The sequence below is a fragment of the Chelon labrosus genome (assembly GCF_963514085.1).
Source record: "Chelon labrosus genome assembly, contig: SCAFFOLD_63, whole genome shotgun sequence".
NCBI lineage: Eukaryota > Metazoa > Chordata > Actinopteri > Mugiliformes > Mugilidae > Chelon > Chelon labrosus.
The window spans coordinates 68,649-140,737 of NW_028181595.1; the positions used below are offsets into that span (position 1 = coordinate 68,649).

Sequence of the window (72,089 nt, forward strand, 5' to 3'; positions counted from 1 at the left end):
GGAATCCACCAAACAGAATATCAAAAATAAGGAAAAGTAACCAATCCAATAAACAGGTGGAAGAAAACTGAGTAAACTATAGAAAGAAAACAAAATAATCGAACATAAAGGGGAGTTCACCCCACTACTCAATCAACCATTAAATGTGAATCTCCTTGATGCACGAAACGATCTACGCCCGAGCCGCCGAACGGGCAGCCTTGTCAGCTGATGCTGACGTCACCCGTTCCCCAGATCCCCCCCAAGATCCCCGTGGACCCAATAAATCGGTTAATGATAGCTAGGTGTACCAAAGTGGGAAAGGTCAAGGGGCTACATACCAGTTAGCAGGGTTGGCTAGTCATAACACACCGCAGGGAGAGGACAAGAGCGTGCTGCACAGCTACCGGCATCTACCTGATCATATCTGCCGCTAACTAGCAGCAAACAACTGTGCAGAGAGAGGGACAGGTTATTATCTTACTGGTCCGGCCCGCTTGAGATCAAATTGGGACTGTATGTTGCTCTCAAACTAAAATGAGTTTGACGCCCCTGATCTAGCAGAACAAGTATAGAGACAAGTCCACTGTCTGAAGTCCTGAGGAGAACGTTGCTAACTTTAATGAGAGAAAAAAGAAGCTCAGGCCGAGAGGTAGCTTTTTTTTGCATTTTGAATGAAAACGCCCGTTCGTCACTTAATATTGAACTGCAATATATGATTTGGATCATGTTTTATTATAATAAGCTCGAATGGGATGTGTAATGAGGCAAAACCATTATTTTTATCCTCCACGAGAGTGCGCGTTCAGCCGGATCAATTGGACGGCCGCAGGCCCCCTCTCGTGGAGGATAAAAATAAAGTTTTTTTCCCTCATTACACATCCCTTGGATACAAATTCATGCATTTGAAATACATCCAATCTGGTTTAGTAGTGACTCAGAGAACTGTACGGCACCTGTTAAAAATCCTAGACCAGGGGTCGGCAAGTAAGTTTGGCCTGGGTCCAATTTTTTTCCGAGCATCTGAATGGCGGGCCAAGACATCACATCAATCAGAAACATTGTGAAATGGATGACCCTTGAGCAGCTGGATGATGCCGAGAAAAGTAGCAGACTCCGGTTTCTCAGTTCCCGTTGCATTTATTTAAACCCAAACGCAACATAGCCGCAACAAACAAGCATGGTATATCCAGCGAGATCAGACCTGCAACCGAGACAGCTTGTAAATGGCGCCTTATGTACTGTGTCTCCGGCTCTAATCATTGGACTCATCCATTCAGAGGTAAGTTAAAATATTATCAATTGGCTGTCTTACCAATGACAAAATATTCCCTCTGTCAATAATCCATAATATTTGCAATAAGTAATATTTGCTGCCATTCTGACACAAATACACATTTATAAATATAAATACAAAATATAGAAATAAACACCAAAATTAGAAATCGCCCCCTTCCTGTCCTGCCGCTTGGTCTCTCCCGGAACGTATATAACCGTGCCTGTGCGCCCGGGGAGTCTTTTGGCCGTGCACCCTGGAGAAGACACGGACTGGACAGGTAAGTGAACACAAACAACTCGCTTATTTCGCTATTGCGCCTGATTGCACCTTTACCACTTAACAATATGCACCACAAGTCTTTCAAATTACATCTGCACGCTTATCGTTTACTATTTCCAGTAAATATATATGCACATATATATGCACAATTTTGTCAGAGCTTAACTTCCCTCCTTTACAGGCGGAGGCGAGTGTGCACCCCGCACCCGCCCGACGACACGCAACCACCCGTGGCTGCGAGGTTACTTAAAAGCTCTTTAAACATTCAATAAAGTAATTTACATATCTGTACCAAAATGTGCAAATAAGCAATGTGCAAAATATACTGTGCAAATCTAGCAAATAAAGTGCTATCGTAAAAATGATTCTTTTTTCGCTTTCTCCTTTTTCTTTTTTGCTCTGTAATTTCAGGAGCGCATATGTCCCACGTTCCCACCACAAGCCGGTGTGCGTCCGGAATCAAGAAAATTCTGTTTTTATTTTATTTTTATGTTTTCTAAAAGGTCTGAATTCTCTATGGGATTATCGTTTTTGTGATAGTAAATAATTTTAAAACTTTCTTCTTTTAACCCTCATACCTGATTTTAAAATAGTTACGTTGTTACCACTAAGGGACAAAAGTGTCCTCTTTTAGAATGCCATAAAATGGCATATGTTAATATTTTTTTCTGCTTTTTTTGCATAAATCTTTTCATCTACTTCAGTCCTAATCATAAATACCAAATGTTTGATTATTTTCAATATTTTAACCCTTTATATCCCAGTGTTTGTGATGGCATCCAAAATTTATTGTAAAAAAACACAAAAAATGAAATATTTTCAATAATCTGAATGCAAAGTGGATTTTTCTTGGGGGGATTATTAGAGCCTTGGATATGTCAATGAACAGTAGCAAGATTGATTTGGATGGATTTTTAGTTTTTTTGTAGTGTCAGATTTACAAAAATAGTTACGTTGTCACCACTAAGGGACAAAAGTGTCCTCTTTTAAAATGCCATAAAAATGGCATATGTTAATATTTTTTTCTGCTTTTTTTTACATAAATCTTTTCATCTACTTCAGTCCTAATCATAAATACCAAATGTTTGATTATTTTCAACATTTTAACCCTTTATATGCCAATGTTTGTGATGGCATCGAAAATTTATCGTAAAAAAACACACAAAAAATGAAATATTTTCAATAATCTAAATGCAAAGTGGATTTTTCTTGGGGGGATTATTAGAGCCTTGGATATGTCAATAAATGGAAGCAAGATTGATTTTGATGGATTATTATTAGTAGTATTAGTATTGTTTTTTTGTGCTGTGTACAAACAACTCCCATTGAAATCCAATGAACCTACTGTTTTGTACTTTGCACCTGCACCTGTGTCTTTGAAGTAAAAGGATACATGTTATAGATCAAACGCCTCAATTAGACACACACTGCATCATCGTGTGGTATGGCAGCACTATGGCCGGGACCCCAAACGCCTGCAGAAAGGATCACCAGGACTCTACTGCCCTCTCTGCAGAATATCTACAAGCATAGAGTCCGCAGGAGAGCTGCCTCCATAACTAAGGACCCCACCTGCCCCCAACACAGACTGTTCACACTCCTACCTTCAGGAAGGAGGTACAGGAGTGTGAAATACAGGACCTTGAGACTGTTCTACTTCCCCACTGCCATCAGAGTCCTCAAGAGCTGACAGGAGTCTACAATCACAGACTAAAATCATGCCATGTTCACTTTCCAGCTTCTGTTTACATTTTTTCAGTACATTGTTTTCATTTCATTTGCATATCGATATTTGCACTTCGTCTTCATCTTCTCGCGCTTATCCGGGTCCGGGTCGCGGGGGCAGCAGCTTCAGCAGGGAAGCCCAGACAGCCCTCTCCCCAGCCTCTTCAGCCAGCTCCTCCGGAGGAACCCCCAGGCGTTCCCAGGCCAGACGAGAGATGTAATCCCTCCATCGTGTCCTGTGTCCGACCCGAGGTCTCCTTCCAGTGGGACATGCCCGAAACACCTCTCCCGGGAGGCGTCCAGGAGGCATCCTTACCAGATGACCTAGCCACCTCAACTGACTCCTCTCGACGTGGAGTAGCATCGGTTCTACTCTGAGCTCCTCCCGTATGTCCGAGCTCCTTACCCAATCTCTAAGGCTGAGCCCGACCACCCTTCGAAAGAAACTCATTTCGGCCGCTTGTATTTGCGATCTTGTTCTTTCGGTCATTACCCAAAGTTCATGACCATAGGTGAGGGTTGGAACGTAGATCAACGGGTAAATTGAGAGCCTCACCTTTCAGCTTAGCTCTCTCTTCACCACGACCGACCGGTTAAGTATCCACATCACTGCAGATACTGCTCCGATCCGCCTGGTGATCTCCTGCTCCCTCCTACCTTCACTCGATACGATATTTGCACTAGTTATCTTATATTTTTGTATTATATGTATCTTTTTATATTCTAATTGTAAGATTTTTTTTTTATATTCGTAGGCATTTGGGTGGACGGCAAAAGAAGAATTTCATTGTACAGGGAAACATGTTTCTACACTGTGCATATGAAAATAAACTCTTTGAATCTTGAACATACACACGCACACACGCGCGCGCGTGCACACACACACACACCCACACACACACACAATCAATGCAAGGATCCCTTTCTCCTCATGACCAATAACATCACTTTTTTTTTTTTTTTTTTTCTTATTTTTCTTTCTTTTCTTTTTCTTGTCCTGTCCAGCATCGAAGCAAGCAGAATAATGATCTGTTCTTTATATTGTGCTGAGCAGATTTTGATTTGCCAAGGGGAGCTTTATGAATGATAAGGCTCCTCTTGATAATCTCAGTTAAACTTTATTTTATTTTTTATACATGTTGGTGGATGGACCTTTACATAATATTGCTGAACCTGACACGGAGAGAGAAAGAGAAGGAAAGATAGAGTGGACAGGAGTTGAGAGAAAAAAGGGGGGGGGATGGAGAGAAAAAGAGGGATACACCAAGCAGCAACTGCTACACCTGTTGAGAAACACAACAAAGAACATCACCCGGTCTCGGCCGGAGAGCAAGCTGACAATCCTAAAAGGCACACAAAAGAGAAAGATTACGCTGGGGTAGACAACAACCATGGCACAAAAGTTTCATACACTCGTGTTTAAGTCTACACATGGCACAAAAGTTTCATACACTCGTGTTTAAGTCTACACATACATGTTTGTATAACACAGCAGATAACTAAACCACAGTAGTCCTTAATGTTCACGGTTTGTATACACGGTTTAAATGTTCACCAGAGGATGCAGTGACTGTGTCACCATGCAGAATGAGGATGAAGAGTGTTTAAAGATGGCTGTGATGGTGCAACCGTTCCCCCTAGGAGAGCAGACAATGGACAGGAAGTCCCAGGACCCCAACCACCAGCAGCAACCCCAGGGTGCGTGTCCCCACCACCACACCACAGAGGGACATGCCTCCATCCAGCCGGTGGCATAGGAGGCCCCCGGCCAGAACCCCCCCCCCAGCTGCGGCGAGCAGGCCCCGGCGGCCCAAGATAGGCAGCCACCAACCTCGCCGGGCAACCAGCCACCCGGGACAGGCACGGAGCAGGGTCCACGGCCCCACGAGCCCGAGGGCAGCACCCCCCACCCCCACCAGACACGCGGCCCAGCCGACGCCCACAAGGACCAGGCCGCCCCAGACGGCCGCCCGGGACGGGCCAGCACCCACCCCCACGCCCAAGCCACGCGCCCAGGGACCCCGGCAGCACCCACCCCCGCCCCCCCTCCCTTCCTCCCACCCACCCAACCCTCCCCTGCCACCTACTTGCACACCCACTCACTCATACACTTCCATCCATCCCACTCAGCCCTCCTCTCATTTCCTCACTCATTCACACCCTCCACCAGGTTCTCCCACTCATTCTGTGCACTCACCTTACTCACCTCCCCCCTCCCTCATTCTAACGCGCTCTCCCCCTGTGACTCACCCAGTCGAACACAAACAACACAAACCACAAACAAACCGTGACCGCCAGTCGGCAGCCACACCCATCCCCCAGATCTCCAGGGCCCTACACCCCCCCGCCGGCAACGGCCAGACAAGCACCCAGGGACCCCCCCATCCCGACAGGGCCCCACCCCACCGTACTCCCCCCCAAGCAGTCCCCCCAACCACGGCACGCTGCCACCACACCTGGACCACCACCCTGCCAGAACGAGGTCCCCACCGGATCAGGCAGATCCCCAGCGATACAGCCGGCAGGTACCGCAGGCCCATGGGAGAGCTGCCAGCCCCAATAACATCACTTTTATATCATAAGAAATTTGGGAGCTCCAAATCACAGCAACTGTGGAAAACACATTTGCAAAGTTCACACATCCTTTTGCTGCAGTTCCTGTGTATGAGGGTGAACTGAACTCACACACATGTACACACACGCACAAACACACACAACATTCCTGATGCCATTGATGTACTTTTCTGTTCAACATTTTTAAATATTTATGTATTTATGTTTTACTTCTAGAGCGATCGAAGTTGTTGGACACTGCACTTCTAATTGAAATGCATTGTATGTAATGCATTGTGATGCCATCACAAACACTGGCATATAAAGGGTTAAAATATTGAAAATAATCAAACATTTGGTATTTATGATTAGGACTGAAGTAGATGAAAAGATTAATGTAAAAAAAAGCAGAAAAAAATATTAACATATGCCATTTTTATGGCATTTTTGAAGAGGACACTTTTGTCCCTTCGTGGTAACAACGTAACTATTTTTGTAAATCTGACACTACAAAAAAACTAAAAATCCATCCAAATCAATCTTGCTACTGTTCATTGACATATCCAAGGCTCTAATAATCCCCCCAAGAAAAATCCACTTTGCATTCAGATTATTGAAAATATTTCATTTTTTGTGTGTTTTTTTACAATAAATTTTGGATGTCATCACAAACACTGGCATATAAAGGGTTAAAATATTGAAAATAATCAAACATTTGGTATTTATGATTAGGACTGAAGTAGATGAAAAGATTTATGTAAAAAAAAGCAGAAAAAAATATTAACATATGCCATTTTTATGGCTTTTTAAAAGAGGACACTTTTGTCCCTTAGTGGTAACAACGTAACTATTTAGGTTACACAGTGTAAAAATAGAGTATTATGGGATTTGTTTTTGAAATATCAAAATTTGTTCAAAAATACACACCTTTACCAAATATCATAGCAGCAAGCATAACCAACACTGAGTAATCAAAAAAATAAAATCTGAAAAGGACACTTTTGTCCATATCAGGCATAAGGGTTAAGTCAGATTTTCAATGCCATCTGGCGTGCCAGATATTGGAGGCGGGCCAATGTTGGCCTGCGGGCCGCCAGTTGCCGACCACTGATCTATACAGTATGTGACATCCTCTGTCCTTAGACCCTAAATTTCGCTAAGGAACAACTATGATTTGTGTAGGGAAACCAAATTCTGACATAAGTTTCTGCAGTACATTATATTTGTGATGTTAAAAGCATTATGAGTAATGTTATACTGCAAATTGAAAACATGAATTGTTTGTACCTTGTAGGTGCCTGACTACATAGTATTTACGTTGTGTACTACATGCATACTGTTACATAATGCACTTTTTTTTTATCTAACTTGGCTACACTAACTTATCGCCTCTTCCTATATCTTCAGATATAGGCTGTTGCATACAGAATGTGGATCATTTTACCAGGTATTACAAAATGCCTGTGTAGCAGTATAGAGATCTGTGGGTTTTAATTGACATTAATACAGCCAACCACTGGGAGCGCACAGACCCACAAAAGGGGCGATCCCCCCGCCGCCAGTTCTCTCTCTGCTCCCTGACTGGGGACGTCATTTCCGGTTCGGTAACGGGTGACGTCAGCATCAGCTGACAGGGCCGTGTGACGCTAATCACGCTACACATCGTTACGAGCTACGGGGGACCGCTGCTGTTTTGCTTTGCTGCTTTACTATTGGCTTTATGCTGTGCTTTATGCGTTGCATCGTTTTCGCTGCTTTTATATTGTCTCTCCTGGTGTTTAGCTGCCCGTTGGGCGGCTCGGGCGTAGATCGTTTCCTCCATCAAGGAGATTCACATTTAATTGAGTAGTGGGGTGAACTCCCCTTGTTCGGTTATTTTGTTTTCTTTCTATAGTTTACTCAGTTTATTCCGCCTGTGTATTGGATATGTTATTTTTTATTTTTGATATTCTGTTTGGTGGATTCCTTTGTAGTCATTATTCCTTTCTAGACCTGGCAATTGGCCGTTTGTATTTTTGTTTTGTTTATTGATATTGTTTGATTAGAGTTTGGATGTTTTTGTTATGTTTGTGTGTTAGTGCAACCCCACTGATTTCCCGGTTTTTCTTTTGTCGCTGAGGTCCGGTGGTGGCGCTGGTGGTCTGGTGGTGGGATCCCCCGCGTTTGGTGTGCTGTGCTCCCCTTGGTTCTGGGTCTCTTCACCGATTTTGTGTGTGCATGTGTGGGCGACTGGCACGAGTGTCTGGGTGCTGAATGTTTTAGTTGGGTGTCTCCGCCCCAGCCCTTAGCTCCAACACACCGGTAAGCCATTAGTTTCCCCTGAGTGAATGGTGTTTTTACTGTGTGTTTTAGACCGTTTTTGCAATAAAGTATATACATAATTCCATCACAAGTGAAATGTGTCTCTTGCCTTGAGTAAAATGAACCCGTGTGTCCTTAAGGTGGCTGGGACTCAAAACTACTTCCCGGGGTGGCGTTGTCAGTCTATAACTCCCCTGACCACGCCTCGCCACACCTGCAAAACTGAGGAATCAATGAGTCATTGGAAATTGAAAATTTTTCCAACCATTTTCAAACAATTCAACAATAATACTTAATACTGTCTATCTGCCTTGCAGTGGGACAAAGTGGAAAAACTCCTGGGAGCCAAAAGACAACATTCAAAGCTAACATCCTGAAATAGACTGTTACTGTGTCATATTGATTTTGTTGTTGTGTTGTATGGCAGTTATGGAGACTGACAGGGGATTATGCCATATTGTGGAAATCAAAAATGTCCAAGTATAGACGGGTTTCTTTTTTTTTTTTTTTTTTATTGTTTCATTCAGACTGGTATTTGATAAGTGAAAATCAGTTATTATATATTCTTTGATATAACTTCTTTATGATCTGTTTTGCTTGATCTTTGAGGAGGCAGGCTACATGAATGATAAATGTTAATGTCTGGTAATGTTTTGAAATAAAATGCCTGCCGCCTGTCTGTCTGTGTTCATTTCCATTCAGTTCAGTTTCATGATTGTTTACGGTTAAATTAACAGCCTCAATAGGTTTGTCTTCACTAAAAAAAAAAAGGTGACAACTTCATCCAATCACACCCATTACAGTAGCTTAGCCAGCATAAAAGACAAGCCCATGTCATCGGGAAGTACATTCTTACCTGTCAGCTGAATTTTTGTGCTTATATTGCTTGTAAATCACTCAGAATTGATTTAGTTTTGATCAACATTTATTGTTAAAGGCATAAGCCGTGAATCTGTAGTTACACTATAGGTGAGAATAGAAGTTACAATATTCTGAAATCAAGGAATGCCCCTGTCGCATATCCTCATTAGTGTTTTGTTGAGATGCTGTTTTTTCATTGAAACACACAGATGTCAGAAATTACCTATAGGACATCATAACAACGGTATGTGTAACTGATTTACTCAAAGTCCCTTGACAAATAGCTAATGTGATGTTAGTTTTCATACAGGTTCAAGATGTCTGGTGGAAATAATTAATTGGCAAAAACAAATGAGCAGATACAATATAAATTACTCGTAAGAGCCAAATATTCTTTATGAGGGTTGGTTTCCTCCGAGCCACCGGGGGGCAGTGAAGAGTCATGCGTGGATGAGTGTCATGCGGCCGAAGATGGCTGCAGGTGTTTTAAGTTTAAAGCCAAGTTTGGTTTAATTATGTGTTTTGTTTGCTGTAGTGGAGGAGACCAACAGTTTTTCGACTGTGCTTGAGTTTATTATTTCAACCATTTTTATTTTTTATTTCACCTCATCGGCAGCATCAAAGCGCAAGCGGAGCAAGCCGCACTCTTGGCACGTGCTGCCGCTTTAAAGGCGAAGCACGCTTTGGAGGATGAGGAATTTCTTCTCAGGAGAAAAAAGGAGCAACTGGAACTGGTGTTATGTCCAAGGCTAATTTCTTTAAGTTTTCTCCAATTCTCTCTAAGTTTTCAGGTGATCAGAGGCTCCTCCTCATCGTTTCCCTCCTGATCTCTGGCACCTGTTTGGAGGCCTTTAAGAGCTCTGGGTAGCTCCACCCACTCTCTCTCTCACACTGCAGCTTGGGCCTGCTGCAATGACACCAGTCTCCACCATTTTGTCTTCATTGTTATCCTTGGTTTGATTTTTTTGTTACAATAAAAGTTACTTTGGTTGCATTTGCTGGTCTTTGTCACCTGTGTTGCTTCCCAAGAGCCGGGGTCGTAACACTGGACACCGAAATAGCAGCCTCTACTGCTAAACTAGCAATACTCCAGGCCAGTGATGGCAGCAGTGTTACAGGTGGAAAGGATGGAATGGAGTCATATTTTAGGAAAATTATTCAGTGTAAAGACATGGCTGACCACTTCACTCCTGAGACAAGCCACGAGCAGACCTCAAAGCAACATGTCTCTCTTCGTGCAGAACAAAGCAAAACCTACCCAAAAATGGAAAAGGCAGCTGCAACTGATCAACAGAGCAAGGACGAACCCTCTCAAAGCACCAATCAAACATCAGGAGACATTTACAGTTTGCTGCAACAACAAAATCACATAACATCCCTTCTCGTTAAAACGCAAACCTCTCAGCTTCTACCGCACAGGGAAATCCCAGTTTTCAGTGGAGATCCCTTGCAGTTTAACACATTCATAAAGGCAATTGAGCATGGTGTGGAAGCAAAAACAACTCAGAAAAGTGACTGTTTATCTTGAGCAGTTTTCCTGTGGACAACCAAGGGATCTTGTGCGCAATTGCCTCCGTATGCCATCTGAGAGAGGTTACAGCCACGCCAAGCATCTGCTCAAAAAGCATTTCGGAAATGGCATAAAGATAACAGCTGCCTATACGGAAAAGTTTAATGGATGGTCAAGCATCAAATCTGAGGACGTTAAAGGACTTCAAGCATATGCGTTTTTCCTACGAGAATGTGCTAATGCTATGGAAGACTTGGAATACCTGGATGAGCTAAATATGCCGACAAACATGAAAATCTTAATTCAAAAACTTCCATACAAACTGAGAGAGAAATGGAGGGCCAAAGCCTGTGACATTTTGGACAAGGAAAATAGAAGAGCTCGCTTTACTGACATCGTAGAGTACATCGAACAACAAGTCAGAATCGCTTCAGATCCAGTATTTGATGATATACAGGACACTCTGCCGGGAAAAGCAGGGATCAAGGGCAAGCCTCACCTGAAATCGCAACTCAAGAGAAATAGTTTTGCAACACACGTGTCTGTGAATGATGACCTGAAAGCAGATACTAGCAAGAATACAATTATTACAATGGCAAAGACAAATACTACATCCTGTCTGTATTGCGCAGGTGGTCATGCACTGGAGCTGTGTCCACAACTGGGAAAAAGGGTGCACAGAGAGAAACTGGACTCTCTAAAGGAGAAAGGTCTCTGTTTTGGTTGCTTGTGTACAGGACATTTGAGCAGGAATTGCAATAGGCGCATTACTTGCAAACAATGCAACCAAACCATTGGAAATCTTGTACAAACAAGCAATTAAAGTTATGGATAAAAAAACCTAGGCATTGTCATGACTGTGCAATTTTAAAAAAAGTACAGTATTTTAAATTGGGACAGTCTTCACACATTTGCAGACTTGCAGACTGACCTATAGAGTACTGCATAAATTGGCTCCAGATCCTCTGGCAGAATTCATCAGCCAAAGAAACAGCCTTGAGCGTGTCACTCGAGGCTCCGTCAGAGGTGACTGTTATATTCCTTTGCGCAGGAGCACTTTCAGTAAGTCGGCCTGATCAGTAAGGAGTGCAAGTGTGTGGAACTCAGTACCTGAGGAGGTTAAACTGCTCACAAAATACAAGGCCTTCACAAAAAAATTGAAAATGTGGCTTATCAACACCTACAGCTGCCAACACTAAAAGATAAGCCTGTTGTGATGCTGTGATGTTTTGATGTTATGATAAAATGTTATGTTGTGGCCAGGGGACTACAGATGAAAACTAGCCTTCTGGCTAATTCTGTCTTTTTTAACCATGTGTAATCATGTGTTCTATGAAATTGCACTGTCCCTTTTTTTTAATAAACAGTATAAAAAAACCGCATCCCAGCATTTTGCATGTGGAGAGGAAGGAAAAGGGCACTGAAGGAACTATAGATCTGCCAAAGAAAAAATTGGAAAATTGTACAACTATTTCAGCTTGTGGTCACACAGGGGCTGGCTACAACAATGGCATGCTTCCCATCCTGCCTGTGCAAGTGAAGTGCATAAAGGGAAATAAGGTGACAAGGACATACGCTTTCCTGGATCGAGGAAACACTGGAACCTTTTGTTCTGAAAGGCTGGTGAACAAGCTACAAGCAGAAGGACGAAGAGTTAAAATTCATCTTCGCACCATGGGGCTTGACAAGAAAGTGCCAAGCAGCATTATTAATGGCTTAGAAATTTCCGATTTGTCTGGCAAGCACTTCTACAAGCTACCTGAGGTGTTTACGCAGAGAGAGATGCCTGTGTTCCCAGACAATATCATCAGTGAAGTGGAGATGTCCAAGTGGCCGTACCTCAGAGGAATTCAGATCCCTCGTATAAACTCTGATGTTGACCTGTTAATCGGCACCAATGCCTCCAAGTTGATGGAACCGTGGGAAGTGATAAATAGTCACATGGATGGACCATATGCAATCAAAACTCTACTGGGGTGGGTAATTAATGGTCCATTACAAGGAAACGATAGGCAAAATCGGAAAGGTTACCCTGCATTCACTGTCAGCAGGATTGACAGGATAGAGGAATTATTAACCAATCAGTACCATCATGACTTTACAGAGAGAACCTGTACCGACCAAGAGGGGATGTCTCGAGAAGAGAAAAGGTTCATGGGAATTGTGGAAAGCTCTGTGCAGCTTCAAGAGGGACACTACGTGCTTAAACTGCCATTTAAAAGGGAACATGTCACCATGCCAAACAATCTCTGTGTCAATAAGCAGCGTGTTCACGGCCTGAGAAAGAAGTTTAAGAGGAACGCAAAGTTTCAAGAGGAGTACACAAACTTTCTTTCGGACATAATTTGCAAAGACTTCGCTGAACAAGTGCCACAGCATCAGTTGGAACCTTGTGAGGGAAAGGTGTGGTACCTACCTCATCATGGAGTGTATCATCCAAGGAAGGGAACACTGCGAGTTGTGTTCGACTGTGGAGCAGAGTTTAAAGGAGTCTCACTCAATAGTCAACTTCTGCAAGGCCCAAACCTGACCAACACATTGATAGGAGTCCTCATGCGTTTCAGACAAGAGACAGTGGCATTAATGGCGGATATCCAAGCTATGTTTCACCAAGTCAAGGTGGCAGAGGAGCATGTCGACTTCTTAAGACTTTTGTGGTGGCCTGATGGCAACCTGGAGCAGGATCTTGTGGAGCATCGCATGACGGTTCACTTATTTGGAGCAACATCTTCACCTAGCTGTGCATGCTTCGCTCTTAGGAGGATTGCAGAGGATAATCGCGCCACTTTTCCGGTAGAAGTTATCGAGACGGTCAACAGAAACTTCTATATGACGACCTTCTGAAAAGTCTCTTTTCTGAAGAAGATGCTGTCACCATGGTGGATAACCTCAGAACCATTTGCAACAAGGGAGGTTTTAATCTCACAAAATGGGTCAGCAACAGCCGGAAAGTGCTTCAAAACATTCCAGAAGAGCACATATCAAAAAACCTGTGTGAGCTGGATCTGGACAGAGATAAGCTGCCACTGGAAAGGGCCTTAGGCTTGCAATGGTGTATCGAGACGGACACTTTCAAATTCAAACTGAAAGTCAAGGAACAGTCCTACAACAAATGTGGCTTGCTCTCCACAATTAGTTCTGTTTATGATCCATTGGGATTCTGGGCACCTGTCCTACTTCCCGCTAAACTACTGTTGCAAGAGTTGTGTCGCAGCAATGCGGTTGGGATGACCTGATACCGCAGTCTTTCCAGCTGAAGTGGAGCAAATGGCTAACAGACCTGGGAAAGGTGGCGATATTCAAGGTCAGCGGGTGTATCAAGCCCAAAGGTTTTGGAAGGATCTCTAGTGCTCAGCTGCATCATTTTTCAGATGCTAGCGAGACTGGATATGGCACAGTCACCTATCTCAGAATGCGAAACACTGAGAAATTGGTCCATGTTGCTTTCTTGTTTGGCAAAGCCAGAGTAGCCCCGCTGAAACCCATCGCCATCCCTCGCCTAGAACTCACTGCTGTCGTGGTTGCTGTTAGAATCGACAAAAAGCTTCAGTCGGAGCTGCTGCTTCCATTGACAGAATCCACCTTTTGGACCAACGGCACCGCAGTCCTTAAGTACACTAAAAATGAGGATAAAAGGTTTCAAACCTTTGTGGCAAATAGGGTGACCACAATGAGAGACTTCTCAAATGTTTTGCAGTGGAAGTACATTCCCTCTTCACTAAATCCTGCAGACGATGCTTCAAGAGGTTTGAAGGCAGACAATCTGGCCACCCAGAGATGGATTGAGGGTCCAGAGTTTCTATGGGAACCTGAGGAAAAGTGGCCAATATGCCCTACCAACATCACTATTCCTGCTGACGACCCAGAAATCAAACGGAAAGTCATGGTGAATGTGACTATTGTGGACAGTGTGAATGCCACTCATCAGCTGATGACCTATTTTTGTGACTGGCAAAGGTTAAGGGTCGCCGTAGTCTGGTTCCTCAAGCTGAAAGACATTCTGCTGAAGCTAAGTAAGAAAAGAAAACAGTTGCAGCGTGCAATCGCTACTGCTAGTGGAGCAGCATCATTGGACGTGCATAAAGAAATGCAAGCCTTCAGAGCTTCGCTTGGTAATCAAAGGATGACACTGGACGATATTTCATGCGCCGAAACGGCAATAATTTCCTTTTGCCAACGAGAGGTGTTCCATCAAGAAATTGTTGCATTAATGAACAACGCAGAAATAAAGAAAGGAAGCACGATTTACAAGCTGGATCCAATCTTGGAAGGAGGTCTTCTGAGAGTTGGAGGTCGACTAAATAAAGCATCCATGCCTGAGGACATAAAGCACCCCCTCATCTTGTCTAAAACCCAGCATGTCTCCAACTTAATACTCCGCCATGGGGGAAGAAATCAAGTTCTTTCCAAAGTAAGGAAGAAATACTGGATCACAAACGCCAATTCTGTCATAAGGAAAGTGATATCAAAGTGCAAATTTTGCATCCGTTACAGAGGAAAAACCGGAGAGCAAAAAATGGCAGATTTACCCACAGAAAGAGTTGTCCCTGATCGTCCTCCTTTTACAAATGTTGGCATGGATTATTTTGGGCCCATCGATGTGAAAAGAGGACGCAACATTGTGAAACGGTATGGAGTGGTCTTTACTTGCATGGCAAGTAGAGCCGTTCATTTGGAAGTAGCCTACTCTCTCGACACGGACTCTTGCATTAATGCTCTGAGAAGATTCATCTGTAGAAGAGGACAAGTTTCTCATATGAGATCCGACAATGGAACAAACTTCGTGGGAGCAGAAAGGGAGCTAAGGGAAGCCACAGCCTCTTTAATTCACAACCACATTGAAAGAGCCATGGCACAAAGATGAATTAAATGGAGCTTCAACCCACCTGCCGGTTCACACCACGGCGGTGCATGGGAACGTATCATTTGGATGGTCAGAAAATTTTTAATTTCTGTCCTCCGTCAACATATCTTGGATGACGAACTGTGCTCTGTGAAGCCAAGGCAATACTAAACGATCGCCCCATTACAAAACTGGCTGAAGATCCAAACGATCTCGAAGCACTGAACACAAACCACTTGCTTCTCATGAAAGGGAAACCTGTCCTACCTCCAGGACTGTTTGCAGAGACAGATCTTTATGCAAACAGAAGATGGAAGCAAGTTCAGTATATTGCTAATCTTTTCTGGAAAAGATGGGTTCACGAATATCTCCCATTACTGCAAGAACGACAAAGATGGTCAAAGGAAAGGAGAAGTTTTATGCCTGGAGACATTGTTATAGTCGTGGATTCCACAGCACCAAGAGGATCCTGGCAGCTTGGACGGATATTGGAAACCTTTCCAGAAAAAAAGGGCCTTGTGCGTTCTGTCAGGCTTCAAACTAAGACAAGTGTAATTGAAAGACCTGTAACTAAAATCTGTCTACTCTGTTAAGCTACAGAATAATATCGATATCAACAGCCAGTACTGACTAATCATTGTAGTGGAAAAATACTGAGTGCTGACTGTTATGCATGTCATGTAGGAGGAAAGTACCTGTAACTGTTACTGACTGCCACTAATGAGAAAGGTCTAGGGATGCGCTCAGAAGTCTCTGTGAACTGTTCTTTCTTTTGCTCACACACGAACATCTGCAGATAACAGTTGATACACGAGAACCTTCTCAAGGTCACATTGTTGTTGGGCAAAACTTACAGAAATTATAATATCATACGAGAGGACAAGAACCAATGAGTGGAAAGTAACTGTACCATATGCAAAGTGACAACGCCTAGTTTGAAGTATAAAATATCTTGTAAGACCTAAACTGCCCCGAGAGAGTCCTCGGAGCATTCACAGCTTGTGTTGTTCTGTGTATGATTCTCCCCCCTTCGCGAATGGTATACCTTTGTTTGATGCAATAAAACTCACAAAGACAAAACCTTTGACTTGAGATCTTTTTATTCAAAGTAAATAGAAAAATACATAGCCGGGGGTTTAAGGGTGTGGGAAACACATTTCTGTGACCAGAATTTAAGCAATTGTCAAGTGGGTGAAAAGATATGTTTACCATCTTGAACAGTGCCCCCACTTTCTGTCTATGTCCACTAGGTATAGTCACACAGCTGAGTTCATAAGCTTTCCAGAACACTTTGTCCTAAGTCTATAACCCCTTTTGATGCAGAATTACAGCCCTTCAGAACGGTCAATAGTCCAAAGAAGGAGGCATTTACAATCCCCTAACTGACAAGCTATTCCCCCTTCCAATGATTATTAGTGATGCAGTGCTACGCAATGCAAACTATTGACCCTCATAGCAAAGCTATGGGAGTCAATAGTTTGCAGTGCGAAGCACTGCAAACTATTGTTCTTCACTACGTTTTTCTTCTTATTATTAGTGATGCAGTGCTACGCAATGCAAACTATTGACCCTCATAGCAAAGCTATGGGAGTCAATAGTTTGCAGTGCTTCGCACTGCAAACTATTGTTCTTCACTACGTTTTTCTTCTTATTATTATTATCTGTGCCGATGCACTAGCTCCCATTGCAGGCAATGGGAGCTAGTGCATGCACAGGCAGGCACAGCCTGCCTGTGCATGGCACATATATTACTATTGCTCGCGTTTAATATTCTTATAGCTTCTTCCGGCCTTTTTTTCGCCGGATAACTCGTCCCAGAGTTTTGAAGAAAAATAGACAAATTGTATATCCAGACGTGCGCCTTGATCGGGAATCGTGTGCTATGACTTTTCTAAGCGATTCCTCCAACGGGGCGAGAATAATCGGGCAAAAAGCGGGCGTTTTTTCCCATTGAAATGAATGGAGAAGCCCGAAAAAATCGCCAACATTCCAAAATCTCCTCCTTCGCTTTGTCGAGCGATTACTCGGCCGTGCTTCGGAGTAGAAAATTGCTTGAAAGTTTGTACGAGGCACGGGAAGTGTAGCTTTTAGTCCTGAAAACGGCGTTTCGATAGCTTTTACGGTTTGGTCAGGGTCGCAGTTTACGTTTTGGTGAAATTTTGGAAAAAAAATAAAAAATCATCGTTTATAATGGATCTCTATGTACGCACTCTGGCGCTCACTCTAACTTTAGAGTTTCGTCGAAATTCTGAAAAAAAAAAGGTTCAATCTTACGGGGTGGCCACAGTTTTTGAGGTACAGAGATAAAAAATACATAAAAACGTAGGGATTTTTGTTGGCTTTCACATGGTGTGGCTTTTATTTGTGTGGGACGTACGGTTTGGGCTGCAGGCTCCTCTGAGCGAGGAGTGCGCCGATCAGTTTTCGAATTTTTCTCCATGTGTGTGTATGTGGAAAGCGAGAGCGATTTTTCGACAATTTTTCTCGTCGCATGCTTTTTTTCTAAAACGACTACGGCCACAATTTTCGCAGTACGCGCGTGGGAATAACACTAAATTGTAGAAAACCCTCGGCTGACGCTCACAATGTGTTCGTTTTCTCGATAGGACTTGTAGTTTTTGATTTATGAGCATTTGTTCGGAGGGCAAATCCTAGGGTGCAGGAGAGAAGGGAGTATAACATATAGAATATCATGTGCGGCGTGTAGTCGTGGCAACGGGCCCTGACGAGCAGACTCAGCACAGGTGCACACAGAAAGTGGAGGGAAAAGGGTTCTGAGTGGATAACAGGTTCTGCCACAACATTAAAACCCCTCAAACCATTACTGCAGTACTGTAGGGGGCCAGAACCTGACACTATGACCCCCCCACTCCAACCCCCCCACCCTCCCCTCCCACTATAGCATTACAGACACAGACTGCCAAAACATTATGACCACTTAACCCATTACAGGACTATAGTTGGGCTGCAGAATCTGACACTATGACCCCCCCCCCCCCCACACTCCATTTAAGCATTACAGTAATAGACTGCCAAAACATTATGACCACTTAACCTATTACAGGACTATAGTATGGTGGCACAATCTGACACTATGACCCCCCCCCCCCCCTCCGACTCCATTTTAGCATTACAGTAATAGACTGCCAAAACATTATGACCCCCTAAAAGGGTTCTGAGTGGATAACAGGTTCTGCCACAACATTAAAACCCCTCAAACCATTACTGCAGTACTGTAGGAGCCAGAACCTGACACTATGACCCCCCCACTCCAACCCCCCCACCCTCCCCTCCCACTATAGCATTACAGACACAGACTGCCAAAACATTAGGGACTCTCAGACCGTTACAATGGGGAGACAGAACACTCCATGACCCTCCCCTCTCTCTCTCTCCCTCCCTCTCTCCCTCCTTCCCTCTCTCTCTCCCTCTCCCTCCTTCTCTCTCTCCCTCCCTCCCTCCTCTGTTGGTGCTATCACTTTATTAGGTAAGTGAGTTTCTAGAATTATTTATATGTTAAGTGTTTGTGCCCAACATAGCTGAACTGTTAATAGAAGTTAACTACTAGCCGCCCAATGTTTTAGCCTTAGGCTAGCCTTCCAGCATAGCTCATGTATGTTAGCGAGCTAGCTAACCGCCGCTGACTAAACCGCGGTGTTAGCCTCGAGCTAACCGCGAGCTAGCCTCGAGTTAACCGCGAGCTAACCGGGTATTAACCGCGGACTCGCGGGACTTAACCGCGAGTTAGCCGCGGGAGTTAGCCGCGAGCTAACGCGGAGGCTAGTGGGGTTAGCCGCCGGCTAATTCGCCACGTTGCTAGCAGGAGCTTATCACAGTCATGAAACCGGCACTGAAGTTAAAACATTTACAACTTTACAATTTAAAGGGAAGATATTTTTAAATAAAACTGTAAAATATATTATTCCACCACATAAAGTAGGAAACGTTTATGGCTTGTAACACATTAATGACATTTTATATATAATTGGAGTAATATAATATGATGTTTTTAATTAAATAAATAATGAGCTGTTGAACACTCAGTTATTAGTGCCGAGTGCCTATGACACGAGGCCACTCCTCCCATAGCAAGCTATGGGAGGAGTTGCCTCGTGCCATAGGCCATAGGCACGAGGCCACTATTGATCTTCTGCGTGTTTCTTTGCAGTTTTATTTTTACTTATTCATTTTCCGCCCTTTTTCGCCGATTAATGCGGCCCGAACCGGCGAGAGGACCCCAACACATGATATATCAAAACGTGTGTTTTGATCCCGAATCCCGTGCTATTACTTTTATAAGGGATTGACGAGTTTTTCGCGAATTTATTCGCGAAAAACCGCGAGAAATTTCCCATTGAAATGAATGGAGAAGCCCGAAAAAAAAAAAAAATCAACAGACATTTTCAACAATGAACTGCTCTGGCATACTTTCACCGAGAGACTCCATTTAAATTTTAAAACGTAGGTACTCTTGCCTTCTCTTCAGCGATTCACTTCACTTATCGACAACTTTTACCGTTTTTAAACTATGAAGCCTCAGAGTTGTGTAGGTTTTTACTCAAATTTCAGGGTTTATAATGGGTGTGTATTGCGCGGAATGTTGGCGCTAGAGTGGCAGGTAGAGTGAGGAGGAGAGAAGAAAATAGGCAAAAAATAAAACAGAAACTGCTCCCGTGGCCACAAATTTCACACCTCAGACATAATTTATACATAGAAACGTAGGAAAATTTGTCTTCTCGCTCAAATTCGTCTGCTAAAGCTGTAAAGTCTTATAGTTTTGGCGTGAGACGCAAAGATGCGCCAGCAACACCCATCCACAGCTTCATAGACTGCCATGTTAAATTTCTGGAGCAAAGCAGAAGCAATCCTTTCTTTGAATCGCTCTTTATAGCTCACATTTCTTCATTTTACCCACAAACTGCATATCTAGACGTTCAGGAAAGACTCAAGATGCCCAAAGTGAAGTCGGTTCAATGATTGGAAACACGGTTTGGCCACAAGGCCTTCCTGTTCGAGGAGGTTTGTTTCAGCATTTTCTCTCCCTCTAGCCATCTTCTAACTGAAATTCAAACTGGTAACCGTGACAACAAGGCCCCAACGGGCATACACACGCTCACACGCAGCAGAAGAGGAGGGTCTCCACAGAAAGAGGCGGGAAACTTCCAACTGACATAAGTAACTGGTATGTGGGGCAGCCATTTTGGCTTTTGGCACCTAAGTTGAACAATGACAGGTGTCTGTCTGTCATTGGCTAGCGCGTCATGTTAATTGCTAACATTAGCGGCTAATGCTACTTTTTAGTGGCAAGAAATTGGTGGTAGCATTAGTGGCAGCATTAGCATGTTAGCGAATAGCATATTAGCAATTAGCATGTTAGCAATTAGCATGTATTTAATTTTTAGTGGCTTAAAAGACATGCTAACACTAAACCAATGTTAAAATTAGTGGCTAGCGCGTCATGTTAATTGTTACCATTAGCGGCTAATGCTACTTTTTAGTGGCAAGAAATTGGTGGTAGCATTAGTGGCAGCATTAGCATGTTAGCGAATAGCATATTAACAATTAGCATGTTAGCAATTAGCATGTATTTAATTTTTAGTGGCTTAAAAGACATGCTAACACTAAACCAATGTTAAAATTAGTGGCTAGCGCGTCATGTTAATTGTTACCATTAGCGGCTAATGCTAATTTTTAGTGGTAGAAATTGGTGGTAGCATTAGTGGCACCATTAGCATGTTAGCGAATAGCTAGCCACTAATTTCTTGCCACTAAAAATTAAAGACATGCATTAACCTAATGCTAACATTAGGCAGCCATTTTAGTAGTTCTTAGCACTTAATTTGAATCTGCGTGTGTAAAATGACAGACAGAGAAAGCAGAGCAGCTAGCGCGTCAGCGCTAGCCACTATTTAAGCTCCCAGTGGAAAACAGGATCTGCCAAAACATTAAAACCCCCCAAACCATCCCTGTCTCCCTTGGTGCTTTCACACAGCTGCTGGGCCTCTTAGCTATTGCTCTTCTCATTGACTGAATGACAACTTCTCAGTCATGTTTGACCTTTTTTCTTTATTTTAAACACAAATTATATCTGGCTGCTTTGCTGAAACTCCTGACACAACATCCCTGACCCGTTTCCTTCATCTTATTAGGTCAGTGAATAGCTTAACTGCTAACAGACGCTAACGACTAGCCGCCCAGTGATTTAGCCGACGACTAGCCTTCCAGCATAGCTCATGTATGTTAGCAAGCTAGCGGAGCTAACGGAGCTAGCTAGCCGCTAGCTTAACGCCGCGGACTCAACCGCGGAGTTAGCCTCGAGCTAACCGCTAACTAACCGCTAGCTAACCGGGATTTAACCGCGGACCCGCGGGAGTTAAACACGAATTAGCCGCGGCAGTTCGCCGTGAGCTAACGCGGAGGCTAGTGGGGTTAGCCGCCGGCTAATTCGCCGCCTTGCTAGCGGGTGCTTATCACAGTAATAATGTTGAAGTTTTACAATTTAAAGGGAAGATATTTTTAAATTAAACTGTCTCAAACTGAAAAATATACTATTCCACCACATAAAGTAGGAAACATTTATGGCTTGCAACAACAATAATGACAGTATATATATAATTGGAGTAATTTAATATAATATGATGTTTTTAATTAAATAAATAATGAGCTGTTGAACACTCATAAGAGTTATATTAAGTATGTTACATAACATTATTTGACATGTCTGTTTGTCTGCCTATAGTTTTACTCCAGCTGATCCAGACAGACTGCAGTGACGTCCAACATGAGACAAAGAGCTGGACTCGCAGGACAATTTGAAGGTCTTCACTTCATCGCTGATTCCTTGTTACAGCCTGGATGTGTTAAGTTTAATATTATTGTTTATCTGACTGTAAGACTGTGCCGTAAACTGTTAAACTATTGCTCAGGTAGGAGTAATGAGTTTTATTGTTAAAATTATTATGATTAACGAGCAAATTGTAATAATTGATCGTTAATCATAATAATTCACCTGTTCATATAGTCATAATATAATCCTGGTGGGGGTGTGACGATCCCTCCCACTCTCTTCCTTATTTGATGCTGGCTTTCAGGTGGAGCTGGGAGGGGTCTGCTGCCTGTACCTGCCCTTCAGTTTGTAGAAGGCGAAGCATAAAGGACGACCCTTCTCAGTGTCTCTCTCTCTCAGCCAGGCCTACTGCATCCTCCTCATCCTGTTTGGTTTGTTGTACCCTGCATGACATCAAACTCACACCCATCCAGTCAGAAGGAACCAGGCCTTAAATGACTATTTGAGTTGTGCTTTTTGTTATAGCTGCTGCTCATGGTAGTAAAGACATGCTACTTAGTAAAGACATGCTAATTGCTAACATTAGTGGCTAATGCTTTACTACCAAGAGCAGCCAGTGTGCTAAGATGCATTGTAGCATCTTAGCATCATAGCATTGTAGCATCATTAAAGCATCTTAGCATCATAGCATGGTAGCATGATAGCATTGTAGCAAATTGGCATTGTAGCATCTTAGCATCATAGCATTGTAGCATCATTAAAGCATCTTAGCATTGTAGTATCTTAGCATCATAGCATCTTAGTATAATTGCATTGTAGCATCTTAGCATCGTAGCAACATAGTATCTTAGCTTTGTAGCATCTTAGCATCGTAGCAACATAGTATCTTAGCTTTGTAGCATCTTAGTATCATAGCATCTTAGTATCTTAGCATCATAGCATTGTAGTAGCATCTTGGCATAGTAGCATCATCATAGCATCGTAGCATCGTACTGTCACAGCAATATAGCATGGTATCGCAGACTGCTGCGGCCACTGCATCACTCTCGCGATTTCCCGCAGGGGAATTGTCTAGTTAGTGCCGAGTGCCTATGACACGAGGCCACTCCTCCCATAGCAAGCTATGGGAGGAGTGGCCTCGTGCCATAGGCACGAGGCCACTATTGATCTTCTGCGTGTTTCTTTGCAGTTTTATTTTTTTTACTTATTATTCATTTTCCGCCCTTTTTCGCCGATTAATGCGGCCCGAACCGGCGAGAGGACCCCAACACATGATATATCAAAACGTGTGTTTTGATCCCGAATCCCGTGCTATTACTTTTATAAGGGATTCGTGAGTTTTTCGCGAATTTATTCGCGAAAAACCGCGATAAATTTCCCATTGAAATGAATGGAGAAGCCCGAAAAAATAAATAAATCAACAGACATTTTCAACAATGAACTGCTCTGGCATACTTTAACCGAGAGACTTCATTTGAACTTTAAAACGTAGGTACTCTTGCCTTCTCTTCAGAGATTCACTTCACTTGTCGACAACTTTTACCGTTTTTAAACTATGAAGCCTCAGAGTTGTGTAGGTTTTTACTCAAATTTCAGGGTTTATAATGGGTGTGTATTGCGCGGAATGTTTGTGCTAGAGTGGATGACATCATCAGCTAGAGTGAGGAGGAGAGAAGAAAATTAGTCAAAAAACTGTACAGAAACTGCTCCCATGGCCACAAATTTCACACGACAGACATAATTTATACATAGAAACGTAGGAAAATTTGTCTTCTCACTCATATCCGTCTGCTAAAGCTGTAAGTCTTATAGTTTTGGCGTCAGACACAAAGATGCGCCAGCAACACCCATCCACAGCTCCATAGACTGCCATGTTAAAAAGGCAGGGAAATTTCTGGAGGAAAGCAGAAGTAACCTTTTTTGAATCGCTTTAAATAGGTCACATTTCTTCATTTTACCCACAAATTGCATATGTAGACGTTCAGGAAAGCCTCAAGATGCCCAAAGTTAAGTCGGTTCAATGATTGGAAATACGGTTTGGCCACAAGTCCTTCCTGTTCGAGGCGTTTTTTCAGCATTTTCTCTCTCTCTCCCCGTCTTCCAACTGACATTCTGACAGGAGCAGTTGACCCTGGTAGCCATGACAACCAGACCCCAACCAGCTTACACACGTTCACACACGCAGCTGCTGGAAAACATGATCTGCCAAAACATTAAAACCCCCTCAAACCATTACTGCAGTACTGTAGGGGGCCAGAACCTGACATTATGACCCCCCCACTCCAACCCCCCCCACCCCCCCTCCCACTATAGCATTACAGACACAGACTGCCAAAACATTATGACCACTTAAGCCATTACAGTACTATAGTTGGGCTGCAGAATCTGACACTATGACCCCCCTCCACTCCATTTAAGCATTACAGTAATAGACTGCCAAAACATTATGACCCCCTAAACCCATTACAGGACTATAGTAGGGAGCCAGAACCTGACACTATGACCCCCCCACTCCAACCCCCCCACCTCCCCTCCCACTATAGCATTACAGACACAGACTGACAAAACATTAGGGACTCTCAGACTGTTACAATGGGGAGACTAAACCGCGGAGTTAGCCTCGAGCTAACCGCGAGCTAGCCTCGAGCTAACGGCAAGCTAACCGGGATTTAACCGCGAGCTAACCGGGACTTAACCGCGAGCTAACCGGGATTTAACCGCAGACCCGCGGGAGTTTGCCGCGAGCTAACGTGGAGGCTAGTGGGGTTAGCCACTAAAACTGTGTCAAACTGAAAAATATATTATTCCATCACATAAAGTACGAAACGTTTATGGCTTGTAACAACATTAATGATAGTATATATATATAATTGGAGTAATTTAATATAATATGATGTTTTTAATGAAATAAATAATGAGCTGTTGAACACTCATAAGAGTTATATTCAGTATGTTACATAACATTATTTGACATGTCTATTTGTCTGCATATAGTTTTCCTCCAGCTGATCCAGACAGACTGCAGTGACGTCCAACATGAGACAAAGAGCTGGACTAACAGGACAATTTGAAGGTCTTCACTTCATCGCTGATTCCTTGTTACAGCCTGGATGTGTTAAGTTTAATATTGATGTTTTTCTAACTGTAAGACTGTGCCGTAAACTGTTAAACTATTGCTCAGGTAGGAGTAATGAGTTTTATTGTTGAAATTATTATGATTAACGATCAATTGTTACGATTTGCTCGTTCTTTGTCTGGGGATCCTAGTGAGGATGCCCCTCTTAAAGGTGGGGGTGTGACGATCCCTCCCACTCTCTTCCTTATTTGATGCTGGCTTTCAGGTGGAGCTGGGAGGGCTCTGCTGCCTGTACCTGCCCTTCAGTTTGTAGAAGGGCATAAAGGACGACCCTTCTCAGTGTCTCTCTCTCTCAGCCAGGCCTACTGCATCCTCCTCATCCTGTTTGGTTTGTTGTACCCTGCATGACATCAAACTCACACCCATCCAGTCAGAAGGAACCAGGCCTTAAATGACTATTTGAGTTGTGCTTTTTGTTATAGCTGCTGCTCATGGGAGTAAAGACATGCTAATTGCTAACATTAGTGGCTAATGCTTTACTACCAAGAGCAGCCAGCGTGCTAGCTGCTCATGGTAGTAAAGACATGCTAATTGCTAACATTTGTGGTTAACGCTTTACTGCCATGAGTAGCTAGCGTGCTAGCCGCTCGTGGTAGTAAAGACATGCTAATTGCTAACATTTGCGGCTAATGCTTGACTGCATGTAAAGACATGCTATTTGCTAACATTTGTGGCTAATGCTAGAATTAGTGGCTCATGTGTGTAAATATACATGTTAAAAATTACTATTTGAGGGTATTGTGAAGCTATACCACACGAAGCCAATGCTAAAATTAGTGGCTAGCGAATCATGCTAATTGCTAACATTTGTGGTTAATGCTTTACTGCCATGAGTAGCTAGCGTGCCAGCCGCTCGTGGTAGTAAAGACATGCTAATTGCTAACATTTGTGGTTAATGCTTTACTGCCATGAGTAGCTAGCGTGCGAGCCGCTCGTGGTAGTAAAGACATGCTAATTGCTAACATTTATGGCTAATGCTAGAATTAGTGGCTCATGTGTGTAAATATACATGTTAAAAATTACTATTTGAGGGTATTGTGAAGCTATACCACACTAAGCCAATGCTAAAATTAGTGGCTAGCGCATCATGCTAATTGCTAACATTAGCAGCTTATGCTAGAATTAGTGACTCATGTGTGTAAATATACATGTTAAAAATTACTATTTGAGGGTATTGTGAAGCTATACCACACTAAGCCAATGCTAAAATTAGTGGCTAGCTCATCATGCTAATTGCTAACGTTTGTGGTTAATGCTTTACTGCCATGAGTAGCTAGCGTGCTAACATTTGTGGCTAATGCTAGAATTAGTGGCTCATGTGTGTAAATATACATGTTAAAAAATACTATTTGAGGTGTGCTTTTTCAATACAGAACCCCGGCAACAGCCCACTCGGCACTCTCAAAATTTCCTGCGGGAATTTTCTAGTTAGTGCCGAGTGCCTATGACACGAGGCCACTCCTCCCATAGCAAGCTATGGGAGGAGTGGCCTCGTGCCATAGGCACGAGGCCACTATTGATCTTCTGCGTGTTTCTTTGCAGTTTTATTTTTACTTATTATTCATTTTCCGCCCTTTTTCGCCGATTAATGCGGCCCGAACCGGCGAGAGGACCCCAACACATGATATATCAAAACGTGTGTTTTGATCCCGAATCCCGTGCTATTACTTTTATAAGGGATTGACGAGTTTTTCGCGAATTTATTCGCGAAAAACCGCAGAAAATTTCCCATTGAAATGAATGGAGAAGCCCGAAAAAAAAAAAAAATCAACAGACATTTTCAACAATCAACTGCTCTGGCATACTTTCACCGAGAGACTCCATTTAAATTTTAAAACGTAGGTACTCTTGCCTTCTCTTCAGCGATTCACTTCACTTATCGACTCCTTTTACCGTTTTTAAACTATGAAGCCTCAGAGTTGTGTAGGTTTTTAGTCAAATTTCAGGGTTTATAATGGGTGTGTATTGCGCGGAATGTTTGTGCCAGAGTGGATGACATCATCAGCTAGAGTGAGGAGGAGAGAAGAAAATTAGGCAAAAAATAAAACAGAAACTGCTCCCGTGGCCACAAATTTCACACCTCAGATATAATTTATACATAGAAACGTAGGAAAATTTGTCTTCTCGCTCAAATTCGTCTGCTAAAGCTGTAAAGTCTTATAGTTTTGGCGTGAGACGCAAAGATGCGCCAGCAACTCCCATCCACAGCTTCATAGACTGCCATGTTAAATTTCTGGAGCAAAGCAGAAGCAATCCTTTCTTTGAATCGCTCTTTATAGCTCACATTTCTTCATTTTGCCCAAAAACTGCATATCTAGACGTTCAGGAAAGACTCAAGATGCCCAAAGTGAAGTCGGTTCAATGATTGGAAACACGGTTTGGCCACAAGGCCTTCCTGTTCGAGGAGGTTCGTTTCAGCATTTTCTCTCCCTCTAGCCATCTTCTAACTGAAATTCAAACTGGTAACCGTGACAACAAGGCCCCAACGGGCATACACACGCTCACACGCAGCAGAAGAGGAGGGTCTCCACAGAAAGAGGCGGGAAACTTCCAACTGACATAAGTAACTGGTATGTGGGGCAGCCATTTTGGCTTTTGGCACCTAAGTTGAACAATGACAGGTGTCTGTCTGTCATTGGCTAGCGCGTCATGTTAATTGCTAACATTAGCGGCTAATGCTACTTTTTAGTGGCAAGAAATTGGTGGTAGCATTAGTGGCAGCATTAGCATGTTAGCGAATAGCATATTAGCAATTAGCATGTTAGCAATTAGCATGTATTTCATTTTTAGTGGCTTAAAAGACATGCTAACACTAAACCAATGTTAAAATTAGTGGCTAGCGGGTCATGTTAATTGCTACCATTAGCGGCTAATGCTAATTTTTAGTGGTAGAAATTGGTGGTAGCATTAGTGGCACCATTAGCATGTTAGCGAATAGCTAGCCACTAATTTCTTGCCACTAAAAATTAAAGACATGCATTAACCTAATGCTAACATTAGGCAGCCATTTTAGTAGTTCTTAGCACTTAATTTGAACATGCGTGTGTAAAATGACAGACAGAGAAAGCAGAGCAGCTAGCGCGTCAGCGCTAGCCACTATTTAAGCTCCCAGTGGAAAACAGGATCTGCCAAAACATTAAAACCCCCCAAACCATCCCTGTCTCCCTTGGTGCTGTCACACATCTGCTGGGCCTCTTAGCTATAGCTCTTCTCATTGACTGAATGACAACTTCTCAGTCATGTTTGACCTTTTCCTTTATTTTAAACACAAATTATATCTGGCTGCTTTGCTGAAACTCCTGACACAACATCCCTGACCCGTTTCCTTCATCTTATTAGGTCAGTGAATAGCTAAACTGCTAACAGACGCTAACGACTAGCCGTCCAGCATAGCGCATGTATGTTAGCGAGCTAGCGGAGCTAACGGAGCTAGCTAGCCGCTACCTTAACGCCGCGGACTCAACCGCGGAGTTAGCCTCGAGCTAACCGCTAGCTAACCGCTAGCTAACCGGGATTTAACCGCGGACCCGCGGGAGTTAAACACGAATTAGCCGCGGCAGTTAGCCGTGAGCTAACGCGGAGGCTAGTGGGGTTAGCCGCCGGCTAATTCGCCGCGTTGCTCGCGGGAGCTTATCACAGTAATAATGTTGAAGTTTTACAATTTAAAGGGAAGATATTTTTAAATGAAACTGTGTCAAACTGAAAAATATATTATTCCACCACATAAAGTAGGAAACATTTATGGCTTGCAACAACATTAATGACAGTATATATATATATATAATTGGAGTAATTTAATATATGATGTTTTTAATTAAATAAATAATGAGCTGTTGGACACTCATAAGAGTTATATTAAGTATGTTACATAACATTATTTGACAGGTCTATTTGTCTGCATATAGTATTCCTCCAGCTGATCCAGACAGACTGCAGTGATGTCCAACGTGAGACAAAGAGCTGGACTCACAGGACAATTTGAAGGTCTTCACTTCATCGCTGATTCCTTGTTACAGCCTGGATGTGTTAAGTTTAATATTGATGTTTTTCTAACTGTAAGACTGTGCCGTAAACTGTTCAACTATTGCTCAGGCAGGAGTAATGAGTTTTATTGTTAAAATTATTATGATTAACGATCAATTATTACGATTTGCTCGTTCTTTGTCTGGGGATCCTAGTGAGGACAGCCCTCTTAAAGGTGGGGGTGTGACGATCCGTCCCGCTCTCTTCCTTATTTGATGCTGGCTTTCAGGTGGAGCTGGGAGGGGTCTGCTGCCTGTACCTGCCCTTCAGTTTGTAGAAGGCGAAGCATAAAGGACGACCCTTATCAGTGTCTCTCTGTCTCTCAGCCAGACCTACTGCATCCTCCTCATCCTGTTTGGTTTGTTGTACCCTGCATGACATCAAACTCACACCCATCCTGTCAGTAGGAACCAGGCCTTAAATGACTATTTGAGTTGTGCTTTTTGTTACAGCTGCTGCTCATGGTAGTAAAGACATGCTACTTAGTAAAGACATGTTAATTGCTAACATTAGTGGCTAATGCTTTACTACCAAGAGCAGCCAGCGTGCTAGCTGCTCATGGTCGTAAAGACATGCTAATTGCTAACATTAGCAGCTAATGCTTGACTGCATGTAAAGACATGCTAATTGCTAACAATTGTGGCTAATGGTAGAATTAGTGGCTCATGTGTGTAAATATACATGTTAAAAATTACTATTTGAGGTGTGCTTTTTCAATACACATCCCCGGCAACAGCCCACTCGGCACTTCAAAAATTTCCGCGGGAATTTTCTAGTTAGTGCCGAGTGCCTATGACACGAGGCCACTCCTCCCATAGCAAGCTATGGGAGGAGTGGCCTCGTGCCATAGGCACGAGGCCACTATTGATCTTCTGCGTGTTTCTTTGCAGTTTTATTAGTGCCGAGTGCCTATGACACGAGGCCACTCCTCCCATAGCAAGCTATGGGAGGAGTGGCCTCGTGCCATAGGCACGAGGCCACTATTGATCTTCTGCGTGTTTCTTTGCAGTTTTATTTTTACTTATTATTCATTTTCCGCCCTTTTTCGCCGATTAATGCGGCCCGAACCGGCGAGAGGACCCCAACACATGATATATCAAAACGTGTGTTTTGATCCCGAATCCCGTGCTATTACTTTTATAAGGGATTCGTGAGTTTTTCGCGAATTTATTCGCGAAAAACCGCGATAAATTTCCCATTGAAATGAATGGAGAAGCCCGAAAAAATAAATAAATCAACAGACATTTTCAACAATGAACTGCTCTGGCATACTTTAACCGAGAGACTTCATTTGAACTTTAAAACGTAGGTACTCTTGCCTTCTCTTCAGAGATTCACTTCACTTGTCGACAACTTTTACCGTTTTTAAACTATGAAGCCTCAGAGTTGTGTAGGTTTTTACTCAAATTTCAGGGTTTATAATGGGTGTGTATTGCGCGGAATGTTTGTGCTAGAGTGGATGACATCATCAGCTAGAGTGAGGAGGAGAGAAGAAAATTAGTCAAAAAACTGTACAGAAACTGCTCCCATGGCCACAAATTTCACACGACAGACATAATTTATACATAGAAACGTAGGAAAATTTGTCTTCTCACTCATATCCGTCTGCTAAAGCTGTAAGTCTTATAGTTTTGGCGTCAGACACAAAGATGCGCCAGCAACACCCATCCACAGCTCCATAGACTGCCATGTTAAAAAGGCAGGGAAATTTCTGGAGGAAAGCAGAAGTAACCTTTTTTGAATCGCTTTAAATAGGTCACATTTCTTCATTTTACCCACAAATTGCATATGTAGACGTTCAGGAAAGCCTCAAGATGCCCAAAGTTAAGTCGGTTCAATGATTGGAAATACGGTTTGGCCACAAGTCCTTCCTGTTCGAGGCGTTTTTTCAGCATTTTCTCTCTCTCTCCCCGTCTTCCAACTGACATTCTGACAGGAGCAGTTGACCCTGGTAGCCATGACAACCAGACCCCAACCAGCTTACACACGTTCACACACGCAGCTGCTGGAAAACATGATCTGCCAAAACATTAAAACCCCCTCAAACCATTACTGCAGTACTGTAGGGGGCCAGAACCTGACATTATGACCCCCCCACTCCAACCCCCCCCACCCCCCCTCCCACTATAGCATTACAGACACAGACTGCCAAAACATTATGACCACTTAAGCCATTACAGGACTATAGTTGGGCTGCAGAATCTGACACTATGACCCCCCTCCACTCCATTTAAGCATTACAGTAATAGACTGCCAAAACATTATGACCCCCTAAACCCATTACAGGACTATAGTAGGGAGCCAGAACCTGACACTATGACCCCCCCACTCCAACCCCCCCACCTCCCCTCCCACTATAGCATTACAGACACAGACTGACAAAACATTAGGGACTCTCAGACTGTTACAATGGGGAGACTAAACCGCGGAGTTAGCCTCGAGCTAACCGCGAGCTAGCCTCGAGCTAACGGCAAGCTAACCGGGATTTAACCGCGAGCTAACCGGGACTTAACCGCGAGCTAACCGGGATTTAACCGCAGACCCGCGGGAGTTTGCCGCGAGCTAACGTGGAGGCTAGTGGGGTTAGCCACTAAAACTGTGTCAAACTGAAAAATATATTATTCCATCACATAAAGTACGAAACGTTTATGGCTTGTAACAACATTAATGATAGTATATATATATAATTGGAGTAATTTAATATAATATGATGTTTTTAATGAAATAAATAATGAGCTGTTGAACACTCATAAGAGTTATATTCAGTATGTTACATAACATTATTTGACATGTCTATTTGTCTGCATATAGTTTTCCTCCAGCTGATCCAGACAGACTGCAGTGACGTCCAACATGAGACAAAGAGCTGGACTAACAGGACAATTTGAAGGTCTTCACTTCATCGCTGATTCCTTGTTACAGCCTGGATGTGTTAAGTTTAATATTGATGTTTTTCTAACTGTAAGACTGTGCCGTAAACTGTTAAACTATTGCTCAGGTAGGAGTAATGAGTTTTATTGTTGAAATTATTATGATTAACGATCAATTGTTACGATTTGCTCGTTCTTTGTCTGGGGATCCTAGTGAGGATGCCCCTCTTAAAGGTGGGGGTGTGACGATCCCTCCCACTCTCTTCCTTATTTGATGCTGGCTTTCAGGTGGAGCTGGGAGGGCTCTGCTGCCTGTACCTGCCCTTCAGTTTGTAGAAGGGCATAAAGGACGACCCTTCTCAGTGTCTCGCTCTCTCAGCCAGGCCTACTGCATCCTCCTCATCCTGTTTGGTTTGTTGTACCCTGCATGACATCAAACTCACACCCATCCAGTCAGAAGGAACCAGGCCTTAAATGACTATTTGAGTTGTGCTTTTTGTTATAGCTGCTGCTCATGGGAGTAAAGACATGCTAATTGCTAACATTAGTGGCTAATGCTTTACTACCAAGAGCAGCCAGCGTGCTAGCTGCTCATGGTAGTAAAGACATGCTAATTGCTAACATTTGTGGTTAACGCTTTACTGCCATGAGTAGCTAGCGTGCTAGCCGCTCGTGGTAGTAAAGACATGCTAATTGCTAACATTTGCGGCTAATGCTTGACTGCATGTAAAGACATGCTATTTGCTAACATTTGTGGCTAATGCTAGAATTAGTGGCTCATGTGTGTAAATATACATGTTAAAAATTACTATTTGAGGGTATTGTGAAGCTATACCACACGAAGCCAATGCTAAAATTAGTGGCTAGCGAATCATGCTAATTGCTAACATTTGTGGTTAATGCTTTACTGCCATGAGTAGCTAGCGTGCCAGCCGCTCGTGGTAGTAAAGACATGCTAATTGCTAACATTTGTGGTTAATGCTTTACTGCCATGAGTAGCTAGCGTGCGAGCCGCTCGTGGTAGTAAAGACATGCTAATTGCTAACATTTATGGCTAATGCTAGAATTAGTGGCTCATGTGTGTAAATATACATGTTAAAAATTACTATTTGAGGGTATTGTGAAGCTATACCACACTAAGCCAATGCTAAAATTAGTGGCTAGCGCATCATGCTAATTGCTAACATTAGCAGCTTATGCTAGAATTAGTGGTTCATGTGTGTAAATATACATGTTAAAAATTACTATTTGAGGGTATTGTGAAGCTATACCACACTAAGCCAATGCTAAAATTAGTGGCTAGCGCATCATGCTAATTGCTAACATTAGCAGCTTATGCTAGAATTAGTGACTCATGTGTGTAAATATACATGTTAAAAATTACTATTTGAGGGTATTGTGAAGCTATACCACACTAAGCCAATGCTAAAATTAGTGGCTAGCTCATCATGCTAATTGCTAACGTTTGTGGTTAATGCTTTACTGCCATGAGTAGCTAGCGTGCTAACATTTGTGGCTAATGCTAGAATTAGTGGCTCATGTGTGTAAATATACATGTTAAAAAATACTATTTGAGGTGTGCTTTTTCAATACAGAACCCCGGCAACAGCCCACTCGGCACTCTCAAAATTTCCTGCGGGAATTTTCTAGTTAGTGCCGAGTGCCTATGACACGAGGCCACTCCTCCCATAGCAAGCTATGGGAGGAGTGGCCTCGTGCCATAGGCACGAGGCCACTATTGATCTTCTGCGTGTTTCTTTGCAGTTTTATTTTTACTTATTATTCATTTTCCGCCCTTTTTCGCCGATTAATGCGGCCCGAACCGGCGAGAGGACCCCAACACATGATATATCAAAACGTGTGTTTTGATCCCGAATCCCGTGCTATTACTTTTATAAGGGATTCGTGAGTTTTTCGCCAATTTATTCGCGAAAAACCGCGATAAATTTCCCATTGAAATGAATGGAGAAGCCCGAAAAAATAAATAAATCAACAGACATTTTCAACAATGAACTGCTCTGGCATACTTTAACCGAGAGACTTCATTTGAACTTTAAAACGTAGGTACTCTTGCCTTCTCTTCAGAGATTCACTTCACTTATCGACAACTTTTACCGTTTTTAAACTATGAAGCCTCAGAGTTGTGTAGGTTTTTACTCAAATTTCAGGGTTTATAATGGGTGTGTATTGCGCGGAATGTTTGTGCTAGAGTGGATGACATCATCAGCTAGAGTGAGGAGGAGAGAAGAAAATTAGTCAAAAAACTGTACAGAAACTGCTCCCATGGCCACAAATTTCACACGACAGACATAATTTATACATAGAAACGTAGGAAAATTTGTCTTCTCACTCATATCCGTCTGCTAAAGCTGTAAGTCTTATAGTTTTGGCGTCAGACACAAAGATGCGCCAGCAACACCCATCCACAGCTCCATAGACTGCCATGTTAAAAAGGCAGGGAAATTTCTGGAGGAAAGCAGACGTAACCTTTCTTTGAATCGCTTAGAATAGGTCACATTTCTTCATTTTACCCACAAATTGCATATGTAGACGTTCAGGAAAGCCTCAAGATGCCCAAAGTTAAGTCGGTTCAATGATTGGAAATACGGTTTGGCCACAAGTCCTTCCTGTTCGAGGCGTTTTTTCAGCATTTTCTCTCTCTCTCCCCGTCTTCCAACTGACATTCTGACAGGAGCAGTTGACCCTGGTAGCCATGACAACCAGACCCCAACCAGCTTACACACGTTCACACACGCAGCTGCTGGAAAACATGATCTGCCAAAACATTAAAACCCCCTCAAACCATTACTGCAGTACTGTAGGGGGCCAGAACCTGACATTATGACCCCCCCACTCCAACCCCCCCCACCCCCCCTCCCACTATAGCATTACAGACACAGACTGCCAAAACATTATGACCACTTAAGCCATTACAGGACTATAGTTGGGCTGCAGAATCTGACACTATGACCCCCCTCCACTCCATTTAAGCATTACAGTAATAGACTGCCAAAACATTATGACCCCCTAAACCCATTACAGGACTATAGTAGGGAGCCAGAACCTGACACTATGACCCCCCCACTCCAACCCCCCCACCTCCCCTCCCACTATAGCATTACAGACACAGACTGACAAAACATTAGGGACTCTCAGACTGTTACAATGGGGAGACAGAACACTCCATGACCCCCCCCCCCCCCCCTCTCTCCCTCTCCCTCTCCCTCCTTCCCTCTCTCTCTCTCTCTCCCTCCTCTGTTGGTGCTATCACTTTATTAGGTAAGTGAGTTTCTAGAATTATTTATATGTTAAGTGTTTGTGCCCAACATAGCTGAACTGTTAATAGAAGTTAACTACTAGCTGCCCAATGTTTTAGCCTTAGGCTAGCCTTCCAGCATACACAGTAAACTGTTAAACTATTGCTCAGGTAGGAGTAATGAGTTTTATTGTTAAAATTATGATGATTAACGATCAATTATTACGATTTGCTTGTTCTTTGTCTGGGGATCCTAGTGAGGACGCCCCTCTTAAAGGTGGGGGTGTGACGATCCCTCCCACTCTCTTCCTTATTTGATGCTGGCTTTCAGGTGGAGCTGGGAGGGGTCTGCTGCCTGTACCTGCCCTTCAGTTTGTAGAAGGGCATAAAGGACGTCCCTTCTCATGGTAGTAAAGACATGCTAATTGCTAACATTTGTGGCTAATGCTAGAATTAGTGGCTCATGTGTGTAAATATACATGTTAAAAATTACTATTTGAGGGTATTGTGAAGCTATACCACACTAAGCCAATGCTAAAATTAGTGGCTAGCGCATCATGCTAATTGCTAACATTTGTGGTTAATGCTTTACTGCCATGAGTAGCTAGCGTGCTAGCCGCTCGTGGTAGTAAAGACATGCTAATTGCTAACATTAGTGGCTAATGCTTTACTACCAAGAGCAGCCAGCGTGCTAGCTGCTCATGGTAGTAAAGACATGCTAATTGCTAACATTAGCGGCTAATGCTTGACTGCATGTAAAGACATGCTAATTGCTAACATTTGTGGCTAATGCTAGAATTAGTGGCTCATGTGTGTAAATATACATGTTAAAAATTACTATTTGAGGGTATTGTGAAGCTATACCACACTAAGCCAATGCTAAAATTAGTGGCTAGCGCATCATGCTAATTGCTAACATTAGCGGCTAATGCTTGACTGCATGTAAAGACATGCTAATTGCTAACATTTGTGGCTAATGCTAGAATTAGTGGCTCATGTGTGTAAATATACATGTTAAAAATTACTATTTGAGGTGTGCTTTTTCAATGCAGAACCCCGGCAACAGCCCACTCGGCACTCTCAAAATTTCCTGCGGGAATTTTCTAGTTAGTGCCGAGTGCCTATGACACGAGGCCACTCCTCCCATAGCAAGCTATGGGAGGAGTGGCCTCGTGCCATAGGCACGAGGCCACTATTGATCTTCTGCGTGTTTCTTTGCAGTTTTATTTTTACTTATTATTCATTTTCCGCCCTTTTTCGCCGATTAATGCGGCCCGAACCGGCGAGAGGACCCCAACACATGATATATCAAAACGTGTGTTTTGATCCCGAATCCCGTGCTATTACTTTTATAAGGGATTCGTGAGTTTTTCGCGAATTTATTCGCGAAAAACCGCGATAAATTTCCCATTGAAATGAATGGAGAAGCCCGAAAAAATAAATAAATCAACAGACATTTTCAACAATGAACTGCTCTGGCATACTTTAACCGAGAGACTTCATTTGAACTTTAAAACGTAGGTACTCTTGCCTTCTCTTCAGAGATTCACTTCACTTATCGACAACTTTTACCGTTTTTAAACTATGAAGCCTCAGAGTTGTGTAGGTTTTTACTCAAATTTCAGGGTTTATAATGGGTGTGTATTGCGCGGAATGTTTGTGCTAGAGTGGATGACATCATCAGCTAGAGTGAGGAGGAGAGAAGAAAATTAGTCAAAAAACTGTACAGAAACTGCTCCCATGGCCACAAATTTCACACGACAGACATAATTTATACATAGAAACGTAGGAAAATTTGTCTTCTCACTCATATCCGTCTGCTAAAGCTGTAAGTCTTATAGTTTTGGCGTCAGACACAAAGATGCGCCAGCAACACCCATCCACAGCTCCATAGACTGCCATGTTAAAAAGGCAGGGAAATTTCTGGAGGAAAGCAGAAGTAACCTTTTTTGAATCGCTTTAAATAGGTCACATTTCTTCATTTTACCCACAAATTGCATATGTAGACGTTCAGGAAAGCCTCAAGATGCCCAAAGTTAAGTCGGTTCAATGATTGGAAATACGGTTGGGCCACAAGTCCTTCCTGTTCGAGGCGTTTTTTCAGCATTTTCTCTCTCTTTCCCCGTCTTCCAACTGACATTCTAACAGGAGCAGTTGACCCTGGTAGCCATGACAACCAGACCCCAACCAGCTTACACACGTTCACACATGCAGCTGCTGGAAAACATGATCTGCCAAAACATTAAAACCCCCTCAAACCATTACTGCAGTACTGTAGGGGGCCAGAACCTGACATTATGACCCCCCCACTCCAACCCCCCCCACCCCCCCTCCCACTATAGCATTACAGACACAGACTGCCAAAACATTATGACCACTTAAGCCATTACAGGACTATAGTTGGGCTGCAGAATCTGACACTATGACCCCCCTCCACTCCATTTAAGCATTACAGTAATAGACTGCCAAAACATTATGACCCCCTAAACCCATTACAGGACTATAGTAGGGAGCCAGAACCTGACACTATGACCCCCCCACTCCAACCCCCCCACCTCCCCTCCCACTATAGCATTACAGACACAGACTGACAAAACATTAGGGACTCTCAGACTGTTACAATGGGGAGACTAAACCGCGGAGTTAGCCTCGAGCTAACCGCGAGCTAGCCTCGAGCTAACGGCAAGCTAACCGGGATTTAACCGCGAGCTAACCGGGACTTAACCGCGAGCTAACCGGGATTTAACCGCAGACCCGCGGGAGTTTGCCGCGAGCTAACGTGGAGGCTAGTGGGGTTAGCCACTAAAACTGTGTCAAACTGAAAAATATATTATTCCATCACATAAAGTACGAAACGTTTATGGCTTGTAACAACATTAATGATAGTATATATATATATAATTGGAGTAATTTAATATAATATGATGTTTTTAATTAAATAAATAATGAGCTGTTGGACACTCATAAGAGTTATATTAAGTATGTTACATAACATTATTTGACAGGTCTATTTGTCTGCATATAGTATTCCTCCAGCTGATCCAGACAGACTGCAGTGATGTCCAACGTGAGACAAAGAGCTGGACTCACAGGACAATTTGAAGGTCTTCACTTCATCGCTGATTCCTTGTTACAGCCTGGATGTGTTAAGTTTAATATTGATGTTTTTCTAACTGTAAGACTGTGCCGTAAACTGTTCAACTATTGCTCAGGCAGGAGTAATGAGTTTTATTGTTAAAATTATTATGATTAACGATCAATTATCACGATTTGCTCGTTCTTTGTCTGGGGATCCTAGTGAGGACACCCCTCTTAAAAGTGGGGGTGTGACGATCCGTCCCGCTCTCTTCCTTATTTGATGCTGGCTTTCAGGTGGAGCTGGGAGGGGTCTGCTGCCTGTACCTGCCCTTCAGTTTGTAGAAGGCGAAGCATAAAGGACGACCCTTATCAGTGTCTCTCTGTCTCTCAGCCAGACCTACTGCATCCTCCTCATCCTGTTTGGTTTGTTGTACCCTGCATGACATCAAACTCACACCCCTCCTGTCAGTAGGAACCAGGCCTTAAATGACTATTTGAGTTGTGCTTTTTGTTATAGCTGCTGCTCATGGTAGTAAAGACATGCTACTTAGTAAAGACATGCTAATTGCTAACATTAGTGGCTAATGCTTTACTACCAAGAGCGGCCAGCGTGCTAGCTGCTCATGGTCGTAAAGACATGCTAATTGCTAACATTAGCAGCTAATGCTTGACTGCATGTAAAGACATGCTAATTGCTAACAATTGTGGCTAATGGTAGAATTAGTGGCTCATGTGTGTAAATATACATGTTAAAAATTACTATTTGAGGTGTGCTTTTTCAATGCAGAACCCCGGCAACAGCCCACTCGGCACTCTCAAAATTTCCTGCGGGAATTTTCTAGTTTTTACTTATTATTCATTTTCCGCCCTTTTTCGCCGATTAATGCGGCCCGAACCGGCGAGAGGACCCCAACACATGATATATCAAAACGTGTGTTTTGATCCCGAATCCCGTGCTATTACTTTTATAAGGGATTGACGAGTTTTTCGCGAATTTATTCGCGAAAAACCGCGATAAATTTCCCATTGAAATGAATGGAGAAGCCCGAAAAAAAAAAAAAATCAACAGACATTTTCAACAATGAACTGCTCTGGCATACTTTAACCGAGAGACTTCATTTGAACTTTAAAACGTAGGTACTCTTGCCTTCTCTTCAGAGATTCACTTCACTTATCGACAACTTTTACCGTTTTTAAACTATGAAGCCTCAGAGTTGTGTAGGTTTTTACTCAAATTTCAGGGTTTATAATGGGTGTGTATTGCGCGGAATGTTTGTGCCAGAGTGGATGACATCATCAGCTAGAGTGAGGAGGAGAGAAGAAAATTAGGCAAAAAATAAAACAGAAACTGCTCCCGTGGCCACAAATTTCACACCTCAGATATAATTTATACATAGAAACGTAGGAAAATTTGTCTTCTCGCTCAAATTCGTCTGCTAAAGCTGTAAAGTCTTATAGTTTTGGCGTGAGACGCAAAGATGCGCCAGCAACTCCCATCCACAGCTTCATAGACTGCCATGTTAAATTTCTGGAGCAAAGCAGAAGCAATCCTTTCTTTGAATCGCTCTTTATAGCTCACATTTCTTCATTTTGCCCAAAAACTGCATATCTAGACGTTCAGGAAAGACTCAAGATGCCCAAAGTGAAGTCGGTTCAATGATTGGAAACACGGTTTGGCCACAAGGCCTTCCTGTTCGAGGAGGTTCGTTTCAGCATTTTCTCTCCCTCTAGCCATCTTCTAACTGAAATTCAAACTGGTAACCGTGACAACAAGGCCCCAACGGGCATACACACGCTCACACGCAGCAGAAGAGGAGGGTCTCCACAGAAAGAGGCGGGAAACTTCCAACTGACATAAGTAACTGGTATGTGGGGCAGCCATTTTGGCTTTTGGCACCTAAGTTGAACAATGACAGGTGTCTGTCTGTCATTGGCTAGCGCGTCATGTTAATTGCTAACATTAGCGGCTAATGCTACTTTTTAGTGGCAAGAAATTGGTGGTAGCATTAGTGGCAGCATTAGCATGTTAGCGAATAGCATATTAGCAATTAGCATGTTAGCAATTAGCATGTATTTAATTTTTAGTGGCTTAAAAGACATGCTAACACTAAACCAATGTTAAAATTAGTGGCTAGCGGGTCATGTTAATTGCTACCATTAGCGGCTAATGCTAATTTTTAGTGGTAGAAATTGGTGGTAGCATTAGTGGCACCATTAGCATGTTAGCGAATAGCTAGCCACTAATGTCTTGCCAATAAAAATTAAAGACATGCATTAACCTAATGCTAACATTAGGCAGCCATTTTAGTAGTTCTTAGCACTTAATTTGAACATGCGTGTGTAAAATGACAGACAGAGAAAGCAGAGCAGCTAGCGCGTCAGTGCTATTTAAGCTCCCAGTGGAAAACAGGATCTGCCAAAACATTAAAACCCCCCAAACCATACCTGTCTCCCATGGTGCTTTCACACATCTGCTGGGCCTCTTAGCTATAGCTCTTGTCATTGACTGAATGACAACTTCATGTTTGACCTTTTCCTTTATTTTAAACACAAATTATATCTGGCTGCTTTGCTGAAACTCCTGACACAACATCCCTGACCCGTTTCCTTCATCTCATTAGGTCAGTGAATATCTTAACTGCTAACAGACGCTAACGACTAGCCGCCCAGTGATTTAGCCGACGACTAGCCTTCCAGCATAGCGCATGTATGTTAGCAAGCTAGCGGAGCTAACGGAGCTAGCTAGCCGCTACCTTAACGCCGCGGACTCAACCGCGGAGTTAGCCTCGAGCTAACCGCTAGCTAACCGCTAGCTAACCGGGATTTAACCGCGGACCCGCGGGAGTTAAACACGAATTAGCCGCGGCAGTTAGCCTTGAGCTAACGCGGAGGTTAGTGGGGTTAGCCGCCGGCTAATTCGCCGCTTTGCTAGTGGGTGCTTATCACAGTAATAATGTTGAAGTTTTACAATTTAAAGGGAAGATATTTTTAAATTAAACTGTGTCAAACTGAAAAATATATTATTCCACCACATAAAGTAGGAAACATTTATGGCTTGCAACAACATTAATGACAGTATATATATAATTGGAGTAATTTAATATAATATGATGTTTTTAATTAAATAAATAATGAGCTGTTGAACACTCATAAGAGTTATATTAAGTATATTACATAACATTATTTGACATGTCTATTTGTCTGCCTATAGTTTTCCTCCAGCTGATCCAGACAGAAGGAACCAGGCCTTAAATGACTATTTGAGTTGTGCTTTTTCTTATAGCTGCTGCTCATGGGAGTAAAGACATGCTACTTAGTAAAGACATGCTAATTGCTAACATTAGTGGCTAATGCTTTACTACCAAGAGCAGCCAGCGTGCTAGCTGCTCATGGTAGTAAAGACATGCTAATTGCTAACATTTGTGGTTAACGCTTTACTGCCATGAGTAGCTAGCGTGCTAGCCGCTCGTGGTAGTAAAGACATGCTAATTGCTAACATTTGCGGCTAATGCTTGACTGCATGTAAAGACATGCTATTTGCTAACATTTGTGGCTAATGCTAGAATTAGTGGCTCATGTGTGTAAATATACATGTTAAAAATTACTATTTGAGGGTATTGTGAAGCTATACCACACGAAGCCAATGCTAAAATTAGTGGCTAGCGAATCATGCTAATTGCTAACATTTGTGGTTAATGCTTTACTGCCATGAGTAGCTAGCGTGCCAGCCGCTCGTGGTAGTAAAGACATGCTAATTGCTAACATTTGTGGTTAATGCTTTACTGCCATGAGTAGCTAGCGTGCGAGCCGCTCGTGGTAGTAAAGACATGCTAATTGCTAACATTTATGGCTAATGCTAGAATTAGTGGCTCATGTGTGTAAATATACATGTTAAAAATTACTATTTGAGGGTATTGTGAAGCTATACCACACTAAGCCAATGCTAAAATTAGTGGCTAGCGCATCATGCTAATTGCTAACATTAGCAGCTTATGCTAGAATTAGTGGTTCATGTGTGTAAATATACATGTTAAAAATGACTATTTGAGGGTATTGTGAAGCTATACCACACTAAGCCAATGCTAAAATTAGTGGCTAGCGCATCATGCTAATTGCTAACATTAGCAGCTTATGCTAGAATTAGTGGTTCATGTGTGTAAATATACATGTTAAAAATGACTATTTGAGGGTATTGTGAAGGTATACCACACTAAGCCAATGCTAAAATTAGTGGCTAGCTAATCATGCTAATTGCTAACGTTTGTGGTTAATGCTTTACTGCCATGAGTAGCTAGCGTGCTAACATTTGTGGCTAATGCTAGAATTAGTGGCTCATGTGTGTAAATATACATGTTAAAAAATACTATTTGAGGTGTGCTTTTTCAATACAGAACCCCGGCAACAGCCCACTCGGCACTTCAAAAATTTCCGCGGGAATTTTCTAGTTAGTGCCGAGTGCCTATGACACGAGGCCACTCCTCCCATAGCAAGCTATGGGAGGAGTGGCCTCGTGCCATAGGCACGAGGCCACTATTGATCTTCTGCGTGTTTCTTTGCAGTTTTATTAGTGCCGAGTGCCTATGACCCGAGGCACTGCTCCCAGAGCTAGCAAGCTCTGGGAGCAGTGCCTCGTGCCATAGGCACGAGGCACTATTAATCTTCTGCGTGTTTCTTTGCAGTTTTATTATTATTCATTTTCCGCCCTTTTTCGCCGAAGAATGCGGCCCGAACCAGCGAGAGGACCCCAACACATGATATATCAAAACGTGTGTTTTGATCCCGAATCCTGTGCTATTACTTTTATAAGGGATTCGTGAGTTTTTCGCGAATTTATTCGCGAAAAACCGCGATAAATTTCCCATTGAAATGAATGGAGAAGCCCGAAAAAATAAATAAATCAACAGACATTTTCAACAATGAACTGCTCTGGCATACTTTAACCGAGAGACTTCATTTAAACTTTAAAACGTAGGTACTCTTGCCTTCTCTTCAGAGATTCACTTCACTTATCGACAACTTTTACCGTTTTTAAACTATGAAGCCTCAGAGTTGTGTAGGTTTTTACTCAAATTTCAGGGTTTATAATGGGTGTGTATTGCGCGGAATGTTTGTGCTAGAGTGGATGACATCATCAGCTAGAGTGAGGAGGAGAGAAGAAAATTAGTCAAAAAACTGCACAGAAACTGCTCCCATGGCCACAAATTTCACACGACAGACATAATTTATACATAGAAACGTAGGAAAATTTGTCTTCTCACTCATATCCGTCTGCTAAAGCTGTAAGTCTTATAGTTTTGGCGTCAGACACAAAGATGCGCCAGCAACACCCATCCACAGCTCCATAGACTGCCATGTTAAAAAGGCAGGGAAATTTCTGGAGGAAAGCAGAAGTAACCTTTTTTGAATCGCTTTAAATAGGTCACATTTCTTCATTTTACCCACAAATTGCATATGTAGACGTTCAGGAAAGCCTCAAGATGCCCAAAGTTAAGTCGGTTCAATGATTGGAAATACGGTTTGGCCACAAGTCCTTCCTGTTCGAGGCGTTTTTTCAGCATTTTCTCTCTCCCTCCCCGTCTTCCAACTGACATTCTGACAGGAGCAGTTGACCCTGGTAGCCATGACAACCAGACCCCAACCAGCTTACACACGTTCACACACGCAGCTGCTGGAAAACATGATCTGCCAAAACATTAAAACCCCCTCAAACCATTACTGCAGTACTGTAGGGGGCCAGAACCTGACATTATGACCCCCCCCACTCCAACCCCCCCCCACCCCCCCTCCCACTATAGCATTACAGACACAGACTGCCAAAACATTATGACCACTTAAGCCATTACAGGACTATAGTAGGGAGCCAGAATCTGACACTATGACCCCCCTCCACTCCATTTAAGCATTACAGTAATAGACTGCCAAAACATTATGACCCCCTAAACCCATTACAGGACTATAGTAGGGAGCCAGAACCTGACACTATGACCCCCCCACTCCAACCCCCCCACCTCCCCTCCCACTATAGCATTACAGACACAGACTGACAAAACATTAGGGACTCTCAGACTGTTACAATGGGGAGACTAAACCGCGGAGTTAGCCTCGAGCTAACCGCGAGCTAGCCTCGAGCTAACGGCAAGCTAACCGGGATTTAACCGCGAGCTAACCGGGACTTAACCGCGAGCTAACCGGGATTTAACCGCAGACCCGCGGGAGTTTGCTGCGAGCTAACGTGGAGGCTAGTGGGGTTAGCCACTAAAACTGTGTCAAACTGAAAAATATATTATTCCATCACATAAAGTACGAAACGTTTATGGCTTGTAACAACATTAATGATAGTATATATATATAATTGGAGTAATTTAATATAATATGATGTTTTTAATGAAATAAATAATGAGCTGTTGAACACTCATAAGAGTTATATTCAGTATGTTACATAACATTATTTGACATGTCTATTTGTCTGCATATAGTTTTCCTCCAGCTGATCCAGACAGACTGCAGTGACGTCCAACATGAGACAAAGAGCTGGACTAACAGGACAATTTGAAGGTCTTCACTTCATCGCTGATTCCTTGTTACAGCCTGGATGTGTTAAGTTTAATATTGATGTTTTTCTAACTGTAAGACTGTGCCGTAAACTGTTAAACTATTGCTCAGGTAGGAGTAATGAGTTTTATTGTTGAAATTATTATGATTAACGATCAATTGTTACGATTTGCTCGTTCTTTGTCTGGGGATCCTAGTGAGGATGCCCCTCTTAAAGGTGGGGGTGTGACGATCCCTCCCACTCTCTTCCTTATTTGATGCTGGCTTTCAGGTGGAGCTGGGAGGGCTCTGCTGCCTGTACCTGCCCTTCAGTTTGTAGAAGGGCGTAAAGGACGACCCTTCTCAGTGTCTCTCTCTCTCAGCCAGGCCTACTGCATCCTCCTCATCCTGTTTGGTTTGTTGTACCCTGCATGACATCAAACTCACACCCATCCAGTCAGAAGGAACCAGGCCTTAAATGACTATTTGAGTTGTGCTTTTTGTTATAGCTGCTGCTCATGGGAGTAAAGACATGCTAATTGCTAACATTAGTGGCTAATGCTTTACTACCAAGAGCAGCCAGCGTGCTAGCTGCTCATGGTAGTAAAGACATGCTAATTGCTAACATTTGTGGTTAACGCTTTACTGCCATGAGTAGCTAGCGTGCTAGCCGCTCGTGGTAGTAAAGACATGCTAATTGCTAACATTTGCGGCTAATGCTTGACTGCATGTAAAGACATGCTATTTGCTAACATTTGTGGCTAATGCTAGAATTAGTGGCTCATGTGTGTAAATATACATGTTAAAAATTACTATTAGAGGGTATTGTGAAGCTATACCACACGAAGCCAATGCTAAAATTAGTGGCTAGCGAATCATGCTAATTGCTAACATTTGTGGTTAATGCTTTACTGCCATGAGTAGCTAGCGTGCCAGCCGCTCGTGGTAGTAAAGACATGCTAATTGCTAACATTTGTGGTTAATGCTTTACTGCCATGAGTAGCTAGCGTGCGAGCCAGGCGAACCAGGCCTTAAATGACTATTTGAGTTGTGCTTTTTGTTATAGCTGCTGCTCATGGTAGTAAAGACATGCTACTTAGTAAAGACATGCTAATTGCTAACATTAGTGGCTAATGCTTTACTACCAAGAGCGGCCAGCGTGCTAGCTGCTCATGGTCGTAAAGACATGCTAATTGCTAACATTAGCAGCTAATGCTTGACTGCATCTAAAGACATGCTAATTGCTAACAATTGTGGCTAATGGTAGAATTAGTGGCTCATGTGTGTAAATATACATGTTAAAAATTACCATTTGAGGTGTGCTTTTTCAATACACAACCCCGGCAACAGCCCACTCGGCACTTCAAAAATTTCCGCGGGAATTTTCTAGTTTTTACTTATTATTCATTTTCCGCCCTTTTTCGCCGATTAATGCGGCCCGAACCGGCGAGAGGACCCCAACACATGATATATCAAAACGTGTGTTTTGATCCCGAATCCCGTGCTATTACTTTTATAAGGGATTCGTGAGTTTTTCGCGAATTTATTCGCGAAAAACCGCGATAAATTTCCCATTGAAATGAATGGAGAAGCCCGAAAAAATAAATAAATCAACAGACATTTTCAACAATGAACTGCTCTGGCATACTTTAACCGAGAGACTTCATTTGAACTTTAAAACGTAGGTACTCTTGCCTTCTCTTCAGAGATTCACTTCACTTATCGACAACTTTTACCGTTTTTAAACTATGAAGCCTCAGAGTTGTGTAGGTTTTTACTCAAATTTCAGGGTTTATAATGGGTGTGTATTGCGCGGAATGTTTGTGCTAGAGTGGATGACATCATCAGCTAGAGTGAGGAGGAGAGAAGAAAATTAGTCAAAAAACTGTACAGAAACTGCTCCCATGGCCACAAATTTCACACGACAGACATAATTTATACATAGAAACGTAGGAAAATTTGTCTTCTCACTCATATCCGTCTGCTAAAGCTGTAAGTCTTATAGTTTTGGCGTCAGACACAAAGATGCGCCAGCAACACCCATCCACAGCTCCATAGACTGCCATGTTAAAAAGGCAGGGAAATTTCTGGAGGAAAGCAGAAGTAACCTTTTTTGAATCGCTTTAAATAGGTCACATTTCTTCATTTTACCCACAAATTGCATATGTAGACGTTCAGGAAAGCCTCAAGATGCCCAAAGTTAAGTCGGTTCAATGATTGGAAATACGGTTTGGCCACAAGTCCTTCCTGTTCGAGGCGTTTTTTCAGCATTTTCTCTCTCTCTCCCCGTCTTCCAACTGACATTCTGACAGGAGCAGTTGACCCTGGTAGCCATGACAACCAGACCCCAACCAGCTTACACACGTTCACACACGCAGCTGCTGGAAAACATGATCTGCCAAAACATTAAAACCCCCTCAAACCATTACTGCAGTACTGTAGGGGGCCAGAACCTGACATTATGACCCCCCCACTCCAACCCCCCCCACCCCCCCTCCCACTATAGCATTACAGACACAGACTGCCAAAACATTATGACCACTTAAGCCATTACAGGACTATAGTAGGGAGCCAGAATCTGACACTATGACCCCCCTCCACTCCATTTAAGCATTACAGTAATAGACTGCCAAAACATTATGACCCCCTAAACCCATTACAGGACTATAGTAGGGAGCCAGAACCTGACACTATGACCCCCCCACTCCAACCCCCCCACCTCCCCTCCCACTATAGCATTACAGACACAGACTGACAAAACATTAGGGACTCTCAGACTGTTACAATGGGGAGACTAAACCGCGGAGTTAGCCTCGAGCTAACCGCGAGCTAGCCTCGAGCTAACGGCAAGCTAACCGGGATTTAACCGCGAGCTAACCGGGACTTAACCGCGAGCTAACCGGGATTTAACCGCAGACCCGCGGGAGTTTGCTGCGAGCTAACGTGGAGGCTAGTGGGGTTAGCAGGGCCGCCCCTGGCCAAACTGGGGCCCTAAGCAGAAATGTCTTTTGGGGCCCCCCCACCAGACACGCGCACACACACGCGCACACACACACACGTGTAAAGAAATGACGAGCACAAAATGCCATTTAGGTTGTAGTGCACCTCCTGACCCATGATCTGACCGCTGATTGATCGGATGCTGCTGCCAAGTGCCAATCATTGCGGCGAAGTGTGTCACATTACACCTTTTTTTTCTTCCTGCCTCGGGCTGACTCTTTATGGTACTCACGGTTGCCAGATTGGGCGGTTTTTCCACAAAATTGGGCTACTTGGTTTATGTCCGGCGGGGGAGTGTGACAGGTTTCCATAGGTGGCAACTTCGTGGTTTGGGCTGTTTTTATTGGATTGGGAGGACCAGCGGAGCGCTCGCGCTGGTCTCTCCGCCGCCGGAGCGCTGCGCGTCCTTTGCGCATTTTTAGAAAATGCGTCATCTTGTGCGACATGGGGCCCCCCATGGATCGCGGGGCCCCACGCGCTGCGCGTGTTCTGCGTATAGGGCGGGGCGGCTCTGGGGGTTAGCCACTAAAACTGTGTCAAACTGAAAAATATATTATTCCATCACATAAAGTACGAAACGTTTATGGCTTGTAACAACATTAATGATAGTATATATATATAATTGGAGTAATTTAATATAATATGATGTTTTTAATGAAATAAATAATGAGCTGTTGAACACTCATAAGAGTTATATTAAGTATGTTACATAACATTATTTGACATGTCTATTTGTCTGCATATAGTTTTCCTCCAGCTGATCCAGACAGACTGCAGTGACGTCCAACATGAGACAAAGAGCTGGACTAACAGGACAATTTGAAGGTCTTCACTTCATCGCTGATTCCTTGTTACAGCCTGGATGTGTTAAGTTTAATATTGATGTTTTTCTAACTGTAAGACTGTGCCGTAAACTGTTAAACTATTGCTCAGGTAGGAGTAATGAGTTTTATTGTTGAAATTATTATGATTAACGATCAATTGTTACGATTTGCTCGTTCTTTGTCTGGGGATCCTAGTGAGGATGCCCCTCTTAAAGGTGGGGGTGTGACGATCCCTCCCACTCTCTTCCTTATTTGATGCTGGCTTTCAGGTGGAGCTGGGAGGGCTCTGCTGCCTGTACCTGCCCTTCAGTTTGTAGAAGGGCATAAAGGACGACCCTTCTCAGTGTCTCGCTCTCTCAGCCAGGCCTACTGCATCCTCCTCATCCTGTTTGGTTTGTTGTACCCTGCATGACATCAAACTCACACCCATCCAGTCAGAAGGAACCAGGCCTTAAATGACTATTTGAGTTGTGCTTTTTGTTATAGCTGCTGCTCATGGGAGTAAAGACATGCTAATTGCTAACATTAGTGGCTAATGCTTTACTACCAAGAGCAGCCAGCGTGCTAGCTGCTCATGGTAGTAAAGACATGCTAATTGCTAACATTTGTGGTTAACGCTTTACTGCCATGAGTAGCTAGCGTGCTAGCCGCTCGTGGTAGTAAAGACATGCTAATTGCTAACATTTGCGGCTAATGCTTGACTGCATGTAAAGACATGCTATTTGCTAACATTTGTGGCTAATGCTAGAATTAGTGGCTCATGTGTGTAAATATACATGTTAAAAATTACTATTTGAGGGTATTGTGAAGCTATACCACACGAAGCCAATGCTAAAATTAGTGGCTAGCTCATCATGCTAATTGCTAACATTTGTGGTTAATGCTTTACTGCCATGAGTAGCTAGCGTGCCAGCCGCTCGTGGTAGTAAAGACATGCTAATTGCTAACATTTGTGGTTAATGCTTTACTGCCATGAGTAGCTAGCGTGCGAGCCGCTCGTGGTAGTAAAGACATGCTAATTGCTAACATTTATGGCTAATGCTAGAATTAGTGGCTCATGTGTGTAAATATACATGTTAAAAATTACTATTTGAGGGTATTGTGAAGCTATACCACACTAAGCCAATGCTAAAATTAGTGGCTAGCGCATCATGCTAATTGCTAACATTAGCAGCTTATGCTAGAATTAGTGGTTCATGTGTGTAAATATACATGTTAAAAATTACTATTTGAGGGTATTGTGAAGCTATACCACACTAAGCCAATGCTAAAATTAGTGGCTAGCGCATCATGCTAATTGCTAACATTAGCAGCTTATGCTAGAATTAGTGACTCATGTGTGTAAATATACATGTTAAAAATTACTATTTGAGGGTATTGTGAAGCTATACCACACTAAGCCAATGCTAAAATTAGTGGCTAGCTCATCATGCTAATTGCTAACGTTTGTGGTTAATGCTTTACTGCCATGAGTAGCTAGCGTGCTAACATTTGTGGCTAATGCTAGAATTAGTGGCTCATGTGTGTAAATATACATGTTAAAAAATACTATTTGAGGTGTGCTTTTTCAATACACAACCCCGGCAACAGCCCACTCGGCACTCTCAAAATTTCCTGCGGGAATTTTCTAGTTCATTTTCCGCCCTTTTTCGCCGATTAATGCGGCCCGAACCGGCGAGAGGACCCCAACACATGATATATCAAAACGTGTGTTTTGATCCCGAATCCCGTGCTATTACTTTTATAAGGGATTCGTGAGTTTTTCGCGAATTTATTCGCGAAAAACCGCGATAAATTTCCCATTGAAATGAATGGAGAAGCCCGAAAAAATAAATAAATCAACAGACATTTTCAACAATGAACTGCTCTGGCATACTTTAACCGAGAGACTTCATTTGAACTTTAAAACGTAGGTACTCTTGCCTTCTCTTCAGAGATTCACTTCACTTGTCGACAACTTTTACCGTTTTTAAACTATGAAGCCTCAGAGTTGTGTAGGTTTTTACTCAAATTTCAGGGTTTATAATGGGTGTGTATTGCGCGGAATGTTTGTGCTAGAGTGGATGACATCATCAGCTAGAGTGAGGAGGAGAGAAGAAAATTAGTCAAAAAACTGTACAGAAACTGCTCCCATGGCCACAAATTTCACACGACAGACATAATTTATACATAGAAACGTAGGAAAATTTGTCTTCTCACTCATATCCGTCTGCTAAAGCTGTAAGTCTTATAGTTTTGGCGTCAGACACAAAGATGCGCCAGCAACACCCACCCACAGCTCCATAGACTGCCATGTTAAAAAGGCAGGGAAATTTCTGGAGGAAAGCAGAAGTAACCTTTTTTGAATCGCTTTAAATAGGTCACATTTCTTCATTTTACCCACAAATTGCATATGTAGACGTTCAGGAAAGCCTCAAGATGCCCAAAGTTAAGTCGGTTCAATGATTGGAAATACGGTTTGGCCACAAGTCCTTCCTGTTCGAGGCGTTTTTTCAGCATTTTCTCTCTCTCTCCCCGTCTTCCAACTGACATTCTGACAGGAGCAGTTGACCCTGGTAGCCATGACAACCAGACCCCAACCAGCTTACACACGTTCACACACGCAGCTGCTGGAAAACATGATCTGCCAAAACATTAAAACCCCCTCAAACCATTACTGCAGTACTGTAGGGGGCCAGAACCTGACATTATGACCCCCCCACTCCAAACCCCCCCACCCCCCCTCCCACTATAGCATTACAGACACAGACTGCCAAAACATTATGACCACTTAAGCCATTACAGTACTATAGTTGGGCTGCAGAATCTGACACTATGACCCCCCTCCACTCCATTTAAGCATTACAGTAATAGACTGCCAAAACATTATGACCCCCTAAACCCATTACAGGACTATAGTAGGGAGCCAGAACCTGACACTATGACCCCCCCACTCCAACCCCCCCACCTCCCCTCCCACTATAGCATTACAGACACAGACTGACAAAACATTAGGGACTCTCAGACTGTTACAATGGGGAGACTAAACCGCGGAGTTAGCCTCGAGCTAACCGCGAGCTAGCCTCGAGCTAACGGCAAGCTAACCGGGATTTAACCGCGAGCTAACCGGGACTTAACCGCGAGCTAACCGGGATTTAACCGCAGACCCGCGGGAGTTTGCCGCGAGCTAACGTGGAGGCTAGTGGGGTTAGCCACTAAAACTGTGTCAAACTGAAAAATATATTATTCCATCACATAAAGTACGAAACGTTTATGGCTTGTAACAACATTAATGATAGTATATATATATAATTGGAGTAATTTAATATAATATGATGTTTTTAATGAAATAAATAATGAGCTGTTGAACACTCATAAGAGTTATATTCAGTATGTTACATAACATTATTTGACATGTCTATTTGTCTGCATATAGTTTTCCTCCAGCTGATCCAGACAGACTGCAGTGACGTCCAACATGAGACAAAGAGCTGGACTAACAGGACAATTTGAAGGTCTTCACTTCATCGCTGATTCCTTGTTACAGCCTGGATGTGTTAAGTTTAATATTGATGTTTTTCTAACTGTAAGACTGTGCCGTAAACTGTTAAACTATTGCTCAGGTAGGAGTAATGAGTTTTATTGTTGAAATTATTATGATTAACGATCAATTGTTACGATTTGCTCGTTCTTTGTCTGGGGATCCTAGTGAGGATGCCCCTCTTAAAGGTGGGGGTGTGACGATCCCTCCCACTCTCTTCCTTATTTGATGCTGGCTTTCAGGTGGAGCTGGGAGGGCTCTGCTGCCTGTACCTGCCCTTCAGTTTGTAGAAGGGCATAAAGGACGACCCTTCTCAGTGTCTCGCTCTCTCAGCCAGGCCTACTGCATCCTCCTCATCCTGTTTGGTTTGTTGTACCCTGCATGACATCAAACTCACACCCATCCAGTCAGAAGGAACCAGGCCTTAAATGACTATTTGAGTTGTGCTTTTTGTTATAGCTGCTGCTCATGGGAGTAAAGACATGCTAATTGCTAACATTAGTGGCTAATGCTTTACTACCAAGAGCAGCCAGCGTGCTAGCTGCTCATGGTAGTAAAGACATGCTAATTGCTAACATTTGTGGTTAACGCTTTACTGCCATGAGTAGCTAGCGTGCTAGCCGCTCGTGGTAGTAAAGACATGCTAATTGCTAACATTTGCGGCTAATGCTTGACTGCATGTAAAGACATGCTATTTGCTAACATTTGTGGCTAATGCTAGAATTAGTGGCTCATGTGTGTAAATATACATGTTAAAAATTACTATTTGAGGGTATTGTGAAGCTATACCACACGAAGCCAATGCTAAAATTAGTGGCTAGCGAATCATGCTAATTGCTAACATTTGTGGTTAATGCTTTACTGCCATGAGTAGCTAGCGTGCCAGCCGCTCGTGGTAGTAAAGACATGCTAATTGCTAACATTTGTGGTTAATGCTTTACTGCCATGAGTAGCTAGCGTGCGAGCCGCTCGTGGTAGTAAAGACATGCTAATTGCTAACATTTATGGCTAATGCTAGAATTAGTGGCTCATGTGTGTAAATATACATGTTAAAAATTACTATTTGAGGGTATTGTGAAGCTATACCACACTAAGCCAATGCTAAAATTAGTGGCTAGCGCATCATGCTAATTGCTAACATTAGCAGCTTATGCTAGAATTAGTGACTCATGTGTGTAAATATACATGTTAAAAATTACTATTTGAGGGTATTGTGAAGCTATACCACACTAAGCCAATGCTAAAATTAGTGGCTAGCTCATCATGCTAATTGCTAACGTTTGTGGTTAATGCTTTACTGCCATGAGTAGCTAGCGTGCTAACATTTGTGGCTAATGCTAGAATTAGTGGCTCATGTGTGTAAATATACATGTTAAAAAATACTATTTGAGGTGTGCTTTTTCAATACAGAACCCCGGCAACAGCCCACTCGGCACTCTCAAAATTTCCTGCGGGAATTTTCTAGTTATTATTATTAGTGATGCAGTGCTACGCAATGCAAACTATTGACCCCCTCATAGCAAAGCTATGGGGGCCAATAGTTTGCAGTGCGAAGCACTGCAAACTATTGTTCTTCACTACGTTTTTTCTTTTTATTATTATTATTATTAAACTTTTTCCTACGCATTTTCGAAACTTTTCAACTCAAATACCGTTCGTCGCACACAGGTCAAAATACATCAAAACGTGCGTCTCGATCGGACTCGGTGTGCTTCTATACAGTTCTTTCAAACACGATTTTTTCGCGACGTAGTCGCGAAAAAACTGCGACAAATTTCCCAATTGAAATGAATGGAGAAGCCCGAAAAAAAAAAAAATTCAACAGACATTTTCAACAATGAACTGCTGTGGCATACTTTATCCGAGAGACTTCATTTAAACTTTAAAACGTAGGTACTCTTGCCTTCTCTTCAGAGATTCACTTCACTTGTCGACAACTTTTACCGTTTTTAAACTATGAAGCCTCAGAGTTGTGTAGGTTTTTACTCAAATTTCAGGGTTTATAATGGGTGTGTATTGCGCGGAATGTTTGTGCTAGAGTGGATGACATCATCAGCTAGAGTGAGGAGGGGAGAAGAAAGTTAGTCAAAAAACTGCACAGAAACTGCTCCCGTGGCCACAAATTTCACACGACAGACATAATTTATACATAGAAACGTAGGAAAATGTGTCTTCTCACTCAAATTCGTCTGCTAAAGCTGTAAGTCTTATAGTTTTGGCGTCAGACACAAAGATGCGCCAGCAACACCCACCCACAGCTCCATAGACTGCCATGTTAAAAAGGCAGGGAAATTTCTGGAGGAAAGCAGACGTAACCTTTCTTTGAATCGCTTTGAATAGGTCACATTTCTTCATTTTACCTACAAATTACACATCTAGACGTTCAGGAAAGCCTCAAGATGCCCAAAGTTAAGTCGGTTCAATGATTGGAAATACGGTTTGGCCACAAGTCCTTCCTGTTCGAGGCGATTTTTCAGCATTTTCTCTCTCTTTCCCCGTCTTCCAACTGACATTCTAACAGGAGCAGTTGACCCTGGTAGCCATGACAACCAGACCCCAACCAGCTTACACACGTTCACACACGCAGCTGCTGGGGACGAGAGGCGGGAAAAGAGCTCTCAGTGGAAAACATGATCTGCCAAAACATTAAAACCCCCCAAACCATTACTGCAGTACTGTAGGGGGCCAGAACCTGACATTATGACCTTTTCCTTTATTTTAAACACAAATTATATCTGGCTGCTTTGCTGAAACTCCTGACACAACATCCCTGACCCGTTTCCTTCATCTTATTAGGTCAGTGAATAGCTAAACTGCTAACAGACGCTAACGACTAGCCGCCCAGTGATTTAGCCGACGACTAGCCTTCCAGCATAGCTCATGTATGTTAGCAAGCTAGCGGAGCTAACGGAGCTAGCTAGCCGCTAGCTTAACGCCGCGGACTCAACCGCGGAGTTAGCCTCGAGCTAACCGCTAACTAACCGCTAGCTAACCGGGATTTAACCGCGGACCCGCGGGAGTTAAACACGAATTAGCCGCGGCAGTTCGCCGTGAGCTAACGCGGAGGCTAGTGGGGTTAGCCGCCGGCTAATTCGCCGCCTTGCTAGCGGGTGCTTATCACAGTAATAATGTTGAAGTTTTACAATTTAAAGGGAAGATATTTTTAAATTAAACTGTGTCAAACTGAAAAATATATTATTCCACCACATAAAGTAGGACACATTTATGGCTTGCAACAACATTAATGACAGTATATATATATAATTGGAGTAATTTAATATAATATGATGTTTTTAATTAAATAAATAATGAGCTGTTGAACACTCATAAGAGTTATATTAAGTATGTTACATAACATTATTTGACATGTCTATTTGTCTGCCTATAGTTTTCCTCCAGCTGATCCAGACAGACTGCAGTGACGTCCAACATGAGACAAAGAGCTGGACTCGCAGGACAATTTGAAGGTCTTCACTTCATCGCTGATTCCTTACAGCCTGGATGTGTTAAGTTTAATATTATTGTTTTTCTAACTGTAAGACTGTGCCGTAAACTGTTAAACTATTGCTCAGGTAGGAGTAATGAGTTTTATTGTTAAAATTATTATGATTAACGAGCAAATTGTAATAATTGATCGTTAATCATAATAATTCACCTGTTCATATAGTCATAATATAATCCTGGTGGGGGTGTGACGATCCCTCCCACTCTCTTCCTTATGTGATGCTGGCTTTCAGGTGGAGCTGGGAGGGGTCTGCTGCCTGTACCTGCCCTTCAGTTTGTAGAAGGGCGTAAAGGACGACCCTTCTCAGTGTCTCTCTCTCTCAGCCAGGCCTACTGCATCCTCCTCATCCTGTTTGGTTTGTTGTACCCTGCATGACATCAAACTCACACCCATCCAGTCAGAAGGAACCAGGCCTTAAATGACTATTTGAGTTGTGCTTTTTGTTATAGCTGCTGCTCATGGTAGTAAAGACATGCTACTTAGTAAAGACATTCGCGACGTAAGTCGCGAATACTTTCATACCTGTCTTGACCTGACCATTACTTTTTGCAGTCAAACATGAAATTATTTGCAACGTAAGTCGCAAATATTTTCACCAGGATTATATTATGACTATATGAACAGGTGATCATTAAAGCATCATAGCATCTTGGTATAATTGCATTGTAGCATCTTAGCATCGTAGCAACATAGTATCTTAGCTTTGTAGCATCTTAGTATCATAGCATCTTAGTATCTTAGCATCATAGCATTGTAGTAGCATCTTGGCATAGTAGCATCATCATAGCATCGTAGCATCGTACTATCACAGCAATATAGCATGGTATCGCAGACTGCTGCGGCCACTGCATCACTCTCGCGATTTCCCGCAGGGGAATTGTCTAGTTAGTGATGCAGTGCTACGCAATGCAAACTATTGACCCTCATAGCAAAGCTATGGGAGTCAATAGTTTGCAGTGCGAAGCACTGCAAACTATTGTTCTTCACTACGTTTTTCTTCTTATTATTATTAAACTTTTTCCTACGGCCGATTTTCGAAACCTTTCAACTCAAATACCGTTCGTCGCACACAGACACAAAATACATCAAAACGTGCGTCTCGATCGGACTCGGTGTGCTTCTATACAGTTCTTTCAAACAAGATTTTTTCGCGACGTAGTCGCGAAAAAACCGCGATCAATTTCCCATTGAAATGAATGGAGAAGCCCGAAAAAAGCGGCAACATTCCAAAATTTACAGCTTGGCTTTGTCCAGCGATTACTCGGCCATGCTTTGTAGTAGAAACTTGCTTGGAAGTTTGTACGAGGCACGGGAAGTGTAGCTTTCTCTTCCTGAAAACGGCGTTTCGATACCTTTTACGGTTTGGTCAGGGTCGCAGTTTACGTTTGGTGAAATCTGGGGAAAAAAATTAAAAATCCCTCCCTCTGACGCTCACTCTAACTTCAGAGTTTCGGTGATATTCTGAAAAAAAAAGGTTCAATCTCATGTGGTGGCCACAGTTTTTGAGGTAGAGAGATAAAAAATACATAAAAACGTAGGGATTTTTGTTGGCTTTAAGATGGTGTTGGTTTGATTTGTGTGGGACGTACGATTTGGACTGGAGGCTCCTCTGAGCGAGGAGTGCGGCGCCAGCTTTTCGAATTTTTCCCCATGTGTGTGTATGTGGAAATCGAGAGGGATTTCTCGACGATTTTCGTGTCGCATACTTTCTTTCCAAAACGACTACGGCCACAATTTTGGCAGTACGCGCGTGGCAACAACACTAAATTGTAGAAAACCCTTGGCTGACGCTCACGATGTGTTTGTTTTCTCGATAGCACTTGTAGTTTTTGAGATACAAGCATTTGTTCGGAGGGCAAATCCTAGTTTGCGCTTTCCCTCTGACTCAGGCAGAGGTGAGAGGGAGACTTCAGCAGCAGTTGACCCTGGTAGCCATGACAACCAGACCCCAACCAGCTTACACACGCAGCAGAAGGGGACCAGAGGCGGGAAAAGAGCTCTCAGTGGAAAACAGTATCTGCCAAAACATTAAAACCCCCCAAACCATTACTGCAGTACTGTAGGGGGCCAGAACCTGACATTATGACCTTTTCCTTTATTTTAAACACAAATTATATCTGGCTGCTTTGCTGAAACTCCTGACACAACATCCCTGACCCGTTTCCTTCATCTTATTAGGTCAGTGAATAGCTCAACTGCTAACAGACGCTAACTACTAGCCGCCCAGTGATTTAGCCGACGACTAGCCTTCCAGCATAGCTCATGTATGTTAGCAAGCTAGCGGAGCTAACGGAGCTAGCTAGCCGCTAGCTAACCGCCGCGGACTCAACCGCGGAGTTAGCCTCGAGCTAACCGCGAGCTAGCCTCGAGCTAACCGGGATTTAACCGCTAGCTAACCGGGATTTAACCGCGGACCCGCGGGAGTTAAACACGAATTAGCCGCGGCAGTTCGCCGTGAGCTAACGCGGAGGCTAGTGGGGTTAGCCGCCGGCTAATTCGCCGCCTTGCTAGCGGGTGCTTATCACAGTAATAATGTTGAAGTTTTACAATTTAAAGGGAAGATATTTTTAAATTAAACTGTGTCAAACTGAAAAATATATTATTCCACCACATAAAGTAGGAAACATTTATGGCTTGCAACAACATTAATGACAGTATATATATATAATTGGAGTAATTTAATATAATATGATGTTTTTAATGAAATAAATAATGAGCTGTTGAACACTCATAAGAGTTATATTAAGTATGTTACATAACATTATTTGACATGTCTATTTGTCTGCCTATAGTTTTCCTCCAGCTGATCCAGACAGACTGCAGTGACGTCCAACATGAGACAAAGAGCTGGACTCGCAGGACAATTTGAAGGTCTTCACTTCATCGCTGATTCCTTGTTACAGCCTGGATGTGTTAAGTTTAATATTATTGTTTTTCTAACTGTAAGACTGTGCCGTAAACTGTTAAACTATTGCTCAGGTAGGAGTAATGAGTTTTATTGTTAAAATTATTATGATTAACGATCAATTGTTACGATTTGCTCGTTCTTTGTCTGGGGATCCTAGTGAGATCCCTCCCACTCTCTTCCTTATTTGATGCTGGCTTTCAGGTGGAGCTGGGAGGGGTCTGCTGCCTGTACCTGCCCTTCAGTTTGTAGAAGGGCGTAAAGGACGACCCTTCTCAGTGTCTCTCTCTCTCAGCCAGGCCTACTGCATCCTCCTCATCCTGTTTGGTTTGTTGTACCCTGCATGACATCAAACTCACACCCATCCAGTCAGAAGGAACCAGGCCTTAAATGACTATTTGAGTTGTGCTTTTTGTTATAGCTGCTGCTCATGGTAGTAAAGACATGCTACTTAGTAAAGACATTCGCGACGTAAGTCGTGAATACTTTCATACCTGTCTTGACGTGACCATTACTTTTTGTAGTCAAACATGAAATTATTTGCAACGTAAGTTGCAAATATTTTCACCAGGATTATATTATGACTATATGAACAGGTGATCATTAAAGCATCATAGCATCTTAGTATAATTGCATTGTAGCATCTTAGCATCGTAGCAACATAGTATCTTAGCTTTGTAGCATCTTAGTATCATAGCATCTTAGTATCTTAGCATCATAGCATTGTAGTAGCATCTTGGCATAGTAGCATCATCATAGCATCGTAGCATCGTACTGTCGCAGCAATATAGCATGGTATCGCAGACTGCTGCGGCCACTGCATCACTCTCGCGATTTCCCGCAGGGGAATTGTCTAGTTAGTGATGCAGTGCTACGCAATGCAAACTATTGACCCTCATAGCAAAGCTATGGGAGTCAATAGTTTGCAGTGCGAAGCACTGCAAACTATTGTTCTTCACTACGTTTTTCTTCTTATTATTAGTGCCGAGTGCCTATGACCCGAGGCACTACTCCCAGAGCTAGCAAGCTCTGGGAGTAGTGCCTCGTGCCATAGGCACGAGGCACTATTAATCTTCTGCGTGTTTCTTTGCAGTTTTATTATTATTATTCATTTTCCGCCCTTTTTCGCCGAAGAATGCGGCCCGAACCAGCGAGAGGACCCCAACACATGATATATCAAAACGTGTGTTTTGATCCCGAATCCCGTGCTATTACTTTTATAAGGGATTCGTGAGTTTTTCGCGAATTTATTCGCGAAAAACCGCGATAAATTTCCCATTGAAATGAATGGAGAAGCCCGAAAAAAAAAATAAATCAACAGACATTTTCAACAATGAACTGCTCTGGCATACTTTAACCGAGAGACTTCATTTGAACTTTAAAACGTAGGTACTCTTGCCTTCTCTTCAGAGATTCACTTCACTTATCGACAACTTTTACCGTTTTTAAACTATGAAGCCTCAGAGTTGTGTAGGTTTTTACTCAAATTTCAGGGTTTATAATGGGTGTGTATTGCGCGGAATGTTTGTGCTAGAGTGGATGACATCATCAGCTAGAGTGAGGAGGAGAGAAGAAAATTAGTCAAAAAACTGTACAGAAACTGCTCCCATGGCCACAAATTTCACACGACAGACATAATTTATACATAGAAACGTAGGAAAATTTGTCTTCTCACTCATATTCGTCTGCTAAAGCTGTAAGTCTTATAGTTTTGGCGTCAGACACAAAGATGCGCCAGCAACACCCATCCACAGCTCCATAGACTGCCATGTTAAAAAGGCAGGGAAATTTCTGGAGGAAAGCAGAAGTAACCTTTTTTGAATCGCTTTAAATAGGTCACATTTCTTCATTTTACCCACAAATTGCACATGTAGATGTTCAGGAAAGCCTCAAGATGCCCCAAGTTAAGTCGGTTCAATGATTGGAAATACGGTTTGGCCACAAGTCCTTCCTGTTCGAGGCGTTTTTTCAGCATTTTCTCTCTCTCTCCCCGTCTTCCAACTGACATTCTGACAGGAGCAGTTGACCCTGGTAGCCATGACAACCAGACCCGAGTGGCGGGAAAAGAGCTCTGAGTGGATAACAGGATCTGCCAAAACATTAAAACCCCCCCAAACCATTACTGCAGTACTGTAGGGGGCCAGAACCTGACATTATGACCCCCCCACTCCAACCCCCCCCACCCCCCCTCCCACTATAGCATTACAGACACAGACTGCCAAAACATTATGACCCCTCAACCCATTACAGGACTATAGTAGGGAGCCAGAATCTGACACTATGACCCCCCCACCTCCACTCCATTTAAGCATTACAGACACAGACTGCCAAAACATTATGACCCCCTAAACCCATTACAGGACTATAGTAGGGAGCCAGAACCTGACACTATGACCCCCCCACTCCAACCCCCCCACCTCCCCTCCCACTATAGCATTACAGACACAGACTGACAAAACATTAGGGACTCTCAGACTGTTACAATGGGGAGACAGAACACTCCATGACCCCCCCCCCCTCTCTCCCTCTCCCTCTCCCTCCTTCCCTCTCTCTCTCTCTCTCCCTCCTCTGTTGGTGCTATCACTTTATTAGGTAAGTGAGTTTCTAGAATTATTTATATGTTAAGTGTTTGTGCCCAACATAGCTGAACTGTTAATAGAAGTTAACTACTAGCTGCCCAATGTTTTAGCCTTAGGCTAGCCTTCCAGCATACACAGTAAACTGTTAAACTATTGCTCAGGTAGGAGTAATGAGTTTTATTGTTAAAATTATGATGATTAACGATCAATTATTACGATTTGCTTGTTCTTTGTCTGGGGATCCTAGTGAGGACGCCCCTCTTAAAGGTGGGGGTGTGACGATCCCTCCCACTCTCTTCCTTATTTGATGCTGGCTTTCAGGTGGAGCTGGGAGGGGTCTGCTGCCTGTACCTGCCCTTCAGTTTGTAGAAGGGCATAAAGGACGTCCCTTCTCATGGTAGTAAAGACATGCTAATTGCTAACATTTGTGGCTAATGCTAGAATTAGTGGCTCATGTGTGTAAATATACATGTTAAAAATTACTATTTGAGGGTATTGTGAAGCTATACCACACTAAGCCAATGCTAAAATTAGTGGCTAGCGCATCATGCTAATTGCTAACATTTGTGATTAATGCTTTACTGCCATGAGTAGCTAGCGTGCTAGCCGCTCGTGGTAGTAAAGACATGCTAATTGCTAACATTTGTGGCTAATAGTGTACTGCCATGAGTAGCTAGCATGCTAGCCGCTCGTGGTAGTAAAGACATGCTAATTGCTAACATTAGCGGCTAATGCTTGACTGCATGTAAAGACATGCTAATTGCTAACATTTGTGGCTAATGCTAGAATTAGTGGCTCATGTGTGTAAATATACATGTTAAAAATTACTATTTGAGGGTATTGTGAAGCTATACCACACTAAGCCAATGCTAAAATTAGTTGTTAGCGCATCATGCTAATTGCTAACATTAGCGGATAATGCTTGACTGCATGTAAAGACATGCTAATTGCTAACATTTGTGGCTAATGCTAGAATTAGTGGCTCATGTGTGTAAATATACATGTTAAAAATTACTATTTGAGGGTATTGTGAAGCTATACCACACTAAGCCAATGCTAAAATTAGTGGCTAGCGCATCATGCTAATTGCTAACATTTGTGGTTAATGCTTTACTGCCATGAGTAGCTAGCGTGCTCGCCGCTCGTGGTAGTAAAGACATGCTAATTGCTAACATTAGTGGCTAATGCTTTACTACCAAGAGCAGCCAGCGTGCTAGCTGCTCATGGTAGTAAAGACATGCTAATTGCTAACATTTGTGGTTAATGCTTTACTGCCATGAGTAGCTAGCGTGCCAGCCGCTCGTGGCAGTAAAGACATGCTAATTGCTAACATTAGCGGCTAATGCTTGACTGCATGTAAAGACATGCTAATTGTTAACATTTGTGGCTAATGCTAGAATTAGTGGCTCATGTGTGTAAATATACATGTTAAAAATTACTATTTGAGGGTATTGTGAAGCTATACCACACTAAGCCAATGCTAAAATTAGTGGCTAGCGCATCATGCTAATTGCTAACATTTGTGGTTAATGCTTTACTGCCATGAGTAGCTAGCGTGCTAGCCGCTCGTGGTAGTAAAGACATGCTAATTGCTAACATTAGTGGCTAATGCTTTACTACCAAGAGCAGCCAGCGTGCTAGCTGCTCATGGTAGTAAAGACATGCTAATTGCTAACATTAGCGGCTAATGCTTGACTGCATGTAAAGACATGCTAATTGCTAACATTTGTGGCTAATGCTAGAATTAGTGGCTCATGTGTGTAAATATACATGTTAAAAATTACTATTTGAGGGTATTGTGAAGCTATACCACACTAAGCCAATGCTAAAATTAGTGGCTAGCGCATCATGCTAATTGCTAACATTAGCGGCTAATGCTTGACTGCATGTAAAGACATGCTAATTGCTAACATTTGTGGCTAATGCTAGAATTAGTGGCTCATGTGTGTAAATATACATGTTAAAAATTACTATTTGAGGTGTGCTTTTTCAATGCAGAACCCCGGCAACAGCCCACTCGGCACTCTCAAAATTTCCTGCGGGAATTTTCTAGTTATTAGTGATGCAGTGCTACGCAATGCAAACTATTGACCCTCATAGCAAAGCTATGGGAGTCAATAGTTTGCAGTGCGAAGCACTGCAAACTATTGTTCTTCACTACGTTTTTTCTTCTTATTATTATTATTAGTGATGCAGTGCTACGCAATGCAAACTATTGACCCCCTCATAGCAAAGCTATGGGGGCCAATAGTTTGCAGTGCGAAGCACTGCAAACTATTGTTCTTCACTACGTTTTTTCTTTTTATTATTATTATTATTAAACTTTTTCCTACGCATTTTCGAAACTTTTCAACTCAAATACCGTTCGTCGCACACAGGTCAAAATACATCAAAACGTGCGTCTCGATCGGACTCGGTGTGCTTCTATACAGTTCTTTCAAACACGATTTTTTCGCGACGTAGTCGCGAAAAAACTGCGACAAATTTCCCAATTGAAATGAATGGAGAAGCCCGAAAAAAAAACAATTTCAACAGACATTTTCAACAATGAACTGCTCTGGCATACTTTAACCGAGAGACTTCATTTCAACTTTAAAACGTAGGTACTCTTGCCTTCTCTTCAGAGATTCACTTCACTTATCGACAACTTTTACCGTTTTTAAACTATGAAGCCTCAGAGTTGTGTAGGTTTTTACTCAAATTTCAGGGTTTATAATGGGTGTGTATTGCGCGGAATGTTTGTGCTAGAGTGGATGACATCATCAGCTAGAGTGAGGAGGGGAGAAGAAAGTTAGTCAAAAAACTTCACAGAAACTGCTCCCGTGGCCACAAATTTCACACGACAGACATAATTTATACATAGAAACGTAGGAAAATGTGTCTTCTCACTCAAATTCGTCTGCTAAAGCTGTAAGTCTTATAGTTTTGGCGTCAGACACAAAGATGCGCCAGCAACACCCACCCACAGCTCCATAGACTGCCATGTTAAAAAGGCAGGGAAATTTCTGGAGGAAAGCAGACGTAACCTTTCTTTGAATCGCTTAGAATAGGTCACATTTCTTCATTTTACCCACAAATTACACATCTAGACGTTCAGGAAAGCCTCAAGATGCCCAAAGTTAAGTCGGTTCAATGATTGGAAATACGGTTTGGCCACAAGTCCTTCCTGTTCGAGGCGATTTTTCAGCATTTTCTCTCTCTTTCCCCGTCTTCCAACTGACATTCTAACAGGAGCAGTTGACCCTGGTAGCCATGACAACCAGACCCCAACCAGCTTACACACGTTCACACACGCAGCTGCTGGGGACGAGAGGCGGGAAAAGAGCTCTCAGTGGAAAACATGATCTGCCAAAACATTAAAACCCCCCAAACCATTACTGCAGTACTGTAGGGGGCCAGAACCTGACATTGTGACCTTTTCCTTTATTTTAAACACAAATTATATCTGGCTGCTTTGCTGAAACTCCTGACACAACATCCCTGACCCGTTTCCTTCATCTTATTAGGTCAGTGAATAGCTAAACTGCTAACAGACGCTAACGACTAGCCGCCCAGTGATTTAGCCGACGACTAGCCTTCCAGCATAGCTCATGTATGTTAGCAAGCTAGCGGAGCTAACGGAGCTAGCTAGCCGCTACCTTAACGCCGCGGACTCAACCGCGGAGTTAGCCTCGAGCTAACCGCTAACTAACCGCTAGCTAACCGGGATTTAACCGCGGACCCGCGGGAGTTAAACACGAATTAGCCGCGGCAGTTCGCCGTGAGCTAACGCGGAGGCTAGTGGGGTTAGCCGCCGGCTAATTCGCCGCCTTGCTAGCGGGTGCTTATCACAGTAATAATGTTGAAGTTTTACAATTTAAAGGGAAGATATTTTTAAACTGTGTCAAACTGAAAAATATATTATTCCACCACATAAAGTAGGAAACATTTATGGCTTGCAACAACATTAATGACAGTATATATATATAATTGGAGTAATTTAATATAATATGATGTTTTTAATTAAATAAATAATGAGCTGTTGAACACTCATAAGAGTTATATTCAGTATGTTACATAACATTATTTGACATGTCTATTTGTCTGCCTATAGTTTTCCTCCAGCTGATCCAGACAGACTGCAGTGACGTCCAACATGAGACAAAGAGCTGGACTCGCAGGACAATTTGAAGGTCTTCACTTCATCGCTGATTCCTTGTTACAGCCTGGATGTGTTAAGTTTAATATTATTGTTTATCTAACTGTAAGACTGTGCCGTAAACTGTTCAACTATTGCTCAGGTAGGAGTAATGAGTTTTATTGTTAAAATTATTATGATTAACGATCAATTGTTACGATTTGCTCGTTCTTTGTCTGGGGATCCTAGTGAGATCCCTCCCACTCTCTTCCTTATTTGATGCTGGCTTTCAGGTGGAGCTGGGAGGGCTCTGCTGCCTGTACCTGCCCTTCAGTTTGTAGAAGGCGAAGCATAAAGGACGACCCTTCTCAGTGTCTCTCTCTCTCAGCCAGGCCTACTGCATCCTCCTCATCCTGTTTGGTTTGTTGTACCCTGCATGACATCAAACTCACACCCATCCAGTCAGAAGGAACCAGGCCTTAAATGACTATTTGAGTTGTGCTTTTTGTTATAGCTGCTGCTCATGGTAGTAAAGACATGCTACTTAGTAAAGACATTCGCGACGTAAGTCGCGAATACTTTCATACCTGTCTTGACCTGACCATTACTTTTTGTAGTCAAACATGAAATTATTTGCAACGTTAGTCGCAAATATTTTCACCAGGATTATATTATGACTATATGAACAGGTGATCATTAAAGCATCATAGCATCTTAGTATAATTGCATTGTAGCATCTTAGCATCGTAGCAACATAGTATCTTAGCTTTGTAGCATCTTAGTATCATAGCATCTTAGTATCTTAGCATCATAGCATTGTAGTAGCATCTCGGCATAGTAGCATCATCATAGCATCGTAGCATCGTACTGTCGCAGCAATATAGCATGGTATCGCAGACTGCTGCGGCCACTGCATCACTCTCGCGATTTCCCGCAGGGGAATTGTCTAGTTAGTGATGCAGTGCTACGCAATGCAAACTATTGACCCCCCTCATAGCAAAGCTATGGGGGTCAATAGTTTGCAGTGCGAAGCACTGCAAACTATTGTTCTTCACTACGTTTTTCTTCTTATTATTATTATTATTATTATTATTATTAAACTTTTTCCTACGCATTTTCGAAACCTTTCAACTCAAATACCGTTCGCCGCACACAGACACAAAATACATCAAAACGTGCGTCTCGATCGGACTCGGTGTGCTTCTATACAGTTCTTTCAAACAAGATTTTTTCGCGACGTAGTCGCGAAAAAACTGCGACAAATTTCCCTATTGAAATGAATGGAGAAGCCCGAAAAAAAAAAAAATTCAACAGACATTTTCAACAATGAACTGCTCTGGCATACTTTAACCGAGAGACTTCATTTAAACTTTAAAACGTAGGTACTCTTGCCTTCTCTTCAGAGATTCACTTCACTTAGCGACAACTTTTACCGTTTTTAAACTATGAAGCCTCAGAGTTGTGTAGGTTTTTACTCAAATTTCAGGGTTTATAATGGGTGTGTATTGCGCGGAATGTTTGTGCTAGAGTGGATGACATCATCAGCTAGAGTGAGGAGGGGAGAAGAAAGTTAGTCAAAAAACTGCACCGAAACTGCTCCCGTGGCCACAAATTTCACACGACAGACATAATTTATACATAGAAACGTAGGAAAATGTGTCTTCTCACTCAAATTCGTCTGCTAAAGCTGTAAGTCTTATAGTTTTGGCGTCAGACACAAAGATGCGCCAGCAACACCCACCCACAGCTCCATAGACTGCCATGTTAAAAAGGCAGGGAAATTTCTGGAGGAAAGCAGACGTAACCTTTCTTTGAATCGCTTTGAATAGGTCACATTTCTTCATTTTACCTACAAATTACACATCTAGACGTTCAGGAAAGCCTCAAGATGCCCAAAGTTAAGTCGGTTCAATGATTGGAAATACGGTTTGGCCACAAGTCCTTCCTGTTCGAGGCGATTTTTCAGCATTTTCTCTCTCTTTCCCCGTCTTCCAACTGACATTCTAACAGGAGCAGTTGACCCTGGTAGCCATGACAACCAGACCCCCACCAGCTTACACACGTTCACACACGCAGCTGCTGGGGACGAGAGGCGGGAAAAGAGCTCTCAGTGGAAAACATGATCTGCCAAAACATTAAAACCCCCCAAACCATTACTGCAGTACTGTAGGGGGCCAGAACCTGACATTATGACCTTTTTCTTTATTTTAAACACAAATTATATCTGGCTGCTTTGCTGAAACTCCTGACACAACATCCCTGACCCGTTTCCTTCATCTTATTAGGTCAGTGAATAGCTAAACTGCTAACAGACGCTAACGACTAGCCGCCCAGTGATTTAGCCGACGACTGGCCTTCCAGCATAGCTCATGTATGTTAGCAAGCTAGCGGAGCTAACGGAGCTAGCTAGCCGCTAGCTTAACGCCGCGGACTCAACCGCGGAGTTAGCCTCGAGCTAACCGCTAACTAACCGCTAGCTAACCGGGATTTAACCGCGGACCCGCGGGAGTTAAACACGAATTAGCCGCGGCAGTTCGCCGTGAGCTAACGCGGAGGCTAGTGGGGTTAGCCGCCGGCTAATTCGCCGCCTTGCTAGCGGGTGCTTATCACAGTAATAATGTTGAAGTTTTACAATTTAAAGGGAAGATATTTTTAAATTAAACTGTGTCAAACTGAAAAATATATTATTCCACCACATAAAGTAGGAAACATTTATGGCTTGCAACAACATTAATGACAGTATATATATAATTGGAGTAATTTAATATAATATGATGTTTTTAATTAAATAAATAATGAGCTGTTGAACACTCATAAGAGTTATATTAAGTATGTTACATAACATTATTTGACATGTCTGTTTGTCTGCCTATAGTTTTCCTCCAGCTGATCCAGACAGACTGCAGTGACGTCCAACATGAGACAAAGAGCTGGACTCGCAGGACAATTTGAAGGTCTTCACTTCATCGCTGATTCCTTGTTACAGCCTGGATGTGTTAAGTTTAATATTATTGTTTATCTAACTGTAAGACTGTGCCGTAAACTGTTAAACTATTGCTCAGGTAGGAGTAATGAGTTTTATTGTTAAAATTATTATGATTAACGATCAATTGTTACGATTTGCTCGTTCTTTGTCTGGGGATCCTAGTGAGATCCCTCCCACTCTCTTCCTTATTTGATGCTGGCTTTCAGGTGGAGCTGGGAGGGGTCTGCTGCCTGTACCTGCCCTTCAGTTTGTAGAAGGGCGTAAAGGACGACCCTTCTCAGTGTCTCTCTCTCTCAGCCAGGCCTACTGCATCCTCCTCATCCTGTTTGGTTTGTTGTACCCTGCATGACATCAAACTCACACCCATCCAGTCAGAAGGAACCAGGCCTTAAATGACTATTTGAGTTGTGCTTTTTGTTATAGCTGCTGCTCATGGTAGTAAAGACATGCTACTTAGTAAAGACATTCGCGACTTAAGTATACGAATACTTTCATACCTGTCTTGACCTGACCATTACTTTTTGTAGTCAAACATGAAATTATTTGCAACGTAAGTCGCAAATATTTTCACCAGGATTATATTATGACTATATGAATAGGTGATCATTAAAGCATCATAGCATCTTAGTATAATTGCATTGTAACATCTTAGCATCGTAGCAACATAGTATCTTAGCTTTGTAGCATCTTAGTATCATAGCATCTTAGTATCTTAGCATCATAGCATTGTAGTAGCATCTTGGCATAGTAGCATCATCGTAGCATCGTACTATCACAGCAATATAGCATGGTATCGCAGACTGCTGCGGCCACTGCATCACTCTCGCGATTTCCCGCAGGGGAATTGTCTAGTTATTATTAAACTTTTTCCTACGCATTTTCGAAACCTTTCAACTCAAATACCGTTCGTCGCACACAGGTCAAAATACATCAAAACGTGCGTCTCGATCGGACTCGGTGTGCTTCTATACAGTTCTTTCAAACAAGATTTTTTCGCGACGTAGTCGCGAAAAAACTGCGACAAATTTCCCAATTGAAATGAATGGAGAAGCCCGAAAAAAATAAAAATTCAACAGACATTTTCAACAATGAACTGCTCTGGCATACTTTAACCGAGAGACTTCATTTAAACTTTAAAACGTAGGTACTCTTGCCTTCTTTTCAGAGATTCACTTCACTTGTCGACAACTTTTACCGTTTTTAAACTATGAAGCCTCAGAGTTGTGTAGGTTTTTACTCAAATTTCAGGGTTTATAATGGGTGTGTATTGCGCGGAATGTTTGTGCTAGAGTGGATGACATCATCAGCTAGAGTGAGGAGGGGAGAAGAAAGTTAGTCAAAAAACTGCACAGAAACTGCTCCCGTGGCCACAAATTTCACACGACAGACATAATTTATACATAGAAACGTAGGAAAATTTGTCTTCTCACTCAAATTCGTCTGCTAAAGCTGTAAGTCTTATAGTTTTGGCGTCAGACACAAAGATGCACCAGCAACACCCACCCACAGCTCCATAGACTGCCATGTTAAAAAGGCAGGGAAATTTCTGGAGGAAAGCAGACGTAACCTTTCTTTGAATCGCTTTAATAGGTCACATTTCTTCATTTTACCTACAAATTACACATCTAGACGTTCAGGAAAGCCTCAAGATGCCCAAAGTTAAGTCGGTTCAATGATTGGAAATACGGTTTGGCCACAAGTCCTTCCTGTTCGAGGCGATTTTTCAGCATTTTCTCTCTCTTTCCCCGTCTTCCAACTGACATTCTAACAGGAGCAGTTGACCCTGGTAGCCATGACAACCAGACCCCAACCAGCTTACACACGTTCACACACGCAGCTGCTGGGGACGAGAGGCGGGAAAAGAGCTCTCAGTGGAAAACATGATCTGCCAAAACATTAAAACCCCCCAAACCATTACTGCAGTACTGTAGGGGGCCAGAACCTGACATTATGACCTTTTCCTTTATTTTAAACACAAATTATATATGGCTGCTTTGCTGAAACTCCTGACACAACATCGCTGACCCGTTTCCTTCATCTTATTAGGTCAGTGAATAGCTAAACTGCTAACAGACGCTAACGACTAGCCGCCCAGTGATTTAGCCGACGACTAGCCTTCCAGCATAGCTCATGTATGTTAGCAAGCTAGCGGAGCTAACGGAGCTAGCTAGCCGCTAGCTTAACGCCGCGGACTCAACCGCGGAGTTAGCCTCGAGCTAACCGCTAACTAACCGCTAGCTAACCGGGATTTAACCGCGGACCCGCGGGAGTTAAACACGAATTAGCCGCGGCAGTTCGCCGTGAGCTAACGCGGAGGCTAGTGGGGTTAGCCGCCGGCTAATTCGCCGCCTTGCTAGCGGGTGCTTATCACAGTAATAATGTTGAAGTTTTACAATTTAAAGGGAAGATATTTTTAAATTAAACTGTGTCAAACTGAAAAATATATTATTCCACCACATAAAGTAGGAAACATTTATGGCTTGCAACAACATTAATGACAGTATATATATATAATTGGAGTAATTTAATATAATATGATGTTTTTAATTAAATAAATAATGAGCTGTTGAACACTCATAAGAGTTATATTAAGTATGTTACATAACATTATTTGACATGTCTATTTGTCTGCCTATAGTTTTCCTCCAGCTGATCCAGACAGACTGCAGTGACGTCCAACATGAGACAAAGAGCTGGACTCGCAGGACAATTTGAAGGTCTTCACTTCATCGCTGATTCCTTGTTACAGCCTGGATGTGTTAAGTTTAATATTATTGTTTATCTAACTGTAAGACTGTGCCGTAAACTGTTAAACTATTGCTCAGGTAGGAGTAATGAGTTTTATTGTTAAAATTATTATGATTAACGATCAATTGTTACGATTTGCTCGTTCTTTGTCTGGGGATCCTAGTGAGATCCCTCCCACTCTCTTCCTTATTTGATGCTGGCTTTCAGGTGGAGCTGGGAGGGCTCTGCTGCCTGTACCTGCCCTTCAGTTTGTAGAAGGCGAAGCATAAAGGACGACCCTTCTCAGTGTCTCTCTCTCTCAGCCAGGCCTACTGCATCCTCCTCATCCTGTTTGGTTTGTTGTACCCTGCATGACATCAAACTCACACCCATCCAGTCAGAAGGAACCAGGCCTTAAATGACTATTTGAGTTGTGCTTTTTGTTATAGCTGCTGCTCATGGTAGTAAAGACATGCTACTTAGTAAAGACATTCGCGACGTAAGTCGCGAATACTTTCATACCTGTCTTGACCTGACCATTACTTTTTGGAGTCAAACATGAAATTATTTGCAACGTTAGTCGCAAATATTTTCACCAGGATTATATTATGACTATATGAACAGGTGATCATTAAAGCATCATAGCATCTTAGTATAATTGCATTGTAGCATCTTAGCATCGTAGCAACATAGTATCTTAGCTTTGTAGCATCTTAGTATCATAGCATCTTAGTATCTTAGCATCATAGCATTGTAGCATCTTGGCATAGTAGCATCATCATAGCATCGTAGCATCGTACTGACGCAGCAATATAGCATGGTATCGCAGACTGCTGCGGCCACTGCATCACTCTCGCGATTTCCCGCAGGGGAATTGTCTAGTTAGTGATGCAGTGCTACGCAATGCAAACTATT

General features: G+C 42.7%; 1 protein-coding gene across 1 annotated transcript; it reads left to right on the plus strand.

Moving 5' to 3' along the window:
• The first annotated feature begins 13,727 nt into the window (after nucleotides 1-13,727).
• LOC311509869 (uncharacterized protein) lies at nucleotides 13,728-54,064 on the plus strand. Its single transcript, XM_084575308.1, has 2 exons — nucleotides 13,728-16,866; nucleotides 53,821-54,064. Exon 1 carries the CDS (start codon nucleotides 13,900-13,902, stop codon nucleotides 15,349-15,351), a length of 1,452 nt encoding a protein of 483 aa, XP_084431434.1. The 5' UTR covers nucleotides 13,728-13,899; the 3' UTR covers nucleotides 15,352-16,866; nucleotides 53,821-54,064.
• Nucleotides 54,065-72,089: the final 18,025 nt, after the last annotated feature.

Excerpts from the sequence above, each read along its gene's own strand:
- LOC311509869 (XM_084575308.1), top strand. The coding sequence starts at position 13,900 with ATGCGAAACACTGAGAAATTGGTCCATGTTGCTTTCTTGTTTGGCAAA.